Source organism: Miscanthus floridulus, chromosome 18, assembly GCF_019320115.1.
Source record: "Miscanthus floridulus cultivar M001 chromosome 18, ASM1932011v1, whole genome shotgun sequence".
NCBI lineage: Eukaryota > Viridiplantae > Streptophyta > Magnoliopsida > Poales > Poaceae > Miscanthus > Miscanthus floridulus.
In genome coordinates this window covers 37,265,935-37,326,882 of record NC_089597.1, presented here as the reverse complement: position 1 = coordinate 37,326,882, position 60,948 = coordinate 37,265,935, and the positions used below count along the sequence as shown (strand labels likewise).

The window sequence follows — 60,948 nt, the reverse complement described above, 5'->3', positions numbered from 1 at the left end:
ACTTTTCTACTGCTAGCCAAGTTAGGCAGGATTGAGTAATTCACTGCTGTTCTTTTCAGATGTATAGAGGTGCAACATCTATTCTTGAAGATATGAAAAAGCGATAAGTTAAAAGCACTACAAATCATTGGCAAGAAGTTTTTTATTCTTGAAATGTAGATTAGAAATATGATAATTGTGCTGCTGACATGTGATAAAAAGACGATATATGAACTCCCACCTGGTTTTACTAGCTTTAGTATATAACGCTGGTTCCTGTCCAGTGGAAATCATATACATGATGCTGATGATTCTCATTAGTTCTATCACTGTATCACACTTCATTTCCAGCCAGTGTCTTTTTCTGTATCATTTTCCTGATATTATAATCGGGTCAGCTAATTTTATGATATAATTCATTTTTTTCATGTAAAATTTGACCAAAATTTAGTGCATTTTTTCTCTATTCCAGTTACCCTATGGATGATGCAGCTGGAACAATAAATGAAATTGGGGCAACAATCCGAAGGGTGATGGGTGGAACAAGTGGAATCTTGTATGATAATTTGTGCTTTCTGTGCCCATTTTTTCCTTATTGAATATATGATTACTACGGAGTAAACTTACAGTTCCTATTTCCTAATATACTCCAGGTATGACATACTCTGCAAGACTGCCTATGCAAGCTTAAAGCAGAGCTCAACTGTCACTGCAAATAAATGTAAGCAATGTGCTTGATCTTTCTGACCATATATCATGAATTTTACATACTAAATAAACCTTGCTGCTTTTCTGCAGGGGCTGATGCTTTAGAGGCGTCCGTTGCTGCTGTTAGCAAATATGGTGGTGCCAGCGCAGGATACCGCACAATGTTGGATGCCCTAATTCCTGCTTCTGCTGTTCTGAAACAGGTTACTTCTTGATTCTACTTTATCTTCCTGCACAATTGTCCATGGTTATCTGATAAAATTACTGTGATGAGCAGAGACTTGAGGCTGGGGATGATCCTGTGACTGCTTTCATCGCTTCTTCTAAAGCAGCATCAGCTGGCGCTGAATCCACCAAACAAATGCAAGCAAAGGTATATAATCTCACTCACCCTACTCCACATACTTAACATTTAAGCTCTGTACAACCTTACTATTGCAGGATCATCGAACAAGAATGGTTTTTATGGTTCTGGCCTAAGAATTAATTTTTACTGCATGTAGAGACTCAGGAATTACAAGTGGAAATCAAGACAGGTATATCTACATCCATGATCTGCTTAGCTAAAGCAGCTTGAGCTGTTGTAAAGTTTTGGAGGATGTTCTTCTTGTCCCTTCTTATGATCATTATGTTTTGGAGGATATTCTTATTGTCTCCAGAGGAAATAGATGAGATGGTGAGCTTATCTATGTGAGCTGTTGTAAAGTTTTGGTCAAATTTGTGAAGATGCATGTATGTTCGTTGAAGTTGAATCTTAGTTGTGTAGTGACATTTGTATTATTGTGGACAATTGTTGATGGATCTATGTTTCAGGTTCATGAATGAATCTATTTGTATGAGAAATGTGCACAATGATGTTACTTTTTGTATTAAGTTGCAACCAAATGGCCTTTTATTTTTTTTAAATGCATTTAAATGATCTCGTCAAATCATCTGTCGCTAAAAACATTTGTAACTTCAAATTGTCTGTCGCTATAGAGTCCTGGCAGGCTATCTGTCGCTGAAGAGTAGCAGCAGACTATCTGTCGCTAAAAAAATTCAGGGCAACGGACTGTCTGACGTTAAAAGTCCTATCTGACGCTAAAGATTTTTAGCGACAGGACTTACAGCGTCTGTAGAAGTCTGTCGCTATAACTTTTTAGCGTCAGACTGTCTGTTGCTGTAGCCGCTTTTAGCGTCAGACCATCCATCGCTAATTTTAGTGTTGTGGTGTAGTGTATACCTTTGCCTTGATCTCCATAGGGTTTTGTTTTTCTCTTTCTTCTTTTCCAAGTTGGAGCCTTGATCATCATCATTTGTCCACCTTCATCACCATAGACACCATCTTGCTCCACCCTTGGTGTGTATCAACCTATCTCATAAACACTTAGAGCAATAGTTAATACACTTAAGGTTTCATCAATTATCCAAAACCAAACTAGGGCTTTCACACCTCCCCTGCCTCCTCCCCTTCGCCTCTCACTCTGAGTCGGCAATCGGCGGGCCTCGGTCTGGCCCGGGCCACTGGTGATGGCGTGCTTTTCGGGCCAACCGGTAACAAAAGTGGTCTAGCAGGCCATGTCTGGGTCGTCGATGAGGCACAAAGCCCACCTCGGCATAGCCCGACGGCATGTCATGCCCTGCTTGGCCCGGCCCGGCCCGGTTAGGCCATGCTTGGCCTGTGCTAGGCCAGGCTATCTGAATGCTCATCTGTAACCACATGGGGCTAGTAACCCTTAGAGTAACTCCAAAAGCCTCTATATATTTTTCTTACTCATAAGAATAGTGATTTTGGTGAAAATACCCTCTAACAAAATTTTTAATTAGATCTCCAAATGTTGCCATTCTCTATTCCAGATTTCTTGCTAGATAAAGATAAAGAACATGATTGTCTTTCTAGATTGCATACAATATATAGAAAAACTATTAGAGGGTGGAAAGATATAGAGAATAATTTTATCCGAATGGCTCTCTAAATGATGATTTTAAAAATGAGTTTAGGAAAGAGTCTTAGAGCAGCTTCAAGAAACTCTCTATATCCTTCCTAAATGCTAGGAATAGAGATTTTGGTAAAAACTACCCTCCAATAGCTCCTCTAAATGGTTATCCAAATGTAGCCATCTTCTATTCTGGATTTTTCGCTAGCTAAAAATAGAAGACGAGAATGGTTCTCTAGAGTGCGCAAGAGATATAGAAAAAATGTTGGAGAGTGAAAAGATATAGAAAACGATTTATGCAAATGACTCTCTAAATGATGATTTAGCGAGTAAGATTTAGAAAGGCTCTTGGAGATGCTCTTAGAGGTACTCTTAATACCAGTCTTGTGGATCCACCTTCTTCTAGTCTCTCCTAGCGTCTTTCCTTGTCATATCCCTAGAGTAACCTATAATGGGATGGGTTTATATATATCATAGTACCAAAGAAATAAGCTGTTTTCATATAGTGTGGTGTTTAGTAGACCTGAATAGGCAATTAGCCGGACTTTGGCCTCCTAGTTCCTAGTTAATTAAGCCTGGAAGAGATTTTTGGAAGTACGAATCTATAACAATATCCAACCGTACAACATTAGGCAGTCTCAATTGGGATGTCATGTGGATATCATGGGCATTAAATAGGATGACACATCAGTAAAAATCAAGTTTTTGGCCCATATTTATGAAGAGAGAGAAGGAAATCGTTTCATGGGGATAAAATGAGCCAACACAATATCTTGGATTCATTTCATCGATCCCGTGCTCCAGTTCTTCCTCACCGTCAAGTTAGCCGCTGGCTGGACCACGGGTGCGCTGCCCGAGCGCTATCCCACCGCACATGAGTATTGACCTGCCTCATGGCGCTGCACCGCCCCTGACCACCGCGGGGCCGCTGCAGCGAGAGCTTTCGGTCGCAAGTCGGGCTATGATGGAGGACGAGTCATAGGTACAGCTCACTGTTGCAGGTGGAGCTTGCCGTAGTGGAATCTTACGACCGTGAGCCTAAACGTCATGAAGGACAAGGCGCAGGGGGGAGCTTTCTCCGCTTCACCTACTGAAGCGTCTCGCTGTCACAGGTGAGAAAGTGGACACTATCATGATCATTAAGCAACAAGGATATTGCATTTATGACCTAGGATTTATTTTCTTACCTGGGTTTTAAGTTTATTTTGGTAATGTCTCTCATGATTTTGTACATTACGATAGACCAAAATTGGTCCAAAATGAGAATTATGTTTATCTCAAAAGTCATACTTTGATGGAGTACTTAAGATTCAATATAAGTAATTACTCTGTCATGATTAAGGGTGACTATTTTTATTCACATTGTTGCTTCAACAAGTGTTAAGTCATTATGAGTCCTTGATCTTTTGTAAATGGGATATTTGACAGACATTGTTCAAGACTAGACTCCTAAAAGTCATTGATATGCATGACACTAATGGATCACATGTTCACATAAATGTGCACTGAGAAATTAATTTATGGAAGGTGTGATGATATTATGAAATCCACGTAAAGTTTGAATCTTCACACTTGCGGGGGAGCTGTACTGTGGAATGGCTCCAATAGTTTTCTCGAGGCACCATTAATCATGTACACTGAGTTGTGACATATTATTGATCCATGTAAGGTATTGTGATTTAAGACTAAGGAATTTATGGTTTATCCCAAAATTTATTACAGAATGAGTGCAATTTTGCTCGAGTAACATGTTAAGTGGTACTGCCAAGTCCAAGATATTGTGAAAGATGAATTCCAAAATCAAATATCATCAACTATATAATGTCTAAGGTTATGTTTAATGAATTATGTTCTAATTTTTATGCTTATGTTTTGATGTTCCATATATAAGTATTATGTGTTATGCTATAAGATGTGGAGCGTATATTTAGTTTGATGATTCCTACTTTAGGCTTGCCCTCAGATCTTGGCAGCATAAAGATAAAATGGCAGCCTATTATTATGGAACAAATTAAGACCTCAAATCTTGATTCTGGAAATATGTTTGTTTTTTCCTTTATGTGCGCACATTTATATAAAGAAATGACACAATTGGACCATAAGTAAAGGGCCATCTCCCATTATGCATAAGTGATTATCCTATCAAAGTGGATTGACATATGTTGTTGGTATTGAGGTTACAGTGGTGTTTATGGACCGTAACACTAACACATTACCTCTTATGCTTTTCTACTAAGAGTGGATTGATGATGTTAAGTTGAGAGTGGACTTATGTGTTAAGCCATTCAGTCAAGGGGGAGAATATTAGAGTTGATCTCGATTTAAGTATATGACCGAGTCCTAAGCATCGTGGGTCAACCACCTCTCACTCACGCATGATGATCGGGCATGCAAGACTAATTCACTTCGGCTTGGTCCCTCTCCTCACGCCAGCTACACTACTGGAATCTACCTAGTTCCCAAGGGTTAATTTGTTTCCCTAGGGTTACTAAACTACTCTAGGGAAATATTTGTGTCCCTAGGGTTTTATTTGATACCGTAGGGAAAGTAAAAGTTTCCCTAGGGTCTTCTTATTTCCTCGGTGCTCCGTACCCATTCCTTGCCATGTTGGCGGCCAGATGTAATATTTCTCTACGAAATACATCCAGACCCTTGGGAACCAAATTATGATCCTAAAATTTTAGTCCTCTCCCACCATGGACCAGGCTTCTTTCGCCACCCCTGGCTCACTCGTGGCCCATTCTTTCTCCTCGAGCAAACCCTATCCACCTTCCACCGCTGCCGGTCCACCACCATAGATCCATTGTGTGCCGCACAAAATCATCGCTCACCCGCCTAAAATCCTCAAGAAAAATCATCGCTCACCACCCCCTGCCTGCTTGAAGCCGCAAATCCCTTAGCGCCACCCGCCCGCTCGCCTAGCACCGTCAGTGCCACACCCAGCAATGCATCCCCTCTGTGCCATTGCCACTCCATGTCCACGCGCTGCCCCTCCAGGTCTACCGGTCTCCCCATCGAGTCTGCTCCACCATCTTCCTCCCATGGGAACCAGGTTCCTAGAACCGTCCCCTCCATTTCATCCTCTCTTTCAAATCAAGTGGTGGTGAGGAGAGGGGAGGTGGTTGCCAGATCTAAAAGAGGATGGCCTCTATCGACACCACAATGGTACAATCCCTGAGGTACGATCCTAATCCCTTTTCCCTTCCCATCACTACTAGAAATATCCACTTCTATGACGAAAATCTTAATGACGATTCCAAAATTGTCATAGAGGATCGCTTTTTATGACGAATATTTCTGTTTCGTCATAGATCAGTGGTGATGATATATCCATGTAATTTGGTGCCCCATATTATTTACTCACAACAGATTCAACATTTGATTTTTTACTTTTGATTAAATTTGATTAGCCATGTTCAAAATTATTTACATCTATTCTTTTCTCTTTGTGGTTCTATCGATCTGATAGTAATGTGAGTACTGGTGATGCAGTGATATGTGCCAAACTGGTGATGTATTGATCTGTGCTAAGCGTGTTAGGACTAGGCAACATAATGGCTCTGCACAAAAGAGTAAAATCTGACAGTAAATGTTCTCACTCTTGGTGCAATTTGTACTGCCCAGTTTAATTCAAGTTGAGATCAACAACTTCTGATTGATGTTAAAAATCAAACCTCATTTTCTTGCAGCACTAGTTGTTCAATGTTGTTAACAGAAACCTTAAATTGATTAATTAGTTTCTCTAGCATACTTATACCATTATAATTTCCTTATTGTATTTTTAAACAGGAATATAATTTCCATATTATGTTCTCACTTTGCATGTGTATGTGTTATATGAGTTGCTTACCTCGAGCTCTTACATGATTAACTAAGTATTTAATGATATCATTGTAATGCAGAAAGAACAAGCAATGACTAAGTACTGGACTAAGGATTGAAATTAAGGATTTGACTATTTGTTTCAAGTGAACTTTTGGTAGTAGTACAGATGGTATGTTCAATGTTTCATTAATAGTTTACTCATTACAGATTTGTTTCTTTGTGTATCTCCTATCTACTAGAGAAATATAGTGGACTGGTATACATCCTAGTAAAAGTTATAATCTTTTTCGATTAATATGAGAGAATGATTCTAGCAAATATATAGGTGGAGGTCTACAGCACAAATCCAGATGACGATGGCAGCTGCTTCAGCGCTTCCTCTCCACATATGAGCCTATGACACCATGTCCTAGACGAAGCAATAGGCAAGTTTTCTTGTGCAAATTAGGCTCTGTTCTTGTGTGGTATCTTCAAGCCTTCAACAACATAGAAGATTAGATAGATCATAGAAACAAGGAATCATAGGTCTCTATTCTTGTGTGCAAATTAGGTTGAGTTCATCTGTTCTCAATCTGTAGTACTGTACTTTTGAAAATAGTTGAATAGGGGATGCATAACCTGAATATTCTTGCAGAAATTACTGATAGTGTTTAGCCTGCATAACTTGCAAGCTATTGTGATTTTGGTGTTACAGTACTCTATTCTTGTGTGTAAATTAGATTGAGTTCATAACGAGCAAATTGGCATGTTTTGTGAGTTTTATGGTAATGTTTAAACATTGTTACTCCACCTATTTTACCACTGTTGTAGTGTTGGTGGCCTATGATATTTATGTGAAGCTCCACCAGTGAGTGCATGGTAGCTGCTTTCTTCTTTTTCAAAAAAAACATTTTTTGCTCGAACACACATGATAGTTGCATATCTAATTGTGTTGTCATTTGTTTAATTGCATAGCAGGTTGGTACTCTTGGATCATCTGTTGGAATGGAAACTCCAGAGGAAACATTGAGTAGGATTGCTTATGGAGTCTATCGTTGTCATGTAAATGCCAGAAGTGGTGGGGGTACATACTCTCCTCAAGAGGAGGATGAATTTCCATTGCTTTGACATGTTGTATTGTCAAGGATCAGAGGCTTAGAACCTACTATGATGTTATGTGGTACTAGCTGAGTTTGGTCATTTTGATGGCACAAGTGTTGTTTGTGTTAGTGCCTGTAATGAGATATTGCAACTTAAAATAATATGGATTAATGAATGTTGAATCCCAATAGAAATAATGCATGTGTATTGTGGTATGTTTAAATTTGTTTTTGAATTCAAATATACTTTTTTCAGTATTATGATCTGCATGTTATTTGTTCCCTACAAAACTCACCCCTTAGGGAAATGACCTTTACACGTAGGCACTGAAGTGGCATGTCAGCAATTTCCCTAGGGGCACAAATATCCCGTCCAAACCCTAGGGCACTTCTCAGTTTCCCATGAAATCATTCCCGAGATCCTGATGAACTTTCCCTAGGGTTTTTGGCCCTAGGGAAACAAGAGGATTCCAGTAGTGCTATAAAGAAATGAGACTCCTTAACAGACTGAGGTTGACAAAGATTAGTACCTGACAACACCATCGATCAGTGACAAAGCTAGGTAGTGGGGTTGAAGGCCATCCCACCATCTGTCTGTAACGGTGATCCACCAACTTCTAGGAGGCTGATCCAAGAGACATCAACCCTAAAGATGGCCTTTTGCTAATTGAGGTATGTGCTAATTAATCTTGGATTAGTGTGTTCATATCATTAGGCTAGTGATCCTAATGGGCTAATCATGATTAAATTCTATCAAAGATCAGCCAAAGTAGCAAAACGAAAAAAATCCCAAAAATGACCACGTAAATCACTAAAAAGGGGAAATTTTAGATTTTGGGGAGGAGAACAATTGATGCACGAATTTGATCTCTTGATTACTGTATCATGTATGATTGCAAGCCACTCCGAGTAGATCAAAGCTTATGATGGTGAAAAGCTCCATCAAAGAGACACTCCTCTCTGCCTATCTTTCTAGCCCTAACCAAAAGCTCTGAACCTAGCAAATGAGAGTCTAATCCCAAGGGTTTGTCCCCACAACCAGCCATCTCTTATATATATAGGCACTTGGCTATTTCTCAAGTTGCCCCTACATGAAGCACACATCCAAATCCCCCCACAAACATGTCCAAGTATTCTTTAACAATTCTTTAACAATCCAGTGGACCCAATGCCTTCTCAACTCTCCTGTGCCTCAATGCTAGCTCTGAGGTTCCACCACATGTCCACCGATCTGCCACTCCCTGGTTTTGAGGACAAACTAGCAAAACCCACTCTGATGGTTTTGAGGTCCAAACCACCAAACCATCCATCCTTGGTTTTGAGAAAAAATAGGCAAACCCTCATGCATGCCCTAGGCGTGACTAATCGATGTCGACGCGTGTCTGACCTCTATGTCCAAGGCCTGTGGTCCACCAAGTGCTTGTGACACCTTGCCATGACTTGGTCAAACCCTGTCCTTGACTCAGTCGATGTTGTTTTCCATCACCCATGTACATTTCCTCTTCACGTGCCCAATATGAGTCACACACAGTCCGTTTCCCTAGACTCTGGTCCCTTGGTCCAAGCCTTCTCATCCTCCCTTCACCGTTCCCTTCCATAGCACACAAACTTTGCACTTGACCTTCTCTATCACCGTCGGCCATCTTGGCGCACCCAACACTTGCACAGTTACAAGTCTAGAGACATGTTGCATGACACACTCAACACAACACATCATGACACCTCTGGTTAGCCATTCCACTATTACATTCAGACCTATCACAAGCGGTTCATAAAGCCCATCATTAGCGCTTTTTGATCTCGATAGTAAGCTGTCGGTGGTGATGCCATTTTCATCATAGGCGGTTTGCAACCGACGATGATAATAGCTTATCACCGTTAGTTTGTTTCAATACTGGGAAGCCACCACTAGCTCCAGCTTCATAGTACCGGGAAACTGCTCTAGATCCAACTCCATGCTATTTTTCATGGTACGTGGTGCTGGGATTCGAAACTGAGATCTTTGTCCTTTGCTCCTCTAACCACTCTATTCTAACCACTCCACCCCTAAGTCACTTGTGTCTATATAGCATATCCATTCCCCTAGTATTCACTTTTTATGATTTAAAATGAATATTTAAAACCCTAAATGGATTCAGATGAAAAAGTCATAAACTACAAATTTATTGTTTTAATCAAGATCTACAACTTTGATTTTGGTTGTTTCGCCATCCAAGGTCGTTTAACAAATTTGAATTTCAAAACATCAAAACTTTAGCCTAACTTTTAGGACCTCAAATGATTTCAAATGAAAAACTCATCAACTACAAAGTTGTTGTTCTCATCGAGATCTACAACTTTGGTTTTGGTCATTTTCCATCCAAGGTTGTTTGAAAATTCTGGTTTTTAAAATTTTAAAACTTCAGATACAAATTTGAGACTATAAATGATTTCTAATGAAATAGTTGTTAGCTACAAAGTTGAATATCTCATCGAGATCTACAACTTTGGTTTTGGTCATTTTTCCATCTAAGGTCATTTGTACAATTAAAAAAAATTGAATTTCAAAATTTCAGTGCATCAAACAGAATTCTTGGACCATAAATGATTTCAAATGAAAAAGTCATCAACTACAAAGATGTCGATCTCGTCGAGATCTACAACTTTTATATTATGTTTATTTTCATCTGACTTTATTTGAAAAAGTTATGAATTTATTTATATTGCAGCATGGTTATCACCGCCGTATCATACAACAAGCTAGCGGTGAAAATGTCTTCACTGCTGGTTCATATGGCGAGACAGCAGTGATGAGGATCACATTATCACCGCTGGTTGATGGTGCAAAGTAGCTGTGATGATGGACTATCACCGCCGATTGGTAAGATGAAGCGGCGGTGATACTCTCATCACCAATAGTTCATAGCTATCACCAACGGTTTTAATGATACCGACGGTGATAAAGGTGTTGGTGAAAAGTCAATCTATAGTAGTGATTAGTATAATCAACCATATATGAATATGAACTACCGGGAAAGCCTCAAACCTCCCAACTCTTGTGTCAATCATTCATCACACATGAGACCAAGACACTTCTCAACTTGGTCTCTCAAGACGATCTTCCTTACCACATCTCATCGCTCACCTTGGTCAAACCTATTGCATTGAGCTAATTGAAATTTAGATTCAAATGTGAATACATGCATGTCTTTCACAAGCTCATTAGGCAACATAGAAAAGGAACCATAAGTTTGTTTGACCAAACAATGTTCTTTTTCACAGACGTTGCTAGAACTATATCATGAATCTCTTTCAATTTTAGCCAAATTTCATTTGCCTTAGTGAGTGTATAAACTTGATTGAACACCCCAATACTAATGCATTAAAAAGGCAATAATTTCTAGCTCTAGCATTGAGGTGGATCTCCTTCTCATCACTAGCTATGGGTTTTTTGGGATTCTTTAGGGGGTTTCATCCCAACAGCTGTAACTCTCAAAACACCTACATCAACAACTTATAGTAGCAAGTCATTCTAGTATGCCAATAGAAGTTAGTGCTGTCAAAGTACAGGGGCCAAGAGGTTCCATCCTGTCCACTCTAAATAGCGTCCTGACTAGCTCTGATACTAAGTGAAGGGATTGTGATGCCTAAGATGCTGTGAATTAGGTTGCTTAAAAGAACTAAGGCCCAAAAACCAATTATAAGAGCATACACAAGTGTATCTAGATATACACTAGTTGTGTGTTGCTATCTCTAATGCAAAAAGAGTTTTTGCACCCTAGGTCCAATCCTATCAACTAACCAAGCAAGCTAGACTATAAAGATAAAGCACATGAATGTGGAAACATAAATAAGTTAAAGAATGCAAACTACCACATGATGATGATCATTTTTACCGAGGTATTAGAAAGCTCATGCCTTCCACTAGTCCTTGTTGGAGCCCCTCGCAAGGGATAAGCTCCTGCTTGGGTAACTCATTGGATAGCCCACGAGCCTTCCCAACATGCATGTGGGTGTCTGTGTGTCCTCTCTCGGACTGTTCTCCACCATCGTCACTATGTAGAGCTTCGGCCAATACATAGAGGGCATCTCGTCCCTGGTACACCATCATCGACCACACCACAAACATAGTTGGTGTGATCTCATAAGATTACAAGTCCCTCAGAGTACACTCTTGGGGCATGCAAGCATAGATATCGCTAAGGTGTTCAAACCTCAATAAACCCTAGGTCTAAACCTTGAGCAAATGTTATATGTGGTCTAAACTAGCATGAGAACTATGCATAGCACTTTTGCTAATCATCTAATCTTTCCTTGAGCACTTTTGGTGGCTAGGGCACTAATGGATGAGCTTCAACTCAACTATGTCTTCAACCAACTCTCATGCACTTCAAATGCCTAGTGGGAAGGGTATAATTAGCCACAACACCTTCAACTAGTTGTTGGAACCTCGAGCTGCAAAAGCAACGAGCACGAGAGGTTTTGGTGGTCACACCAGAGAATTTTGATGTCCATTGCCACGTTAACTACCCATTGTTGACTACTAGAAGTCTTTTCTCTGGTGTTTTTATCTGGTGCTACAACAGAGAGTTCTGGTGCTCAGTCCAATCCTCCATTTCTTCATTAGACATCACCTATATTTCTGTTGCTTGCACCGAAGAATTATGGTGCTCTATGAGCCACTAAACCACCTGTGCACCCTCTCAGTTTTAACTCTATGGTACTACACTAGAAGAATTTGGGGGCATGCTTCCAACTGTGCCTTGGACTAGGTGTTGGAAAACCGAGGGGTTTCCAGCAGGCCGGATACGGAGAGCCTTCGCCCAGCCGGATGCCCTAGGCAAAGGTAAGTGGAATATAAGGTGGACCCAAGCTTATCTAGGGTTTCATAAATGTACTCACCAACCAACCCCTTTATAGGGTTTGGCTCCCCTTTTATAGGGCATTGTTTGCTGTCATCTCATATTACAACTTTACCCTATGACAATTGTAGTACACTCCCAGAATATTCCTACGCTAATGCAAGTTGCCTAGGGCAATTTGGGTATCTTCTCCTCCAACCGCCTCTGCTTATTAGGCTTTTGTCATGAGCCCGTTTACGGCCCATGGCCCAACATGGCCACCCTACGGGTGCTCCTTAGGGGTTCCCAGAGCCTCCGCTTAGGGTGCCTTTGCTAGGACCTTCGCGTCGTCGCCTGAGTCATGGCCTTCGCTCACACCGCAAGAGCCTCCGCCTTCGACTACCTTCGGGTGCCTTCGCCGTTGTCCTCGTCCTCGGACCTCCACCTAGAGGAGGCGACTGAGCGGAGGCTCCCAGCTTTCTTGCAAGTTGCTCAAAAAATTTGTTAGACGTTAGCTCTTAATGTTTATTGCGAACCTTGGCCTCCGCGACTCATAATTGTGTCCCAACAGTTCCCCCCTTTGAGGGCATGGTCTGATGCTGGCGGGCCCTGTCCTCAAAATCTGGTTCTAAGGTTCTGAGGCGCGAAGGCTCTAGCACATGCGAAGGCTTCCCCCCCAGTGCCCACCACTGAAAAATATGGTGCCATCGAAAAACTTCGGTGCAGTTCTCCAATCCTGTCTAGGTGTTGTTTCTTCACATATTTTTGTCAAGGCTTCTCCTACTTGATGTGTATTGAGCTTCTTGCTTGTCTTCTAGGGTCTCCAGTGCTCCTCTTTAATCTTCATTTGAGGTGTTGATTCCTCGATCTTCACCTTAGCCTAGTTGAAGTCCATTTTTGCACCCCATGGACTAATGTACCTTGTATACTCATAAACATTATTAGTCCAAATGGTTATGTTGTAAGTCAACCACCAAAATCACTAAACCCTTGCTAGGGTCCATATTTCTTGTGGTCCCAGCATAGATGATATCAATGAGATAGAGTGACATGGTTACAAATCCAAAAATCATCAGCCCACTGATGTTAGTGATGGTTCTAAGTTTGTTTTGGGAAGCCTCCAGGTGCTAATTGATATGAAAATGATGACATGGTTGATCAACTGTTGCATGTGTCAATAGTGGCTTCAGTAGATATCAGTCAATGTTTTTAGGATAAAAAAGAAAACTATGGGTCAACAGGAGAAGGTACAAGATGATAAAAATTCTAAATTTGTTAGAGGGCCAAGGAAGAGAACAATTAATGAGATGATAGTGCTTTTGGCCTCTAAAAATACACAACCACAGGATGTGAGAGAAAAAAATAAACATGACGGGGGGAGACGACAAAAGCCTTAAACCAAGGAATTAGTTGACAATAGCTATATGCAGTTTATGTTGATGAATGCAATGCAAGTGAATGGGGCGCAATAGTACAAACAATGCTTTCAGAGACAAGCATATGTTGTTTCTAAAGGCAATAATCTCATCTCTCGGTGTCACAACATCTATGTAAATCATGATTTACATAGGTGTGGAATGCTCGCCTCTGTAAATGCAATTATTAGAAAAAGAAATCCAACCATGTGAGCTCACTACGGAGACCCACCAAGCCTATCATGGATATCGTCATAGACCTGGTTGTTCCCTAGGGCGCTGCCACTAAGCCCGCTCCTACCTTCGCCACCACAGCTCTACTCCCCTATCACCACCACTGCCACCCGCGGAGCCTTGCCACATGTGCCGCCTCTAGAAGGGAGAGGGAGCAAGCACCATTGCTGGAAGGGGATGAAACCTTTGCGCCACCACCGGATCAAGAAGGGTGTGGTGGTTGCTCCATCAGTCGTGCCCTCATCCAAGCCGTTGTCCCTGTCCCTGTTGGACCCCGTCACCATGCCTTCACTCATATCATTGGTCGTGCTCCCGTTGGGTCCTGCTCCTGGATTCAAAGGGATGGAGCCCACATGTCATCGTAACCTTGATAGGCCCTTTGCCGTTGGATTCAACAGAAGCGGGGCCCTCCACCATCTGATCCAATAGAAGGGGTGGAGCCCATGGCTGTCATGTCCTTCTCCAGTCTCCACCAACGAATTTTGTAGAAGGGGTGCCCATGGCCACCGCATCCTTTGTCGGCTCTTACCCGGGCCCGTACTGACAGGCCAAGCCGTCACCACGCCCTTCGCCATTCGCCAAAGAGAAGAGATAGGGTGAGGGAAAGGGGACTGGGGAATAGAAAAAAAGTTTGAACAGTGAAACCCTAAGCGCTTGTGTGTGTACACGCCTATAGTGTTGGACCACCTGGGCTTCGACCCTATTTCTTAAGACAGGCCTTCTAATAACCCCCTCTAAAAGTGGCCTCTATTTTTAGAGTCAAGACGTCTTAAGAGATTCGTGTATGTTATTTTTTTAAAATAAAAATAAAAATAGACCAATCATCTCTGAAAATAGCAAAGTATTTTTGAAAACAACGATTAATAAAATAAGATGTCCCCTAAAATCATTTCTACTAGTGGCAACAACAATTACAAGTAAAGAAAATATACTAAGGCTTTGTTTGAATCCCTATACATAGTAGTTATCTACTAATAATTATCTCTTTTGAATCCAAATAGATACAGATAATAGAATAGCTAATTGTTATCTAGACTTTTAGATAACAACTATCCCGTTAGCTAGATCAAATCAGATAATTAATGAGGTATTAGTCAGCTAACTATTATCAGTGAATCCAAACAGGAACTGAAGTATTTGCAAAAATATTTTTTAAGTATAAACACTCAAATGTTGCGGTGAAAAATCTAACTACCCGCACGTCCTATTTGGGTGAGCCACCTTGGTAGCTGCTAGTAGAAAGATTGTGTGATCCGCAAATCGTAGAATTTTTCCGAAAGTGGCTGAAGCTACTCTGCTTTTCTTGACATCAAGAGGGCTAAGTGTGTGCCTACTAATTCCCCTCCGGCCTTATCCTCATCAGTCCTCAACTCCTCACTCCTCTATCTCTTAGCGCACCTTTAATGCGTCGTGATCTCTCTCCTCCAATCCCGACAAAGTACACCATCGTCTCCTGTCTTGCTGTTCTCTCTCTCTCGCTCCCTCTCTCACCCCCACCCTCGCTCCTATCATATGCTCCTCTCTTCTTCCTCCGGCCATCGTCCTCGCTGCAACGCACTAGATTTGTCGACAAACCCAACCAGAACTCCATAAAATAGTGTCGATCACCACGAGCACACATCTCCGTCCCTCCCTCTTTCTCTCTCTCTCTCTCTGTCTCTGAAAAAAATTTGCCTCCAACGCAAGCACCACAAGCACAAGCCCTCGCTTCCTTGATCTCCCTCTTTTGCTCTCGCTAGCTCTAACGCCGCCGCCGACGCGCTGCCGAGCCTCCATCGCCCCACGTCATCACACCAAATCAGGTCAGCAGCCCCACAAGAACAGTTCGTAGGTCAGCAAATCCATTACTAGTACCGATATTCCTCCAGCTCCCTGAAGAGAAAACACAATCTTTGGTATTTATACCATGGTCTAATCGGCTATGGACGACACCGGAGATGCCGGCAGAGGTCTCCGCCCCAACTTCCCTTTGCAGCTTCTGGAGAAGGAGGAACAGCGTTGCTCCACGTCCCCAGCAGCTGCTGTGGGTGCTGGGGCTAATGGGTCGGCGGGGTCGGGAGAGATGCACATGAAGAAGGTGGCGCCGCCGAAGCGCACATCGACCAAGGACCGGCACACGAAGGTGGACGGGCGCGGGCGGCGCATCCGGATGCCGGCAATTTGCGCGGCTCGGGTGTTCCAGCTGACGAGGGAGCTGGGGCACAAGACGGACGGCGAGACAATCGAGTGGCTGCTGCAGCAGGCGGAGCCCGCGGTGATCGCGGCCACGGGCACCGGCACCATCCCGGCCAACTTCACCTCGCTCAACATCTCTCTCCGCTCCTCGGGCTCTTCCTTCTCCATCCCAGCGCACCTCCGTGCGGCCGGCTTGCCCGGCCCACGCTTCGGCGGCGCGCGGGGAGACCCGTGGGAGCGCGTCGTAGGCCTCGGGTTCGGCGGCGCCGAGGGTCCTCCATCCGTTACGTCCTCGGCGTCGTCTCCGCTGCTGCTGAGCTTCCACTCCGGCGGCGTCGGTCTTGACGTGTCACCGTCGTCGTCATCTGCTGCCGCCAGCTCCGACCTGTCCAAGAAACGACGGTGGGAGCAAGAAATGCAGCAGCAGCAGCAGCAATACCAGCAGCAGATGGCCGGGTACACGCAGAGCCAAATGCCAGGCACCGTGTGGATGGTGCCGAGCAGCAACGCCCAGGCCGCAGCAGCTGCTGGCGGAGGCGGCAGCAACGAGTCGATCTGGACGTTCCCACAACCAGGAAGCAGCGGCGGCAGCGGTGGCGCGGCGACCGTGTACCGCGGCGTGCCGAGTGGGCTACATTTCATGAACTTCCCCGCGCCGATGGCGCTGCTCCCCGGCGGGCAGCAGCTCGGGCTCGGCGGCCCCGTGGGCGGCAACGAAAATGGCGGCGCCAGCGGCAGCGGAGGCGAGGGCCACATGGGGATCCTCGCCGCGCTCAACGCGTACCGGGCACATGCCGTCTCGGACGCTGCGCCGGCGGCGCAGAACGGAGCGGGAGGCGGCTCTGGTCAGCACCATCAGCAGCATGGCGGCGGCGGCGGCGAGCGACAGGAGAGCATGAGCCCCAGCGACGACTCGTAGGTCTTCGGAGGCGTGTGCATGCACTGGTCTGCTAGCTAAGGCGTCCCTCCTGTCGTTAATCTGTGCTTCTTGACTTATCCTTTGCGGTTTTTTTGGTTTGCATTGTTATGGTCTTCTCTGGCTCCTTCACATTCTTGCAAGGATCATACAGAGTTTAACTCACTTCATGGCATCTGGGATAAAATCACTCTCCGCATTCGTTTTGCAATTAGTGTCAACAATCACATCAAGAGAGAAGACGATGATAGCGGATCGGAGAATCCATGGAGGAGAGGATTTGAATTGTTAGGGTTTGGACGGGCATGGCGAAGATCGAAGAGAGACATGGACAGCCATGTATATATGACACACTCCATTGCCTAATGTCCAACCATGCATGATGATCCTTCTTCTGGGATTTACTCCAGGTGATTACTGATGCCTAAGCTAAATTACCCTTGTGTGTCTCCCTCTCAGCTCTCCATTTTCTTGGAACACTTAGAAACGTGTAGTAGTAGTGTACCGCCTTCTGTCCTAAATCATAGATTGTTTTGGCTTTTCTAAATATATAGTTTTTGCTATGCATCTAAATATATGATGTGTCTAAATACCTAATAAAAATATATATCTAGATAAGCCAAAACGATGTATAAATTGCCACGGAGGGAGTACTAGGCTACTGAAGTAGTAGCTAACTTAGGGCAAATCGAGCTCATCCCCAAAAGTTTTAATCCAAATTGTGCATTTATATATACCCGCAGGGGGTATCTTATAGACGCCAGTTTCTCCTTTCGTTTGAATCGCGTTGGCACCAAAATTATGCTGCCGAAAACGAAACACGGCTATAGTGACACCACCCAACAGCAACACACACCAGACAGCAGCCATGTTGGCACATTCTATATTTCTATATATTGGCCCAGCTACCAGCAGAGAGGTGATCAGTGATCACGAGTAGTTCACCACCGTACCGGCAGCCCCGGACCCGGCTAGAGATCGCAATCACATTAGTATTACACATCACGACCATGACCCGTTCCAAAGCAGTAGGTTTCCAACCCGGCGACGCGCGATCGCGGGCGTACGTGGATCGGACTGGCAGGAGCGGGCACGGCAGCTGCGTCTCTGCACCAACCAACCATGGCCCCCGGCCCCGCCTCCGTCCCAAGCTCTTGTTGGACTGATAATCGTGCGACGAGTAGGACGAACGGACAAGAGCGGGAGAGGCCAGAAGTGCCGTGGTTCACCGCAAGACGCTCAGTCAGCAGGCCGGTCCCTCCCTTGCTGATCCGCGGGCGGGAGCTGCCGAGGAGGGAGGGAGAAGACCACATGACCTGTGGCGGCGGCAGCCACAGGACGCAGCAGGAGCGCGCGGAGTGGCCCCGCGATCCAGCAGGGTTGCATGCCCTTATTGTCTCCCGCGGCTGGGGCCCCGTGGCCCTGCAGATCCGTCTTGGCACGCAGCTCTGTGTCCTCGCTCTTCGCACGTACGCACGGTGTAACAACGCCGAAGCACAACGTCAGAATAGTACTTCACTGCTACTTCAAAATACTGCATCACTGCTGGATTTTGAACCGGCGTAACTATACCGAGGATAAGTTATTACTGTCGGTACCTATAAACCGGTAGTGTTCTTCAATTTCACTGTCGGTTCTTTTACACAACCTGCAGAGTTCAGTTCCACCAACACTGCCGGTTCATAAGACCACCCGGTAGAGTTCATTTCCACCAACATTGTCGGTTTGTGTTTAAACCGGCAGTGTTGTCGTACGAATCACTGCCGGTTTGTGACAAGAACCGACAGTGATGGCTAAGCCAACGCTGCCGGTTTGTGACAAGAACCGGCAGTGATGGCTAAGCCAACGCTTCCGGTTTGTGGCTCCAGCCGGCAGTGCCATCACTGTCGGTTTGTTGCTAACCGGCAGTGATGTTTACGACAACACTGTCGGTTTTCTGCTAACCGGTAATGACGTCACGTTCGTATTTTATTGTTTTATAATTTATTTTAATTTATATTTTTTCGTGGAATCGAGTTTTGCTTTATATACGCTACTTAGACGACAAGTCCATCAATATTAAACATTACAAATGTTACGGTTACAGTTCAAATGTTCTTATCAAGATCTCGATCCCTCAAAATAAAAAAGAAATATTCTCGGACTTCACAGATTGTGCAATGCTTCTCGGACTTCTTACAATAATCTGACGAGCCGCTGTGGGCCATATTGGTCCTTGAACTTCACGGATTGTGCAACGGAAAATACTCCATCTTTTTCCAATACCTCGGCTAAGATAAATTTTGCCAGCTCCGATTGCAGCGCGACGATCTCTATGTCTAACAGCCTTTCGTGGTTATATTTCTTGCGCTGTCGTTCAAAAAAGATGATATCCAAAGAGAAATCAGTAAATCATTTTTTTGAATGATTAACAGACATAAATGAAATGTGGATTATACACACCAACTTATCGGCTTCTTCCGATTTTCCGCCGATGTAGCGAAGCATTGCCCACATTACATAAAACTCACATTCATTGTTTCCCGTCGGTTGTTTTAGGTACTTCCCCTCCATTTCGACAACCTTCAATGGGACCTGCATCCCACCAATATGCCTTCTTCGGACACTGAGCAACATTAAAAGGAGAAACGTTAGAAAGCGGTATGTGTGATTAGAAAATAATATGTTATTAGGATCGCTTACTAATTCAGCACTGCCACCAGTGCATCCAGATGAGGAGGAGAGTGATCTCTATTGGGAGATGGTGAGTGATCATCGTGGGTGGGCGAAGACTCGCAGTCGTCCTCATCATCAGAGGACAATTGGTGGTCAAGCTTAATGAAGCGCTTGCGCCAGGCCACTTGAGAGCCCTTGTTATGACCAAGTTTCGGCCTATCTTTCGCTACGGGGTACTCAATGTGTATCTTGTTATACTTCTTATCAAGTATTCTGTCAATGGTGACACGAGCATACCCTTGTGGAATTGGGCGGCCATTAATGGTCCCATCTCCCACAGGCTAGGCCTAGCCGAGTGTCACCTTGTCCTTTGTCCATTCCTAACGGAAGTACAACTTGACATTGACGGGTTTAGTGATACCGTTCATTGGATGAGGCACATTCGCATCTTCTTCGTCGAGCAGGGTCGATCCGCAGCTGCTGCGACCCCTAAACTATGGGCTAATGGCAGTAGGAGTAGGGTTTTGTGGTACTCCTGACCCCTTGGACAGCAAAATTTGCTAGACTCGTGCTTCAATAGTCGCCTCAATCCATGCATCCATTCTTTCTTCCATCTCTTTTAGTCACCTCAAATACTCTGCCTCCTGATCCGCTCTACCCCTCGAGCGGCTCTGGTAAGTGTTAGATTCTTAGGAGAATGCTAGTTTCCAAGGAACAACACTGGTTTCTCTAGTGCGACCAGGGTGCTCCTTGGTTCTGAGTGCTTAGGTGAGCACGTCTTTCTCCCTATTAGAAGTGCGAGTCCCTTGCCTCACCTCCTCAGTTACCTAGGAGATCCTCTGGATGAGTTCGCTCATGGGTTGATTTGTGGAGCTAAATCTCCCATCCTCTGCGTGGTGTACATTCCTCCCCATACAGTACATTACCGATCTTGGCTCCCAATCAGCGGTCTCAACCTGAACGCCTTCCTCAGCAAGGCGATCCATCTTTTCAAGTTCTGCTTCAAATTCTAGCATCTTTTAGGCGTACCCACAAGAGCCGAGATGATGAGGATTCATCGCTTTCTGCGAGTTCTCCTTATTCTTCCTGCTCAGTTCTAAGTACTTCTCAGATAACCTATATTCCTTGAAATCCTGCCAGAAGTCCTTCTGCTTGCTAAATTGTCCACCATCGAAATCTGGCTCTTTATTTTGAAGGACAAAATTCTTGTACAATGTCCCCTTAAAATTCTTGAAGCATGTCCCCATGATTTCTTTTGCTTTTTTCTTGACTAACTCCTTGTCATACTCCGTTGGAAAAGTGAAATACTCTAGGATCTTGATATCCCATATGTAATCCTTCTCACTTTCGAGAACCCTCCATGGGTCATCATCTTTCCCAGTCCACTTCCTGTACCTAATCGGGATAAAGTCCCTAACAAATAACCCGAGGATAGTCTTGTATTTGGTCAAAGCTATAGGCGGTGAGAGTGGATCTCTGAATTCATCGAACTCAGTAATATGCCAGTGTGCATTCCTACCAACAGGAATCTTTGACACGCCTCACTTGGATCTGGCCTTCCTGCTACCCAAACTCTCTGGCTCCTCGGCCGACGGAGGCTCCTGCTAGAGACACCAAGTAAGCTATGACCCTCTCAATTGATTAGCGTGTGTGGCTACATAGTCATATTATACCAAAGTTACCTGGCCATCTTGGTCATTTTGACCCAAATCGAGCAGGCCGGACAGGGTCCATGGCTGCTCGTTCTCATCGTCCTGATTGACACCATCACCGTTTGTCGGATCATGCGGCTCTCCTATCCCAATAATATCAGCCGCTTCTTATTGCCGATCTGTTCTTCGGCGACGGGGTAATAGGCGACGATGAGTCATGGCTGTGACACGATCATGGTTAGTTTTGGCTGCGGACAACTACTAATAGCATATGTTCATATATATATATATATATATAATATGTTTAATGCAAAGTCTAATAATAAGTCCACATACAACAAAGTCAAATAATAGCATATGTTCACCTAGAACAAATTCATTATTTGATTGACCACATACAACAAAGTCCACCTAATGTTCTATGAAACTAAGCCTACATCAACTTCCAAATATAAAAAGCAATGACCATAGCCATAAATAAAAGCATGACATCTTTCCAAGACCATAGAGCAATTCTCCTAATTTTCACATCTTCGGCGGGTGGCTTCTCTTCAATCTCCAGTGCCAGCGGATGGCCATGGTTTGCAATCATCGGACCATAGTAGGCCGGTTGCCCATGGTTTGCAAGGTAGGCCGGATGACTATAGTAGGCCCTCAAAGCTTCAGCTTCTGTGTTGTACTTTTTGTGCAAATTATTAGGGTAGCGATTGACTTGAGCATAGGAATCTTCCCAGGTTCGATAAATCCTAGGCATGTGACCAACATGCACTACATACCATGCCATGGTTGCCTATACATTTAAGTAAATTAGGCATGTGGTAAGTGATAATGGTAACTCACTGAACAAGAGTTATTATTCAAGTTATATGGCCAAACTAAATCTATTTAATGTTCTTTATCCTTGACATGATAAAAAATTACCTCAATAATGGGACTATTTATTATTCGGAGATCAATGTGGTTTAGTAATCATACTTGCTAGCATGCAGCATCATATGTCATTGGTTAATAGTTAGCAACAGGGGTGCTCATGTGAATTTCTCAAGTAAGCAAGCATACTTTACTTTGGACAAGCATGGACACCCTAGCCTGTAACAAACAAAACATTGAAGTAGGTTGCTAGGAATTCAAATAAAAGCATGTTACTCATCCTCCAAGCAATCCAGGTTACATTTCAAATGAAAATTTTGCAGGGCTGCAAAGTCTATTTTACTAAATCACATAATGCACATAAAATACTCACTTTGCAAACCACTGTAATAGAAACGTATTAAAGACTAGGAACATCAAAATAAAATAGAAAGCTCCAAGCATAAACTGGTGAACAGATGCAGTTTTACAGAGCAACCAATGCACACATCACATCCAATAGTAACTGTGTGAATATGGGGAATGGCACAAGGAAGTTCTAGATACGGAAACTGTTTTCGTACATCAAAAAGGGAGTTCTAGATCTTAAAGTAAAAGCACCTCAAAGTAATAAGGAACAAATCTCTACTAGTGACACTTAATTTGAATCTACACTACTCTTGTTCCTTGTTTACAAATTAGAACCATTGATTTTGCCTTAGTATTCACAAACTTCACATTAGGTTGGTTGCTAAAGCATAGGTTCTTCTATTAGACCAGATCCTCAGCAAGCATGAGATATTAATGTGTGTTCAACATGAACAAATCCTCCAGATAAATTGAAACATATTTGAATAACTATAACCTCACTTGTGTTCCTGTTTAGGTCTGAATTGTTGTGTTGACAAACACATCACACACCCTCCATTCAAAATTTACTTCTTTAGATTTCTAACAATAGGGAGGCAAACCCTTGTCCATAACCAGCTGTACACGAATAGCCAAGAAACATAATCATATACTGTCACTTAATGTAGACATAAGTCAATTTTTTTCTTCTTAGAAGTGAATTGGTAAAAATGTGTTACACAAACGTTCCCCCAAAATAAGTATTACTAGATTCAAGTAAGCAGCAACACCTCTACTGATTCACAGCAGCACCTCTACTGATTCAAGTAAGCAGCAACACCGTGGGACATTTCATCAGACACATAGTGAGCAGTGAGACACGCTGAAAGGTCCTAATATGGCTAGAGGGGGGTGAATAACCTATTTAAAAATCTACAAATCAACTAGAGCAATTTGATTAGTATGACAAATAACGAAATGCAAACTTGCTCTAGCTCTACAAAGGGTTACAAGCCACATATCAAACAAGTCTAGTTGTAATGATTACTAGGCACACAACTTGCAATGTTACTACTCACTAAGATCTCTCAATCTTGCTACTCTAAAGAGCTCCACTAGATGAACTTAAAATAACAAAGCAAGCTCTCAATTCTAATTACACTAAAGAGCTTGCTACAACTAGTTTGCAAGAATATAAATGAGTGAGTAGGGTGATTATACCGCCGTGTAGAGGAATGAACCAATCACAAGATGAAGATTATGCCAATCACCGGGAGAATACAAATGACAAGAGACAACCGATTTTCTCCTGAGGTTCACGTGCTTGCCAACAAGCTAGTCCCCATTGTGTCGACCAACACTTGGTGATTCGGCGGCTAAGAGGTGTTTCACAAACCTCGTCCACACAATTGGACACTGCAAGAACCTACCCACAAGTGAGGTAACTCAATGACACAAGCAATTTACTAGAGTTACCTTTCGGCACTCCACCGGGGAAGGTACAACTCCCCTCACAATCACTGGAGACGACCACGAACAATCACCAACTCGTGCTGGTCCTCTACCGCTGCACCAAGCCGTCTAGGTGGTGGCAACCACCAAGAGTAACAAGTGAAATCCACAGCGCAACACGAATACCAAGTGCCTCTAGATGTAATCACTCAAGCAATGCACTTGGATTCTCTCCCAATCTCACAAAGATGATGGATCAATGATGGAGATGAGTGGAAGTGCTTTGGCTAAGCTCACAAGGTTGCTATGTCAATGAAAATGTGCAAGAGGGTGAGCTAGAGCCGGCCATGGGGCTTAAATAGAAGCCCCCACGAAATAGAGCCGTTGTACCCCTTCACTGGGCACTGATTGGGGTGACCAGATGCTCTGGTCCTACTGACTGGATGTAGGGCTCAGCGTCCGGTCGCTCGATGGTGGCCACGTGTCATCCTGTGTTCAACAGGAGTCGTCTGATCTCAACGGTCATGACATGACCGGACGCTCTGTCATAAGTGACCGGACGCCGAACACCCAAAGTCCAGTCATTTCCAGTAAGCTCCCAAAGACGACAAAACTTGACCGGACGCGTCCGATCGACCTTGACCGGACACATCCAGCGTCCGGTCAATTACCCTGACATCTGTGTAGCTATGTCAGCTCTGACCGAACGCATCCTTCCAGCGTCTGGTCAGTTAGAGGCCCAGCATCCGATCACATGACCGATGCCAGGTCATTACTACCACGCTTGACCGGACGCGCCGGTCCCCCTGAGACCAGCGTCCGGTCAGTTGTAAAATAGCAAGACTGACTCTCTATCATCTCTATCTCCTTCACCCTTGCTCGAATGTGCCAACCACCAAGTGTATCACCTTGTGCACATGTGTTAGCATATTTTCACAAATATTTTCAAGGGTGTTAGTACTCCACTAGATCCTAAATGCATATGCAATGAATTAGAGCATCTAGTGGCACTTTGATAACCGCATTTCGATACGAGTTTCACTCCTCTTAATAGTATGGCTATCTATCCTAAATGTGATCACACTCACTAAGTGTCTTGATCACTAAAACAAAATGGCTCCTATATTTTATACCTTTGCCTTGAGCCTTTTGTTTTTCTCTTTCTTCTTTTCCAAGTTCAAGCCTTTGATCATAACCATGCCATCACCATTGTTATGATCTTCGTCATTGCTTCATCACTTGGAATAGTGCTACCTATCTCATGATCACTTTGATAAACTAAGTTAGCACTTAGGGTTTCATCAATTAACCAAAACCAAACTAGATCTTTCAATCTCCCCCTTTTTGGTAATTGATGACAACCTTTATACAAAGATATGAAATAAGATTCAATTGAATTCATGTTGCTTGCCCAAGCATATTTACCATGTGTAAAGGATATGGACAAGTTTCATGAACTCCATATGGTAGCAATTGCTCCCCCTATATATGTGCTAAGAGTTTGGATTGTAGCTTTGCAGATATGCTTAGATAGGAAATATAGGAGACAATTTCTACCAAATGATGCTAAGGTATAAGAGATGGACCTTTGAAGCATGATACCAATTGGAGTGCACCATTATACCATCCTTAGCACCATTAGTAACTAGACATACATAAAAACTAGGATACCCCATGAGATCAATATTACAAGTAAGGGTCTAGTTTCCATATGATGAACATAAGTCTAATTACTTTAGCTAGATACCACTTGATAGCTAGATACCACTTGTAAATACTTGGAAATGAAATCATTAGATATCCTATGCATGCTAGTTTTTCATTTTATCATTCAAACCTACAACTAGCATACACCACACAAGCATGGATATTTGAAATTTAAAACTTGTGCCATGCAAGCAAACATTTGAAATGAACATTCAAATGCACATACAAGTTCATGAGCTTGCTCCCCCTACTTGTGTGCTCAAGATTTTAATTGATCTTAATTGATCCCCTTCCTTTGTCATATCTTATTTATCTCTCTACACTATTTCTCCCCCTATCACTTATCTTTGTTTCTCTCCCCCTTTGTCATCAATGACCACAAAGGCTTAAAGTATAGATAGGTTCAAATTATAGATAGGTTGGGGTTAAACCATGTGAAATGGGGATTATTTTTCAATTTTGTTCAATCTAGATTACTTGCAAAAGATATTTAACTCGGTTTGATCCAAGGACAAGCTTCTTCACACCTCCAAATAAGGGTTATCTTGTACCATATTGAGTTAAACACTTATAGCTCATTTTATAGATCAAACACTAGGTTTACAAGCCCACAAACATGTCATATGTTACCACTAGATCATTTCAAGCATACAAGCAATAGTGGTACCATACAAGCATCAAATTCATTTGATTTTCATGAATGAGCCTATTCAAATGTGAAATATGTCTAGATGCACTAATCATATCCTTAGCAAGGATGAATGTCATGCCAATCAATTTATACCTTGTATTGCTCGAAGGAGAGGCATGTCATATAATGGGGTTGCATCAACACATATTGGTGAAGTCAAGTATGTTCAATTCATTCCTTAGCTTGCAAAACCTTTTCTCATCAAGTGGCTTGGTGAATATGTCGGCAAGTTGATCTTCGGTGCCCACACTCTCTATGCAAATACCCCCTTTTTATTGGTGATCTCTTATGAAGTGATGACGGACATCTATATGCTTTGTTCTTGAGTGTTGAACCGGGTTGTTTGTGAGATTGATGGCACTCTCATTGTCACATAGCAATGGCACTTGCTTGATCCTAATTCCAAAATCACTCAAAGTAGCCTTCATCCAAAGTAATTGAGCACAACAACTACCGGCCGAAATGTACTCCACTTCGGCGGTTGAAAGTGCTACACTATTTTGTTTCTTTGATGACCAAGATACAAGTGATCTTCCCAATAGTTGACATGTGCCCGATGTGCTCTTTCTCTCAACTTTGCATCCCGCATAATCGGAGTCCAAATATCCAATCAACTCAAACCTTGCTCCTTTGGGATACCACAATCCAACATTTTATGTATGCTTTAAGTACCTCAATATCCTTTTTGTCGCTTTTAAGTGACTTTCTCTTGGTGAGGCTTGAAATCTAGCACACATGCATACACTAAACATCACATCCGGTCTTGATGCGGTCACATAGAGTAGGCTTCCAATCATAGACCGATACATCTTTTGATCCACCATGTTGACACTTGCATCACTATCCAAGCTTCCACTTGTCCCCATTGGTGTACTAATAGCTTTACTATCATCCATTCCAAACTTCTTGAGCATGTCTTTGATATACTTGCCTTGACTCACAAATGTGCCATTCTTCATTTACTTGATTTGAAGACCAAGGAAGTAACTAAGCTCTCCAATCATAGACATCTCAAACTCACTTGCCATCATCTTGCCAAACTCCTCACAAAAATCTTGATTTGTTGATCCGATATGATATCATCAACATAGATTTGCATTGCAAACAAGTCATTTCCAAGTTTCTTGGTGAAGAGAGTGGTGTCAACCTTTCCCATCTTGAATCCCTTAGAGAGTAGGAAATCTCTCAATCTCTCATACCATGCTCTTGGTGCTTGTTTCAATCCATACAAAGCCTTTCTCAACTTGTAAACATGGTTGGGTTTCTTTCCATCTTAAAAACCAGGAGGTTGCTCAACATACACAAGCTCATTGATGTACCCATTGAGAAATGCACTCTTCACATCCATTTGGTACAACTTGATGTTGTGAGCACAAGCATAGGCTAGCAAGATCCTAATTGCTTCCAATCTTGCAACCGGGGCATATGTTTCTCCAAAGTCAAGACCTTCAACTTGAGTGTAACCTTAAGCCACTAATCTTGCTTTGTTCCTTATTACTATCCCATCTTGATCTTGCTTGTTCTGAAAGACCCACTTGGTTCCAATCACATTATGATCCTTAGGCCTCTCAACTAACTTCCATACTTGGTTTCTTATAAAGTTATTTAGCTCTTCATGCATAGCATTGACCCAATCAACATCCTTCAAAGCTTCATCTATCTTCTTAGGTTCAATGGATGACACAAATGAGAAATGCTCACAAAATATGGCCAATCTTGATCTTGTTTGCACACCTCTTGAAATATCACCAATGATGGTGTCCAATGGATGATCTCTTGCAACATTGGTTGGTTGAAGCACTTGCACTTGATTGCTAGCATTTGATTGATCACTTGGTTGAGATGATGAACTAGCCTTTTGTTGATCTTGTATATTTCCATCACTAGTGCTTGCTTGGATTTGATCATGAGAACCACTAGCTTGCACATTTGAGTTAGAGAGCACTTGATTCTTGTCATCTTCAATATCAATCACCTCTCTAGGCCTTAACTCACCAATGTCCATGTTTCTCATTGCCTTGACCAATTGAGTGCCTTTCACATCATCTAGATTCTCATCTTCCTCTTGGGAACCATTTGTTTCATCAAACTCCACATCATGAACCTCCTCAAGAGTACCACTAGCCAAATTCTAAACTCTATAAGCCTTGCTAGTAGTGGAGTAACCAAGCAAGAAACCTTCATCACATTTCTTTTCAAACTTGCTCAATCTAGTGCCTTTCTTCAATATGTAGCATTTACAACCAAATACCCGAAAGTATGCTATGTTTGGCTTTCTTCCATTCAATAGCGCATAAGGTGTCTTCTCCATCATGGGGTGACAATAGAGTCGGTTGCTATAGTAGCAAGCCATGTTGATTGCTTCGGCCCAAAAAGAATGACTCACATTGTACTCACTCAACATTGATCTTGCCATATCAATTAAGGTTCTATTCTTTCTTTCAACTAACCCATTTGATTAAGGAGTATACTTGGCCGAGAATTGATGTCTAATTCCAAATTCATCACACAACTCATCAATTCTAGTATTCTTGAATTCACTACCATTGTCACTTCTAACTTTCTTTATGGTTGTTTCAAATTCATTGTGAATACCCTTGATAAAAGATTTGAATATTGCAAACATATCACTCTTGTCAACAAGAAAGAAGACCCATGTATATCTAGTGAAATCATCCACAATCACAAATCCATATTTGTTTCCACCAATGCTAGTGTATGTGGTTGGTACAAACAAGTCCATGTGCATCAACTCAAATGCCTTAGATATGCTCATCATACTCTTCTTAGGATGTGTGTTACCAACTTGCTTTTCGGCTTGACATGCACTACATAGCTTATCTTTCTCAAAAGTGATATCTTTCAAGCCTCTAACTAAGTCATGCTTGATTAACTTGTTTAATTGTTTCATTCCAACATGACCAAGCCTTCTATGCCATAACCAATCCATGCTAGACTTAGTGATCAAACATGTTGTCAATTGAGCTTCTCTAGCATTGAAATCAACTAAGTATAGATTCTCATATCTAAATCCTTTGAATATCAAGTTAGAGCCATCTACACTTATGATCTCTACATCATCCACACCAAATATGCACTTGAAACCAAGATCACACAATTGAGCTACTGACAAAAGGTTAAAGTTCAAGCTCTCTACTAGTAGCACATTGGAAATGCTCAAGTCATTGGATATTGCAATCTTATCAAGCCCTTTGACCTTGCCTTTTCCATTGTCACCAAATGTGATACTATCAAACCCATTGCTCTTGTTTTCATTGATTGAATTGAACATACTTGGATCACCGGTCATGTGTTGTGTGCACCCACTATCAAGCACCCAATGCCTTCCTCTAGCTTTATAATTGACCTACAAAAGAAGATCAATTCTTTTTAGGTACCCAAACTTGCTTAGGTCCTTGTAGGTTAGTTACCAAGATCTTTGGTACCCAAATGACCTTCTTCTTTGGGCCTACAATTGGTGTACCAATGAACTTGGCATTCACACCGTTGGCACCCTTATAAAGCATGTAACAAGAATCAAATTTAATTGAGGATACATTAGGTAGCTTGTTCTTGTTAGTCTTGCAATTTTGCTCCATATGCCCAACTTGCTTGCATCTATTGCAAAACCGACTATTGCCCTTCACAAACCTAACTTTGGGAGTGACAAAGGCTGCCTTGCCTTTCTTGGGGATATAGCCTAATCCCTCTTTGTTGAAAGAGAACCTTTGGCTACCCAAGCACTTTAGCAAGCGGGCATCTCCACCATAGGCATTGCCTAAGGCACGAGTGAGCTTATTCACCTCCTTCTTGAGGGTGTCATTTTCCACTTTTAGTGAGGCATCACAAGTGATTCCATCACTCAAAGGTGAAGTAGAAGTGGTAGTTCTACAAGAGGTGTTAGTGGGAGCAACAAAAATAGATTCATCAATAAGATCACATGTTAGTCCCACATCACATGATATGATCACTTGCTCCTTCTTGGCTTCCTCCACTTTGACTTGCTCAATGAGAGAGGAGTGATCCTTTTCAAGCTTAGAGTGAGCTTTGCCAAGCTTCTCATGGGCTTCCATTAGCCTCTCATGAGTGGCATTTAGCTCATCAAATGATTGCTCAAGAAATTTTACTTTCTTGCACAATTCTTTGCACTCCTTTCTCTTCATCTTATTGCAAGCGTGCACTTGCTCACACATGTCCAAGAGCTCCTCCTTGGTGTACTCCTCATCCTCCTCATCATCATTATCATTCCTACAAGAGTCACTTTCACATTTATCATCATCACTCTCATCATATTTTACCTTGGTAGGCTTTGCCATGAGACATATCGATGGAGTGTTGAAGATGGAGAGCTTCTTGTTGATGGCGATACTTGCTAGTGCTCTCTTGATAGATTTCTTGTTATCATCACTAGAGCTATCACCATCCGAGGAAGCATCACTATCCCAAGTGACTACATAGCCTCCACCCTTCTTCTTTTGGAAGGTCATTATCTTCTCCTTCTTTTCATTTTTATCTTTCTTGTGCTTCTTCTTCTCATTTTCATCATTATCACTATTGTAGGGACAATTTGCTACAACGTGATCGAGGCTCTTGCAATTGTAGCATCTTCTCACATACTCTTTGCTCTTGGTGTGATCTCTTCTCTTTCTTGCACCATAGCCCTTCTTCTTCATGAATTTGCCCATCTTGCGCACAAATAGAGCCATGGCTTCATCATCAATGTCACTAAGATCATCATCATCACTTGATTCTTTCTTGGACTTGCCCTTGTTATTGGATGATGATGAGCTAGCCTTAAATGCTACACTCTTCTTCTTCTTGTCCTCTTCTTCCTTCTTGTCCTCCTTGTCACCCCCCTCCCTTTCCACACGATATGTCCCTTGTGTCATGACATCACCTAGTACTTGGTTGGGGGTAATGTCCTTCAATCCTCCTCTTATGATGAGCAATCTCAACATCTCAAATCTTGGAAGTAAGCACATCAAGAATCGATAAGAGACATCATCATCCTTGATCTTCTCTCCCAATACCTTCAAGTCGTTGACAATGACTTGCAATCGATGGAACATCTTCGGAATGCTCTCATCATCCTTCATCTTGAAACTTGTCAGCTTGTCCTTGAGGATGTACAACTTGGCACTCTTTACCGCCGGTGTGCCCTCATATGTTTCCTCTAATCTCCTCCACACCTCATTTGCTCTTTCACAATCTTTGATTTGCTCAAACACCTTGGAATCAATAGCATTGTATATGGTGTTGAGAGCCATTGTGTTACATTGCTTGTTGATCTTGTCTTGGTTGGTGGGATCATTGGGATCAATGATAGCATAGCCATTTTCGGTCACATCCCATACTTGATCATTTATTGAACCAAGATACATTCTCATCTTTCTCTTCCAATAACCATAGGATGTGCCATCAAAGAACGGCGGTTTGCCCCCCACATGGTTGAACACAACTTGAGCCATAATTTGACACCGAGGTTGTTAAGCCTTCAATCAAACGGTGACCATGGCTCCAATACCACTTGAAAGGTCCTAATATGGCTAGAGGGGGGGTGAATAGCCTATTTAAAAATCTACAAATCAACTAGAGCAATTTGATTAGTATGACAAATAGCGAAATGTAAACTTGCTCTAGCTCTACAAGGGTTGCAAGCCACCTATCCAACAAGTCTAGTTGTAATGATTACTAGGCACACAACTTGCAATGTTACTACTCACTAAGATCTCTCAATCTTGCTACTCTAAAGAGCTCCACTAGATGAACTTAAAATAACAAAGCAAGCTCTTAATTCTAATTACACTAAAGAGCTTGCTACAACTAGCTTGCAAGAATATAAATGAGTGAGTAGGGTGATTATACCGCCATGTAGAGGAATGAACCAATCACAAGATGAAGATTATGCCAATCACCAGGAGAATACAAATGACAAGAGACAACCGATTTTCTCTTGAGGTTTATGTGCTTGCCAACACGCTAGTCCCCGTTGTGTCGACCAACACTTGGTGATTTGGCGGCTAAGATGTGTTTCACAAACCTCGTCCACACAATTAAACAAGGCAAGAACCTACCCACAAGTGAGGTAACTCAATGACACGAGCAATTTACTAGAGTTACCTTTCGGCACTCCACCGGGGAAGGTACAACTCCCCTCACAATCACAGGAGACGGCCACGAACAATCACCAACTCATGTCGATCCTCCACCGCTGCACCAAGCTATCTAGGTGGTGGCAACCACCAAGAGTAATAAGTGAAATCCGCAGTGCAACACGAATACCAAGTGCCTCTAGATGCAATCACTCAAGCAATGCACTTGGATTCTCTCCCAATCTCACAAAGATGATGGATCAATGATGGAGATGAGTGGAAGTGCTTTGGCTAAGCTCACAAGGTTGCTATGTCAATGAAAATGTGCAAGAGGGTGAGCTAGAGCTGGCCATGGGGCTTAAATAGAAGCCCCCACGAAATAGCGCCATTGTACCCCTTCACTGGGCACTGATCGGGGTGACCGGACGCTCCGGTCCTACTGATCGGACGCTCCGGTCCTACTGACTGGATGTAGGGCTCAGCGTCCGGTCGCTCGATGGTGGCCACGTGTCATCCTGTGTTCAACAGGAGTCGTCTGATCTCAACGGTCATGACATGACCGGACGCTCTGTCATAAGTGACCGGACGCCGAACACCCAAAGTCCAGTCATTTCCAGTAAGCTCCCAAAGACGACAAAACTTGACCGGACGCGTCCGATCGACCTTGACCGGACACATCCAGCGTCCGGTCAATTACCCTCACATCTGTGTAGCTACGTCAGCTCTGACTGAACGCATCCTTCCAGCGTCTGGTCAGTTAGAGGCCCAGCATCCGATCACATGACCAATGCCAGGTCATTACTACCACGCTTGACCGGACGCGCCGGTCCCCCTGAGACCAGCGTCCGGTCAGTTGTAAAATAGCAAGACTGACTCTCTATCATCTCTATCTCCTTCACCCTTGCTCGAATGTGCCAACCACCAAGTGTATCACCTTGTGCACATGTGTTAGCATATTTTCACAAATATTTTCAAGGGTGTTAGTACTCCACTAGATCCTAAATGCATATGCAATGAATTAGAGCATCTAGTGGCACTTTGATAACCGCATTTCGATACGAGTTTCACTCCTCTTAATAGTACGGCTATCTATCCTAAATGTGATCACACTCACTAAGTGTCTTGATCACTAAAACAAAATGGCTCCTATATTTTATACCTTTGCCTTGAGCCTTTTGTTTTTCTCTTTCTTCTTTTCCAAGTTCAAGCCTTTGATCATAACCATGCCATAACCATTGCCATGATCTTCGTCATTGCTTCATCATTTGGAATAGTGCTACCTATCTCATGATCACTTTGATAAACTAGGTTTGCACTTAGGGTTTCATCAATTAACCAAAACCAAACTAGAGCTTTCACACGCACTCACCATGGGGGTGGGAAAGCAGTTGTCCACGCGCTCCTAAAGGCCTCGGTGGTGGGAGTGCAGACGTGGAGGAGGGGCACAGCCAGCGTCGTGGATGAGGAATGAGGGCACGGACGGTGCGGTGCTATGGCTTGGGGCGGTGGACGGCATGGGGCGGTGCTCCGACGTGTGGCGGTGCTCCGATGTGGGGCGGTGGACGGCGTGGGGTGGTGCTCCGGCGTGGGGGGAGGGGTTGGCGCAGGGTTGAAATGAATTTGGATCATTTCAACCCGCGCCTCTTTTATACCAGTAGCTCATCACTGCCGGTTCTGATTATAAACAGACAATGATGGGGCTACATCACTGCCGGGTCATTCCCCAAACCGACAGTAATGTGGTGTAGCTGTTAGGTGTTAAGTTAGGTGTTAAGTAGGATAACTTTTCATTTTCTTTCGAACTCCTCCTACAGGCTCAACGGTTAAGACCCCTCAACTTAGCCCCCGAGACCCATGTTCGAGTCCTAGGCAGCCCAAATTTTTTTGTTCTATTTTATAAATTATTAAATTACTTTGGGAAATAGCTCATCACTGCCGATTCTGATTATAAACCGATAGTGATGGGGGTACATCACTGCCAGGTCATTCCCCAAACCGGCAGTGATGTGGTGTAGCAGTTAGGTGTTAAGTAGGATAACTTTTTGTTTTCTTTCGAACTCCTCATACTGGCTCAACGATTAAGACCCCTCAACTTAGCCCCCGAGACCCGTGTTCGAGTCCCAGGTGGCCCAAATTTTTTTGTTCTATTTTATAAATTATTAAATTACTTTGGGAAATAGCTCATCGCTGCCGGTTCTGATTATAAACCGATAGTGATGGGGGTACATCACCGTCGGGTCATTCCCCAAACCGGTAGTAATGTGGTGTAGAAGTTAGGTGTCATGTAGAATAACTTTTCATTTTCTTTTGAACTCCTCCGACTGGCTCAACGGTTAAGACCCCTCAACTTAGCCCTCGAGACCCGTGTTCGAGCCCCAGGTGGCCCAATTTTTTTGTTCTATTTTATAAATTATTAAATTACTTTAGGAAATAGCTCATCACTGCCGGTTCTGATTATAAACCGACAGTGATGGGATATATCACTGTCGGGTCATTCCCTAAACCGATAGTGATGTGGTGTAGCAATTAGGTGTTAAGTAGGATAACTTTTCATTTTCTTTCGAACTCCTCCGACTGGCTCAACGGTTAAGACCCCTTAACTTAGACCCCGAGACCCGTGTTCGAGTCCCAGACGACCCAATTTTTTTTTGTTCTATTTTATAAATTATTAAATTACTTCAGAAAATAGCTCACACTGTCTGTTCTGATTATAACAGTGATGGGGTATATCACTGCCGGGTCATTTCCTAAACCGGCAGTGATGTGGTGTAGCAGTTAGGTGTTAAGTAGGATAACTTTTTATTTCCTTTCAAACTCCTCCGACTGGCTCAACGGTTAAGATCCCTCAACTTAGCCCCCGAGACTCGTGTTCGAGTCCCAGACGGACCAATTTTTTTTGTTTAATTTTATAATTTATTAAGCGGCCTAAAGGTCAAAAAGAAAAAATAAATAACCCTTGTCACACATCCTATATTAGCGAAGCGGTTAAGTCTTTGAACTCTGCAGCCCGAGACCCGAGCTTGAACCCGAGGGCTGGCACAATTTTTTTTTTAATTTTTTATATATCACTGCCGGTTTTCAAAATAAACCGACAGTGATAACCAGCATCACTGTCGGTTTATTCTCATCAATGCTGATTTTTTGAAACCGACAGTGATGTTTGTATATATTAAAAAAATTCCTTTATATACTGAATAAATAGAAGCATATGTATTCCTATGTCGAAATGGTTTGAATTTTTTTTGGCAAGCTTGTACACCCAAATTAAGACCCCACATAGGCTCTTTGGTTTTTCTGATCAGTTTTTTATTTATTATATTTTTCTGTGTGCTGAATGAGACAAAAGAGGGTGAATTTCATCTTGGACCCAATAAATTTTTTCATCCACCTCCACAAAATTCTTATCCCTAGGACACATTAGTGCATATGTAAAAGTTTGGCACCATTCTGGATCTTTTCGTGGGTAGACTCAGTTCAACCTATGATTAATCGGTGTCGTCGGGCAAAAATTCAATTAAACCTCAGAAAGTAGCAAATCATCTCCAGAAAATCCCAAACTAGGTGTTTCTTCACGCGTGGCATGTGCAAGCCTAAGAAAAATTTAAGACCAGTACGACATCGGAATGCGTATGAACCATAGAAACCTTGATAACCTATGTGTATAGTCATGGTTCGATGAAAGGGCACATGCACCTCTGTGAAGCATGTATAATCCGCTTATGTCGAAATGGCTTGAATTTTTTTTGGCAGGCATGTACACCCAAATTAAGACCCCACACATGATCTTTGGTTTTCTGATTAGTTTTTTTATTTATTATATTTTTCTCTGTACCGAATGAGACAAAAGAGGGTGAATTTCATCTTGGACCTAATAGATTTTTTCATCTACCTCCACAAAATTCTTATCCCTAGGGCACATTAGAGCCTGTGTAAAAGTTTTGCACCAGTTCGGATCTTTTCGTGGGTAGACTCAGTTCAACCTATAATTAATCGGTGTCATTGCGCGAAAATTCAATTAAACCTCACAAAGTAGCAAATCATCTCTGGAAAATCCCAAACTAGGTGTTTTCTTTACACGTGGCATGTGCAAGCCTAAGAAAAAGTTTGAGACCAATACGATACCAGAATGCCTATAAACCACAGAACCCTTGATAACGTATGTGTATAATCATGGCTCGATGAAAAGGCACATGTACCTCTGTGAAGCATGTATACTCCGCATATATCAAAATGGCTTGAATTTTTTTTGGCAAGCATGTACTATTAAGACCCCACACAGGATCTAAGGGTTTTCTGGTCAGTTTTTTTATTTATTATATTTTTCTCTGTGCCGAATGAGACAAAAGAGAGTGAATTTCATCTTGGATCCAATAGATTTTGTCATCCACCTCCACAAAATTCATATCCCTAGGGCACATTAGATCATGTGTAAAAGTTTGGCATCATTCCAGATCTTGTCATGGATAGACTCAGTTCAACCTATAATTAAACGGTGTCGTCGCGTGGAAATTGAATTAAACCTCAAAAAGTAGCAAACCATCTCCGAAAAATCCCAAACTAGGTGTTTTCTTCACACGTGGCACGTGCAAGCCTAAGAAAAAGTTTGAGACGAATACGACACCGGAATGTATATTTCTAGTTGCCCAACAAATGTTACACGAATTACATGCATGATAATAATTAAACACACAAAGCCATACAAATTAAAATTAGAACCCAATTAAACTACGACCTTGAAAACAACCTAATAAACATTAATTACTATTAGAATCACTACCGGGTTCGATCGGGCCACACACACTAACATGCCTCTATAGCCATATATGGTAATTGATGTCATGGATTATGTATCCGCTTGTATCGATGAAGTCCAATGCTCGTATGAGTGCACTCACTTATGCCTCACAATACCGAAAGAATGGTCGGCCATAGATGTAACCTACTGAACGACCACTACCCCTGTTAGTAATCCTTATGCAGTACTAGCGTCCTTCTACAGTGAGCTGGCCGAGGTTACCATTGCAGAAGTTCCAATCGTATCCGAGTTGCTCCGTAGCTTGATCTAGAACGGCCCACAAGCCACATGCAGCATAGGTAAGGTCTGGAGCGCAATCTGCATGCGGAGAAAAAGAAAAAAAATAGAGAATGTTATTACAATAATAAACAACAAATAACCACAACTCTGGTATAAGTGACCATTTTACCACATCCGTACGATTGTAGCTCACAAACCATTCGCTTGCTTGCGAGACGGGGATATCACCAGCATTCAAAGCAAGTGCCTTAAAGTGTGAGAAATCAGGCACATCATAGCAAACACGTCGAAGTGCCTTTAAATAGATGCGCACGACACTGAATTGGGCGCTTATCACATCTGGGCTCTGTCTTCCCATCTCGTGGATATGGTTTTGATGATTTACACCCTCAAAGGGATGGAAAAACTGAGTTCACATGTTCATAGCCGACCACTTGCATTAGATGCCGTGTTCTCAACGATGTCCGAGATAAAGAACCAGCTAAGCGTTGTTCGCAGCCAATCTATTAGGGATATAGTTTGTGACATATATGTATGTAATAATGATATTAAACTAATTACACTTATTTGTTAGCATAAAAAACAAAAGATGTTGGAAAATATTTCATATAATAGCTGGAACCAGGAACCGTGGAATGGCCACATTAGGAGCGAATGGCTCATCGCTAGGGTGGAAACCTGGTTCTTGTGGTGGGGGAGGTCCGTTGTTCATACCACCTGATCGATAAAATGCCAAAAAATATGAACATAAAATATATGCACAAAAAAATATTCCAAGTAAAATGTGGCAACATAATTAAATATAGATCGAATGCAAGGAATAAGAATATATATAAATGTAGAATGCAAAGAAACGTGAATGTAAATATAGATTAAATGAATATAGATAGAATATTAGAGAAGACAATATATCAATACCATTGAAAAATGCAGGAGCCATGACCAAATCACGTAGAGAGAGAGTGGATTTCTTGAGAAGTGAGACTGACACGTGAGAAATGAGACTATGAGAGTTCGTGGGTGGGTGGGATCGATGTATGTGGCCAGCGGTTTGTTTTATATAGGGGGGCATGGACATCACTGTTAGTTTTTCAGTAGAACCGACAGTGAAAGTTAATATCACTATCGGTTTTTAAAAAGAACCGACAGTGAAAGTTAATATCACTGCCGGTTTGTATGTAGAACCGACAGCGAAGGTGCATATATGTAAAGGATATATTTATTTAGATAGTACAGTGGGAAAGTTTTTAACAACAATGATATATTTATTTAGATAGTAATGAAATACATAAAAAATAACAAAAATATTAGAAATAAATTACATATACGATAATAAAGACCTCACACTAAAATTACATATACGATAACAAGGACCTATTTGCGTACATGTCAATGTTACAATCAATGTGTATCAGCACATTATAATGTAACCACCTCAGTAGCATTCTTCTAGCACCAACTAGGGACAAACAGCAGCACCGAGGTGGTCTACAAGCTATACCAGTTGGAGATGATAAGGTGGCATCGATGAATCCACCTTGTCTGTACATGGCCTTTTTCTAGATGCGCACCGCAGCCGATGGCTCTGTGAATCTAGTGGCATCTCCAATCTGTGGTGTTGCTCCATCTTCAGTAGCATTCTTCTAGTACCTCTTGTGTGCACTATTTTGGTGGACTACGACGCATAACGATATCTGTGGTTTGTTGTTAGAGGAAAATATTGTATCATGGCTGATAAGGTCTGGCTAAAACCAACATGCATGAAGAGGCTAGCTCCTGGTCAAGGGCCATTTTATAGGGGGCTAGCATTCGTGGTATATTTTTGTTTCTGAACTAAAGTTGTCGGGGTAGGTGGGAGCAATTTTTCTACTATTGTGGTCAGTGGGAGCACTGTTGGAATGTGAAGAGCATCTACACATCACTATCGGTTTTAGTTTAAAAATCGATAGTGAATGGGGCCTTTTGTGTTGGTTCGAGCAACCGACTGTGATAGAACCTATCACTGTCGGTTTTAAAACTAAAGCCGGCAGTGAAGGGCCCTGCCACCATCGCAGCCTTTTAGTAGAAAAACATTTAAAAAATGACTGTCGGTTTGGAACCTACCATCGCAGCGCTATCACTGCCGGTTTTAAAACCAAAACCGACAGTGAAGGGCCCTGCCGCCATCGCAGCCTTTTAGTAAAAAAAATATAAAAAATCACAGTCTCGCAGCCTTTTTATAAAAATATAAAAAAATTCCCGAGCCTAGGATTCAAACCCAGGTCTCGGGGTTCTTAGTTTGGAGCCTTAACCACTACGCTAGAATAGGGATTACGTTAGAATTAGTTGTTCTTTTTATTTTATCCCGTCGTAATGCACTACTAAATAATAAATGCAAAATCAAAAAAGTTTGGCCCACCTGAGATTCGAGCACGGGTCTTAGAGTACAGAGTGCACGGCCTTAACCACTGAGCTAGGATAGGGAGTTTGGTTAGTTTGCTTTTCTTTATTTATTTATTAATAGAAATAATGCATTCAGTTTATATTCTAAAATAACACAAAAATTTGTGTCTTGATTATTTAATTCTATGATAATTAATTAATGGTCTATAATTATCAAATAATAGTGTTTGTGAACATCATCTCAATATTTGATTACATAGTCAATAATTAAATTATAGAGATGCGCACAAAATATAAATTAGATATTCAGTGTGAATTACTGATACAACATCTGCATAATAATTACATAGTTAACAATAATCTATCTATGTTTAGGTGCATCAACAATGAGGGTCTCATTGTGATCAAGTCGTACGTAAGCAGGTTCGTCACCCTCTTAAAGGATATGTAGGGGTATGTTCGCCCCGAATGGAGGCATTTCCTGATAGCCCCTATAGTCTTCTTCGCCCGTCACTCCATTGACACCGACAATTTTTTATTTCCCTTTTAGGACTACTTTTAGCCTTTCTTTTGTCTTGTTGTCCCTTGCATAGAAGACTTGTATAACATCTCTTGCAAGGACGAAGGGGTCATCTCTATATGCGGTCTTAGTGAGATCAACAGTAGTGAACCCTTCACTGTTAGTGTTGATTTTCTCGAGCTGAACCCACTGGTAGCGAAAAAGAGCTGCCTTCAATGGACCATAGGCTAGCTCCCATATCTTCTCTATGAAACCATAGTATGTCGCCTGCATGTTGCCGTTTTTGTCGTGAGCATCAAAACGAACACCACAATTTTGGTATGTGCTCTTTCCATCTTGTTTTTTTTGTAAAATGTGAATCCATTGATCTCATACCCTTGATACTTAAGATATGTACTCGAAGGTCCCTTGGCTAAGGCATCCAGTTGATTACCCAAATTTATTCCAAGCAAGCGACGTCGCAATCAGTTGACAAATTCTTCCTTATGTTTTTATCCAGCTAAGCTTGTGACCTGCTCAGATATCGAGTTTGCAGCGATTGCCTATGCTCGTCAATGTATGGCATCATAGCCTCGGCTTGCTGGAGAACAGCGAACTATGCCTGTCTAAAAGAAACAGGGCCATCTACTGTAACAGATTTCACCCCGATCGTTCCTTTGCCACGTAGTCTTCCCTCGTGACCAGATTCTGGAACTCCGACCCTTTTGATGTCCAGATAATATATGCAGAACCCAATGGTTTCCTCCGTTGACCATCCTTCAACCATGCCCCCTTCTGCCCTGAATCTGTTCCTAACATACCTCCTAAAAACTTTCATCAATCTTTTGAAAGGGAACATCTGATGCAGGTACATTGGGCCAAGGGCTCTAATTTGGTCAACAAGATGAATGAGCAGATGCAATGAGATATTAAAGTAAGTCGGCGAGAAATACATCTCAAGCCTAACGAGAGTTTTGGCTATGTCCCGCTGCAGCTGCTCTAGCGTGGACACATCAATGACCTTTTTTGAGATCACGTTGAAGAACGAGCAAAGCTTTATGATTGGGGAGCGGACCTTTGGGGGAAGGATACCACGGAGGGCAATAGGGAGCAGCTGAGTCATAATGACATGACAGTCATGGGCCTTCATAGGGTCATAGTTGAACTTGAGTTCTCTCATGTTCACTAGCCTCTTCGGGTTCGCACAGTTGCCCGTCGGGACTTTGAGTTCATTGAAGAAAGAAATAAGCGTGGCTTTTCTTCCTTCTTCAATGTCCATGACGCAACCAGAAGTTCGAACTGGCCATTCTCTAGCTCCACGAGATGCAGCTCCTTTCTGATTCCCAAGTGTTGCATGTCCAGGCATGTGGCTAGTGAATCCTTCGATGTCTCCCCGGTGTCCATCAAGGTGTTAAGAGTGTTAGCGCACACGTTTTTAGTGATGTGCATGGGATCAAGACAGTGGCGTACACTCAGAAATGGCCAGTAAGGTAGTTTTCAGAAAACTGATTTTTTCTTCCAAACGCTCCCATCAGACGCTGCTACTGCATTGTCCCCCTTTCCCAGGACAACCTCCAGTTTGTTGAGTTCTCGAAGTATCACAGGCCCGTCTCGATATTTTGGAGCTAAGCGTTTCTCAATAGTACCGTTGAAATCTTTTCTGTTCCTGCGGTAAGGATGATCCTTAGGTAAGAACCTACGGTGTCCTATATAAACTATCTTTGAGTTATTTGGCAGATTTACCGCATCGGTGTCGTCCAAGCACTCGACACATCCAGTATAGCCTTTTGTCTTCTCTCCGGACAACGAACCTCGACCTGGCAGGTCGATGATTGTAGCGATAAGTACTCTCTTGATCGTGACAAGTTCTTTTTTGTACTCGTTCCAAACATCCGGCACACCCTTTTCAAATATCTCCACTAGTTCATCGATCACTGGTTCGAGAAACACATCGATGTCATTACCAGGTTGTCTTGGCCCTTGGATTAGTAGTGGCATCTGGATGTACGACCGCTTCATACAGACCCAAGAGGAAGGTTGTATATATAGAGCGTCACTGGCCAGGTGCTATGATTGCTTCTAACCTGGTCGAAAGGATTCATCCCATCTATGCTCAAAGCAAACCAAAGGTGCCTTACCTCTCCACCAATATCCTTATAGAACATAGTATTGATAGTCCTCCAGTCATGCCCATCGACGGGGTGCCTCATTATTGTATCTTTCTTACGCACTTCGCTATGCCAGCGCAATAGCTTGGCTGACTTTGCACACGCAAACAGCCTATGCACCCGGGGAGCTATAGGAAAATACCAAACGACCTTTACGAAACCTCCCCTGGTCTTGGTACCCTCATCTGACGGCCCTTCCTTGTACCATGGAGCTTCACACTTGGAGCACTTGTCCTAGTTTTTGTATTTTTCTCCACGGTATAATATGCAATCATTGGAACACGCGTTGATTTTTTCAACCTCGAGGCTGATGGGGCAGATCATTTGCTTGGCCAAGTATGTCTTTTCTGGCAACTCGTTCTTTTTCTAAGAGCATTTTCCTTATTATACCTAACAATCGATCGAAGCCTTTATCGCTCAATCCGTTTGTCGATTTGAACTCTAACAGCATGATGTCGGCTTCCAGTTTGCTCATTGGATAATTCCTATACAATGGTGTTTTGCCATCTTGTCTTATTTTCTCTAGCTTTCTCAGTTGTCTTTCACTAAGACATCCGGTCTCCACATTACGTAGCAGCTTAGAAATGACATCGTTATCCTCGGTGTCGTTAGCTAGCGTGTTCCTAAACACATTATTAACTTTGGCCATAGGTTCCGTATTGACATTGGGTTACTCGTCAGCATCGTGGATGGCTACGTCAGGCATGTCCACATCATCATTGTTTTCCTGCAGAACATTCACACCAACCTCACCATGCATAGTCCATATCGTATAGTTTGGCATGAACCCCCTAGTAATCAAGTGCGATCATATAGACTCAATTTGATGAAAGTTCATTTGATTCTTGCAATCTTTGCATGGGCAGAAGACAGGGTTCCCATTTTCAGCATGGGCTTTGGCATCGGTGACAAACTGTCTAACGCCATGCATGTACCGCTTGTCCGTTCGGGACAGATGCATCCACTCTCGATCCATCTCTGCACAAAAAATATTGAGACAGTAATTACAAAGAATTAATAAGAAATCGAGCTTCATGAATAACAATTGTAGCTCAAAAGTACTATTTTTGGAAAACATTATTGTACACTAATTATTGGAAAATTGAAATTGGTAGCCCCGGTCCTGTAAATTAAAAATCGTAGTAAAAACAATTATTACACAATAATGAAGAACATCTATTATACTCTACTTCTAAGAACTAATTATAGCATCACATACTAACAATGACGATCTTGACCACCATGGAATAATTAGCTAAGAATTTAAATGTGTTCATAGACACCAATTATTTGAATGATGGATTCATCATAATTTGAGCCTTGCACAAGCAATGTAGCCATCAAAACGAAGCTAATTAAGCTACAAAATCAAAGAAGTGGATGTTTGTTACTAACCTTAAAGCAAAAAGATCAAGCCATTCTTCAAAATCCAAGCACCAGCTTCATGGTGAAGAGCAGCCGTAACAATGGAGGGAAGGGCCCAAACGCGCGCATCTGTTCTCGGAATGGAAGTGAGCAGGAAGGAGAGGACGGCTGCAGCCTTTTTATGTTGTAGGCTTATCACTGTCGGTTCTTGGCTAGAATCGATAGTGATAGAGCCTAATCACTATCGGCTCTTGGCTTAAACCGACAGTGATGAGTGGTCGCCAAAACATTGCCAGTTCAAGCTATAAACCGGCAGTGATGTGGTCCTTCACTGCCGGTTTTAGCCCATTCCCAATCATTTTTTTCATTTTTAAGCTCATAACCGGCAGTGAAAGTACATCATTGTCGGTTCTCACAAATCCGACAGTGATGAGGCCGGTAGTAATGTGCAAATCTGGCGTAGTGAAGTGTGCCACAGCACGTTCCATTTGTATCAAATGCCATGCATGGTCCAAGTCCAAGTGGATGGCCGGCCTATGCATGAGTGCGTGCGTGGATCGGATCGGATGTCGTCCTACTCGTACGTAGGCGTAGAGATAGACTGGTAGATGCACACGTGCACCCGTGACTCGTGAACCGTGGTTGGCTAGCTACTTGGACTTGAGGTTGCTGATCGGTCTAGATTCGAGAACGAGCGACAACAAGTTGGGCTTATATACTAACTAGTATAAGGCGCGCGCCCTTGCGCGCGTTGGTAGGAACATGTAAGTTGGCATTGCTCCCTTTGGTGCGGAGCTCCAGTAAAACATATCGTTTGATGACGACAACTGTAGGGAAACATAGATAAAGATCAGTCAAGGGACAATGCCTAAAAAAGGGAAAACAAAATACTTGGAACACCCATGGCATTGCTCCATTTGGTGTCAAGCCGCAGCAAGGCATGCATGGTTTGATGTCGATTACTAATTTACTATAGCAAAACATAGATGAAGATCAGTTAAGGGACAATGCCGAACAAAAGGAGACACAAAATACTTTGAGCATCCTGTAACATTACGGCCTTCTGTGATTATTTCTGGAAACAAAAAAAGGATGTGAGATTAATGTCATTACGAATTAATTCTGAACATAACTCATATCAGTCAAAGTACATGTAAAAAAAGGACGGTGTTTCCATTTTGCTATTTCTAATTTGCACAGTATGTGTAACAAAAAATATGAGGTACATCCGCATATCAGAATGTGAAATAAATCATGCAGAAACAATGACAGCGTATAGGGAAGATGAAAAATGAATCCGGTTTTTGAATCAGAAAAATAAATCCAAATGCTTAGAACAACATATCATAAACAAAGAGGCTTTCAGCATAGTTTCAGTGATCGATACCATACCATCAGTATATAATGGGTATGTGGTTCAGGTAACACATACCATCAGATGGCCTATGGTGGCTGGCACGGGCTTCTTGCACTCATGCCGAAATGGGTGTCCCCAAGTAACACATGAGACTCTACATAACCTAAGTATCAGTGCTTCGTCACAAACAATGTAAAATTAACTTACCAATTTGATACAGCCATTGCCAAATAAGATGATATTATTTCGAGGCCTAAAAGGCATCTAGCTGGACTGAAAAATGGTGCTAAGCTAAAAGAATTTGTATGTGCTAGGTGATGAAGATAGGTAGAGGCCCAAAGTAGGTTTCTTACCAAAATAAGAGAGCGTCTCTGAAAACTGCTTGCTAAGTGAATCGATGCGAAATACCGGCCATTCACTGCACCGCAAGGAGCAAAGAAATTAGTGGGGAAACTGATTAGACAGGGACGCTGCAAATAGAATTGGGCTAGCATTGTATAAGGACCTGTCATTTCGACCGTGCAGCCAACAAGCCAACAAGCAATCACTACAATACATAGGAAACATTAGTAATACAGGAAACATAATTATGGACAGGTTTATCAACCAATATGCAGGCCATCTAGAGTTGTTAGCTATCAATTGCGGTGACAGTTTCCCCACACCGAATATAACTGAAATCTAGATGGTCTACCATCCGCAAAATTTAGGTAGGCTATGGTTATACTTTCTGAAAAGTAATGGATCAAAAGTTTGTCCATTATATATATTTTAACCTGCCGTAAGTTTGAACTGTCTATTTAGGCAGAAGCCTTGGTCTTTTTGTAAAAAAACAGCAGCCATACAAATCAAAAATTGAGAGCGTAGTCTCAATTGTATACATGAATCTAATCCAATTACTAACAGTGAGATGCCTTGACAGTAATAGGCACCCAAGTGGCAAAGAAAGGAGCTACTGCGTACTGCTACTGCCCAACCAAAGTGAACCATGGACCAAAGATGGAGGCTAAAGCAGTATAGGTGTGGTATGGACGCAGAGTATCCTCACGAGATTACGTGGTTGATGGCCCAGCACAAAGACATCGCTAAAGCAATCAGTGTATCATAAAAGGTACTACGTGGTTCTAAATTTGGGCTCCAATATTTTCAGTTTTGCATGTAATAAAAAACTGTCCAAACCATTATACCAACATATTCTAATATAGTATTGAGGTTGTTTAGGTGCCTTGAGTGAAGTGGCGTCAAGACTCAAAAGCAAAGGCAGTTCAAATGCTCATGTTCCCTCCATCCTCGCTGATGGTAAGGATCATGTTCTTTTTTTATGAAGCACTCCATTCCCTCATTTAGGTTGAGTGAAGGCAGCAGCAGACCAATAGCTGTGAACTAAGATAGCTATAAAGAAAGCACAACTGATTCAGATAAATCTTGGTCAGTCATGTATGAGGCAGTAACTTAAATGTTTATTTTCGTAAATCAACATGTGTAATTCGAAACTAATTGACATAATACTTACATGTATAAACCACCAATGATTCAGTAGGTCTAAAGCTCAAATTGTGATGAAAGTACACACTCATTCCATTGAAATCTGAAATAATACAGAGCATGAAAAAAATGAAGGCATGTGTTTCCACTCATATAACTATAACAAATTAGCACCTATGGACTTAGTTTCCTTTTTTAAATCGTGGAATAATCCAGGGATATATATGCTTGCATCAAGTAAATTTGTCTATAACAACTCATGGGTGGTAGAAGGCCAAAGGAAAGTCGCTCATTGTACACCACGTGTTTAAGTCTTATTAGCAGTATAAGAGCGAATGATACAATTACCTAGAGTCTTTGTAGAACAAATGGAATATTACAGGCCCATAGGACAGAATTGGTGGTCTTGCAAACATATTATAAACCCAAAGTCTGAACAGTGCACTGTTTTAATTTAGCATGTAGTTCTGCCGATCCTATCGACCTCACCATTTATAATAGCAGGAAAAGTTTCAGAAGACAACCATATCGAATCTGTAGACACAATGGCTGTTTTTTTCTTCACACCACAAATACTTAGAATAAGTTAGCAAAGCATCAGTAAGTACAAAGTTTATGATCTAAAAAGGGTGAAACTGAGGTCACAAAGAGTACTGAACATATTTCCATTAATTATTCTGCATCAGTGGTTACATCATGAGAAATATCAGCTTGCTTTCTGTTATGTTAGCTCAGTTCATACATGTAAATGGCCTGCCATAAGAACAGTGGTCTAGCTTAGTTCATACATGAGAAATATTTTAGCTCAGTTCGCACATGTAGGTTAAAAAAAATATGAGATGAGTAAATGGACTGCCATAAGAATAAAAATGGTTGGAGATGTGCATGAAAGAGATTTTAATTCAGTTTGTAGAACATGAAGCCCTGCCCAAATAAGCTGTAGCCAGAAGAACTAACAAATGCAATAAGTATTTACTCACCAACATTTTGGCAGCCCCGGATCCATATATATTCAATCCAGTTTCCCTCCTGAATTCTGGCCTGGAAATTGCCGGCAAAAATGTATCAAATGAACAAACCTTGAGGTGGCAATTAAGTGAATGTTTTTGTTTTGCTGATCACATCTAATTTGGAACCGCACCGATGTAAAGAAACTACACGATGTAAGAGAACATGAGAAAAGCACCGGTGACTGAAGTGAAGGAATGAACGAAGCCAAATAAATTGAACCAGACAAAAATGTGATACTCAAAAAAAATATCAGAAAGAAGAAATATGAATATTTTTTCTGCTTCGTCTACTACACAGGCTGCAGCCACCCAAACCAATGAAGCACATATATTTGGACTGATTCTCGAGAAGATGGAAGTTGATTGCTCGATGATCAATTTTTCATTCACAGCAGCATCATGTAAGTAGATGATTTTATTACAGAACTAATTAATTTGGGGAACAAAGAAAAAGCCAAAAAAACGAACATAAAAAAAATCTCCAACCAGGGATTCTACCATTACCTGCACTAAACAGAAGGAACACATCTCCACTGTGAGCAGCGCCTGCCTCTGCCCTAAAGTACGACAAGGGGCAACAATGTGCGGTGTGGTCAGAGGCACACAGGTCGGCCGCAATGGCTGGGAAAGTATAAATTCATAGGTGGAACCACGAATCAACCAAATCGATCAACAATTGCATCAAATTGAAGAACCAATAAGATGAGCACAGCGGTACACATCTGCTCCAAGCCATCACCTGACGGCAGCACAGACCTGCTTTGCGCCACTGTAGAAAGGCAATAGCAATATAAAGTCATGGCCATAGTGGTGCCTATCTATTATCTCTGCACTATGTTACAATATTGTGAACCCATACGCATATAGACTATAGAGAGATGAACATATGGTGATAACACTAATCTTAATTTAAGGTTTGGCCGAAGCCAAAGGAATGGGCTCATCAAACCACTTCAATTTATGGCACAAGAAGCAAACTCGTGAAACCAATTCAGCCTATGCAGAAAGAAGCAAACATTGTCAGAGCAAGCATGATAATGTAGTTAAAGCCAATCTTGTAGCATGCTTCCGATGAACTCAGTAAGCTATTTTCCTAAAAAAAAAATAGAACCACAAAAAGCAGTGTGACAAACTGCAATTTCATAGGGTAAAAATAGAGGCGCTGATATGTCATTGATCCAAAAACACAAACCTGATTTAGAGCAACTCTGCACCCAAAAAAACAAGGGTAGAAAATCACACTTTTCTGAGCAGCATAGTCAAGATTCGAAGGAAAACTTTTAGTATGCAATAGATGAATTCATCTAAACCGTGTATCGCTTCAAAATTCTTGGAAACGTGAGCACAAGATGGGAAGCCACATATTGAACCAAAAATATCTTATGATAGCTGCCATAATAGTTAGAGGATATTTTGGACATGTGACCACCAACATAAAACAAAGAGAGCAGAATATATGACAGCTAGATAAACTAAAAAGGACATAATGTGAAATATAAATGCTAATCAGATATTTTGGACCTGTAGCTACCACTTAAAAAATGGAAACACTATATATAAGGGTCCACATGAATTAAGAGGCACCTAGAACTAAGATGCAGCTGGTAGAGCGGTTTGCTTGTCCATAACCACACTGTTATTGGAGCATTAAACTTAGCATCGACCATGATCACATAATTGTGCATCTATCACCATAGTGTCCCTGTGAGGAAGAAAGAAATAGTTTTGTAACCTAAAAAAGCAATGAATACAAATAGTTCTATAGGTACCGAATGTGGCAACCATCATAAAGAGGAAAAAAATTATTTAGAATTTTAACTATTGCAGACTGAATAGCGTCATCTTATTACCTTATTGTATTCAACATACTTAAAAGAAGCACTGCACAATACCACACCCCGCATTGATGTGGTGGGCAGTTTCAATATTGTTCAGAACTAAAATATGAGTGCATCAATTTTATTACAAAACTTTTAAAAACATGAATGTAAGCTCAATACCAGAGGTCATTAGATAAAAAGGGAAAAATGACAGTAGCACAATTCAGCAGCTCTTCCAAACTGGTGCCAAATAACAAAAAAAAAGAATGGATCGAAATCAGCGTGAATCACTCCTCCCAATGCTGACCTAGAAACCTAAACCCTAGAGGTGGCAGGGGCAACGAATCTGGTAGAAACAAAAACAAAAATAAACAATGGAGAAACCATGAATCGAGGAGGCTGTGGGAAGAGAGAGGGCAGACCACCGGCGCTGGAGATGGAAGGTGCGGCACGACGACGTGGCCCCTCTCCGCCCGACGCAGTACGGGCGCCTGTGGGCCGGCAGCGGCCTCGCCGCGCCTCGCCGCCACGTCGGGAGAACTCCCAGAACTTTTTTCCCTAGGCCAGTTTGGAGCCATATTTGCACAAACAAGGTCTATGCTGCGAGATGTGAGCTTCATCAAGATAGAGAAAGTGAGGGCAAGAGAGAGGAGAGCTGGGAGCTTACCTCGTTGTCCACGCAGCCGCCGCTGCTGTCGTTGGCGAGCGTCTCCACGCGGAAGCAGGGCACCACCGCCAGGGGTGGGGCCGGCGCTGGGCGCTCGCGACCTCCAGCACGGACAGCTAGGGTTTCCTGTAGCACACGAGCACACACAGAGCAGAGGGAGGAGGCATCACCGAGGGGCAGCCACCGGCTCGCCCGCTTGCGCCGCGCCGTGGCCGGGGACGGGCACCGTAGCCCCGCGCCCTGGCAGCGCCTCGCGCTGTGAGCGGGCGGTGCGGGCACGGCCGGCACGGCGCGAGGCAAGGGGAAGAGGAGGAGGGGGAGAGGAGGAGGAGGAGGAGGAGGAGGCCGGCCGCAGCCGCCGTGCACGCCCGCGCCGTCGCCGCCCCTGTCCGCGTGGAGATTGAGAGGGAGAGGGAGAGGGAGAGGGAGAGACCGACGGGTGAGGGAGAGAGGAAGCTGGGAGAAGAACCTGGAACGAGAAGCGGAAGCCCAAGTATATATTTGCTAGGCCGGATTCGGATGAGAAGCCAGGGAAGCCGAGACGAAGCAGCTGAGAAGCCGGATAACGCTGCTCCCGACGGAATCCACTTCGTTTTTTTTGGACCGTTGATCGGCAGATCGGACGGCTGAGGTTAATCTGGGCGACGTGGACGGGGCTCCTGTCGGAGGAGCAGGGCGGGCTTGTTTGGGTAAATAAAAGCTGTTTAAAAGTTCAACTAGAGTTATTTAAGCTCGTAATCATGGTTTGCTTGTGTCACGTTAAGAAAGCTTATTTTAAAGTCACTTAAACATCATCATTACGTACGTAACTACTTAAGTTCAATTAAATTAACGCGTCATATGGCTTAGGTTTCTATATTATACCATAACTCATATATTAATATTTTCAGCTAGAACACTCTTAAAACTCCTTAAATGGCCATGCATTCTGCATTTCATCCATTAGATGAATCACATGTCATATGTGTACAATATTTTAGTATCTATGAAAATTTGGGCTTGTTTTGAACTCTTTTAAATTTGATTTCGCATTAAAACCTAAAGTTGAGCATGTGCTTTGTTAAGAGAGTTTAGATTTCACCTGAGCATATATCTTGGGAAATTACATGACAAAATACTACTTTGCAAACCAATAATTTAGACGATTTTTCCTACATTTTTAGAAACCTTTTTAGGGCTAAACAGTTTAACCAAAAAAAAATCAAATATAGCATTCCAGGAAGAATTTTAATTTCAAAACTAAGGCTATAATTAATGTCAGTTCCACAAAAATTGGCCGTGCTTGGTTTTTAACATCTACTTGAAAAATTACAAGTTTCTTGGAAACAGGTCCTTTGTTTTGAAAGACAAGAAAAAATAGCTATGGAAAATACTCAAATATAGCATTATGTGAAGAATTTTAGTTTCAAAGTTACAACAGGTATGATACCAGATCAAAGCAAAATGGATCATCCTTGATTTTAACATCTACATAAAAAATTTCAACATTTTTGGAGGTCCCGAGGTCTTTTGTTTTGGATTGCCAAGAGGAGGCACGGAGCATGAGTCATGGCATGACTCGCGGTAGAGTCATGCGATGGTATCACTTAGCTACCACATCAGCAACTCACGTGAAAAATGTTCTACAGACGCCAGCGTGTCGATTTAGTCACGCCAATATATATGGTGTGACTGTAGGCAAGGTGCACCATAGTCATTGGCGTGACTAAAAGGGTTGTTTCCTACAAATCTAGTTTGGGATATATACTTTTTAACATATTAGTTTTTTGCTAAAATAAAAATCAAATTATGAGATACATTAGTTTAATCTTATTTTACATTTTTTAGTAATATAAGACACTGCCCTGTCAATCCGAGCACCTGCACGGGTTTCAAAGACACAAGCATTTAAAATTTGAACTAAATAAATTTAAAATCTCATATAGTACTATAACTTTGGTTTAGGTTGTCTATCCATCTAATGTAGTTTCAAAAAATAAAAAATGAGTTTTAAAATCAGAGAACTTAAAACAGGATTTTTGAACCATAAATTATTTCAAATGGAAAAAAATTCAATTATAAAGTTTGTCTTCATTTGACTTGATTTAAAAAAGTTATTAATTTTACTGTGTTACACCTATTTTAGAGGTGGGTCAATTTGTCAACCACCTCAAATCCATTTCTAGAGACAGGTGGCTTTCCCGGTCACCTCTAAAAATACGGAAATTTCTAAAGACAGCCGGAAAGCCCAGCCACCTCTAAAAATGCTATTTTTAAAAACCGTTGGTTTTCAGCCACCTCTAGAAATAGAGAGCATTTCTAGAGGTAGTTGATCTTTGCTTCTAAAAATCAATTTCTAAAAACAGATCGTCACAAAGACTATTTTTAGATATGGTTCTTAATAGAGCTGTCTTTATAAGAAAAAAGAGCGCCTTCAAATTAAAATATAGTTTTTATAGTAGTGTTAACTTCAAACGTGGGATGCAGCCCTCTCGCTCCTTCTTGCCACCGGAGATTTTTACCTAAGAGAAGGAGGAGCCCCAGCTCAGGGGCGGCGATGGCCTCCTCAGTTTGGTGGCGACAGCATAGAAGCCTTGTTACGAGCTAGTTCGTTTCACCAGTAATGAAAGGATACAATTTGAGATCGATAGTGCACGTACATATATTCTTTTATATAACAGTCAATATTAATAAAGTTTGACTTGGACAAACAAGAAGGAGTGGTATTCATGATTAGAGGAAGTAGTGCTGATTGAAAGACTATTTTTCTTGCTCTCTTTAGTCGATGTGTGTCCCCGGCCCCCACTCTCTCCACTATAGTTTCTTGCTGGGACAATTGGCCACAGGACATGCCAAAAGAGCACCGACGGCTGGTGGACACCGCAAATGCGCCAATTTGCTGCTGGCCACTGTGTTTCCACTTTGAGTTGCCAGAAGACACCGCGCCCTGGTTTGAGCCAAGAGAGGAGAGAGAAATATTCATTTTGGACATGTGGTGCCCTCGAGCCAAAACGGCAACCTGGTCTGGTTCGACCACATTTAACCGGCCCGACCTGGCAGTTAGGGTATCGACGCCCTCCCGCCTTCCCTCTCTTCCCCATCCCCTTCTCGCCCGCCGCCACCGTTCACTCCATTGTTCGTCGCCGTGCCGCCGTCCAATCCATTGAGCCCCGCCGCTTATACCTCGAGCCGAAGGCGTCATCCGCCATGTGGAGTTGAGGAGGATGTCGTCCCCCATCAGGAACCCAAAGATGCCGTCCCCAACCCGGAAGACCACGCAGTGCCCTGGGTCTCCGCCTAGGGTTTCTCAATTGAAATGGCTTCAAAAAGGGTATGATATCTATCTTCTCTGCTTGTCGATCGATTTGTTTGCCTGCGGATGCGTTAGAAACGTGGCAGATTTAGATTAGAGTTGATTTTGGTTTCACTTTGTTTTGATTTAGCATGGATCCGAGCTCAGCGTGTAGATTGGCGATTAGAGTTCCTGCTTATGTAGAGCAAAGACCGGATGGGCTCGGTGACTATCATGTTACTCAGAGTTACATGCGTGTGGTGGATAAGGATATTTTCAACTGGATGGGTTTTCGTCAGCTGCTCGGTGAGGAGATAGTTCATGGTCAGGATTAAGATCTCCATGTCTCCTTCTTTGACACAACCAAGAATGAGACAATCCACATAAATTCTGATAGTGCTCTGCTGCATGCATTTGATGTTTATTGGGATAGTAGGAAGCTGCCACTAACTGTAGATGTTATTGACACAACTCCTTGGAACACGGCTCGTGTTGATGCTAATCCTATTCAGCATGCTAATCCTGTTGAGCATGATAATCTTGCTGATGATGAAAATGTTGAAGTTGCTATGCCTTTAGATGTGATTTACCCTGATAATTTACAAGCTCCTACTGCTGAGTGTCCTTCTGGAAATACTGAGCCTGATGACACTGCAGATGTTAATGCTCATGACACTGTAGAGTTTGAGGCTGATGACATTGCTGACCATGATGAGAGTGATGAGAGTGATGAGAGTGCTGATGCCCAGGATGATGAGAATGATGACTGGGGAGAGAAGGATGAGGTTGAGTATGTAGGAGTGGATGATGAGAAAGAGAAGTACCATGATGAGCTCAATGATGATGGTCAAGAGGATTGTTCTTACTATCCTGACACTGACCCAGAGGATGATGACCCACTAGAGGTGGATGATGAGAGGGGCTGTGAGAGTGTGCTGCATGTCACTGACGTAGATAACCCTAAAATAGCAGTTGGTGTTACTTTTGAAGATGGTTTATGTTTTAAGAGGTGTATTAGGCAATATGCTGTGCTTAATGAAGTTGAACTTGCAGTTCCTTATAGTGAGTCAAGGCGGTACCGAGCTTACTGTAAGGCAGAGAGGTGTAGGTGGAGGATTCATGCATCTCAGTTATCAGATGGGAAGACATGGCAGGTATGCACTTTTTCATTACTTGTTTATGCCATGTTTCATTGATGTAGCTGTTTTACTAACTCTATATTATTTCATTACCTTCATTCTTTGATGGTTGCAGATTAAGAAGATGCCACACAAGCACAGATGTGCCGGCACAGGGAATTTGGAAAAGAATTGCATGGCTACCAATCATTGGGTGAAGGACAGAGTTATTAATTGGCTAAGGGAGGACCCAACTATTCAGCCTAAAGCTCTAAGGAAACAGTTGGAGGAGAAGTACAACATCAAGGTGAGCAAGTACATTGTTTGGGACGACAGGCAAATGGCATTAGATGAGATTTTAGGTGGATGGGAGGACAGCTTTGTCCATGTGTTTTCTTGGAAGAGGGAGGTTGAGAAGAGGTGTCCTGGTAGTGTTGTAGAGATTGAATGGGAGCTTGTGAATGAGAAGAGAAGGTTTTGTAGGATGTTTGTAGCACTGAAGCCATGCATTGATGGCTTCCTTAATGGTTGTAGACCGTACCTAGGGATTGATTCTACAGTTTTGACAGCAAGGTGGAAGGGTCAGTTAGCTTCAGCTATAGGTGTTGATGGCCATAACTGGATGTTCCCAGTGGCCTATGGAGTCTTTGGTAGTGAGACCATGGAGAACTAGGAATGGTTCATGAAGATGCTGCACAAGGCAATTGGTTCTCCACATGGTCTGGTTATTTCAACAGATGCAGGTTAGTTTTCTTATTTCAACATATTTTAGCAGACCTTGTTCTTTTCTTGTTTCCTAATGACTGACAGTGTTTTCTGGTTCTTTTCTTGTTTCCTAATGACAGGCAAAGGAATTGATAAGGCAGTTACCAAAATCTTCAGCAATGGTGTAGAACACAGAGAATGCATGAGGCATCTTGTCAAGAATTTCTAGAAGAGGTTTAGAGGAGAAGTGTTTGAGAAGAACTTGTGGCCTGCATCAAGGTGCTACAGAATGACAACACATGAGAGGCATTGGAATGAGATGCACAAAGCATGCCCAAAGGCAACTAACTGGTTGCTGGAGAACCACAAGCAGCTATGGGCAAGGGCCAAATTCAACACAACAAGCAAATGTGACTATGTCACCAACAACATTGCTGAGACATTCAATAGTTGGATCAGGGAACACAAGTCCTTACCTGTTCTAGACCTCATGGATAAGATAAGGCAGTTGATCATGGAGAGGTTCTGCACAAGGAGAAACCTGGCCTCAAAGTTGTCAGGCTTCAAGATTTTGCCTCATGTCATGAAGGTTCTGCATGAGAAAAGCAGATCCCTTAACTATAGCATACATAGGAGTGGCCCAATGGTTGGAGAAGTAGGAGGAGTGAATAAAGACCTAGTTCCTTGGAGATTCATTGTTGATCTGGACAACCATGAGTGCACATGTAGAGGATGGCAGCTCACTGGACTCCCCTGTGTGCATGCCATAGCTTTCATTGGCACAAGAAGGGTCCTATTGGAGGATTTTGTGCACCCTTACTACTCTGTGCAGAAGTTCATAGCAGCATATGCATCTGCTGTGCCTCCAATGCCAGACAAGGAAGAATGGGAGAAGGTGGACCTTGGCTTCAAGCTACTTCCTCCTTTATGCTATAGAGCAGCAGGTAGGCTAAGAAAGAGAAGGATAGTTGGCTCTGAAGAAGGTGGGACAAGCAATAGAGGCAAGAGAAGGTGTAAAAGGTGTGGTGGATTTGGTCACCTACAGAAAACCTGCAATGAAACTGTCCATGATCCTGATGCCCCACCACCTGCACCACCAAAGAGGAGGAGGACTTACAAGCCAAAAGTGGTGGAGATCATAGAAACCACGGAAGATCCATCCAAGAAGAGGAAGAGGACTTCCAAGCCAAAAGTGATTAGGGTTACAGAAAACCTAGAAGATCCTTGTACTAAGAAGAGGAAGGCCTCCACCAAGGGGAAACAACCCAACAAGAAAAAGAAGGCAACTCCTACAGCTACAGAGCCCACAGCTGCAGAGCCCACACCTGCTAAACAGTATGTGATCCATCTGTTACCTTCAGTTTTTATGTTAGTTTAGGGACTACATGTTAACATGTGTATAACTGTGCAGGGTTTCAAACTCCCCGATGACAAGGAAGCAGGCCAGCCAAGGAGCAGTGACAAGGAGCCAAAGTACATCATCAGCAAGTCCCAGCGCTAGCACTAGGAGCAAGAAGAGGTTGATGGAAGTCTAGGAGTGTGCAAGCAATATGGCTTCCTCTTTATGATGGATTTATGTGATTTTGTGAACTTCTCTGTCAGTTTAAGGATGCTATGGCCATATAAACTTGGTCTGGGTTATGTATGACACCTGGTATTGAATTCTGGCAAATGAACTATGTAATGTGTAAACTGGTATTGTATTGTGGCTATATGAGGCTCCACTTGGACTGGTATTGTATTATGACACTTGGTATTGTATTATGGCCATCTGAGGCTCAGTTTCCTTGTATTAAACTTGGGATTGCAAGATAACTGTCTTCCATTCATTTCTCAAGCCATTACAAAGTTAATCTTGCTTCTACATTAAGATGCACAAGACAACTGCACAAGACAACAAAGCACACAACTCCTACAAACACACTGGCCACATTCAACCACCTATCCACTCTCTGGTGCCCAGCTATTCTACTGACATGGAGACTCTGAGCTTCAATAGAATTGCCCAGGGCCAATAGAGACTTCTCCAATGCCTGGACTCCGGCCGTCAATGATGCAGCATCGACGCCATCACTCACCGGCTTCCACATGAAGAAAGCGCACTTGCTGTTGCCCTGTTCAAGCAGAGATTTCGGATGAACCCTAGATCTGGAGTTGGCGTTGACGAAAATGAACAACATGAAGTACAAAAAACTCACCCAGTCCCGATTCTTGCAAGTGTAGAACTGCTTATCTGGGTTGTTTGTGGTTCTGGAGGTCCGCTCCACAATGGTGGCCGTCCGGCAGAAAGGGCACAGCGGCTGCCCACCCGTCGGCGGCTGTCGACTCGGTCCGCGCGAACCTGTCGAGGAGGAAGCGCCGGAGCCCGTCGCCATCTTCAGGCCTCTGCTTGCCCCCACCGGCCCGCTTGACAATCCCGCGCCCGCCAAGCCTGCGCCACCGCCGCCGTCAACCAAATCGCCACCGCCGCCGACTTGGAGAAGGGGATGGGGAAGAGAGGGAAGGCGGGAGGGCGTCGATACCCTAACTGCCGGGTCGGGCCGGTTAAATGTGGTCGAACCAGACCAAGTTGCCGTTTTGGCTCGAGGGCACCACATGTCCAAAATGAATATTTCTCTCTCCTCTCTTGGCTCAAACCGGGGCGCGGTGTCTTCTGGCAACTCAAAGTGGAAACACAGTGGCCAGCAGCAAATTGGCGCATTTGCGGTGTCCACCGGCCGTCGGTGCTCATTTGGCATGTCCTGTGGCCAATTGTCCCTTTCTTGCTGAACCAATAGCCAATTGGTTTCAGATGGTCTAGCTGTCTAGGTTCTTCCATAACCCAGGGCATTGGACTATTGGAGGACTATGATAGGAGTAATGCAGGATAGGAGAATATATAACCTTACAGTCTACACAATATTCGAACGGCCATCTTCTCAGTGTCCGTACAATGAGTTTGCGAGGAAAGCTAAACTGAACTCATCTTATGGTTTTCACACACGCGTTACACACACATATCGCTTGCATATAGTGTACGGAGTACCTCCCTTTCGGTAAAGAAACACTAGTTGAGAGTTGGAATCAACATATAGACGGATTAAATTAGGGTTAACCACTTAACCACCATATGCCTGGCACTGATTAGTAGGTCATCCCCATCGGGGAGGCCCTGCAGGTTTTAGGGGTGTGTGTTGGGTGGGGGGATTAAGGCCTTGTTTAGTTGCTAAACTTTGGATGTGCAAAGTTGGCAAAAGCTACTGTAGTGTTACTGTAGCATTTCGTTTATATTTGGTAATAATTGTCCAACTGTTGACTAATTGGGCTCAAAATGTTCGTCTCGCAAAGTACAACCAAACTGTGCAATTAGTTTTTTATTTCGTCTACTTTTAGTATTCCATGCATGTACCGCAAGTTTGATGTTACGGGGAATCTTCTTTTTTATAGTGTCAAAGTTGAGAGTTTGGGAGAAACTAAACAAGGGCTAAACTGGCTGCAACATCAACGTGCACACACACACCGGCATGGCCGCATGATTAGCTGCAATATTATGTGGTGTGTGCGCAGACGGGAAAAGGAGCGCGCGCTAGCTAGCTAGCCGCAGGATGATGAGGCCAATAACGTGCTGGAGCTGTCGGTTGTTCTCTGAGCCGTCACATGTCGAGCTAGTTGCGGCTGCACGGTTGCAGTGCATGGCATCGAGTGGCCCAGTGGCGGGCTGGCGGCAGCCGGCACTCGGCAGCAGCTGCCGCCCCTGCTCCCTGACCACATGTATCATCCTCCCCCGTCACCTGCGTATGAGCGTATCATATGCCAACCGATGACCACACTTTGACCGAGCCTGCAAGGTGAATTTATATTAGGACTGTACATAAGCAACATCAACTAACAAGAGCTAATTGGTGGTTAGAATTTATTAGTAAAAAAATAGTTCGTAATTAAACTATACTGTATTTAGTTTATTATCTGACGGCGTACTAATTTTTAATTCTGCTTCCGCTGCACACCAAGTACTACTGGAGGATTAGAGTTAAGCTTCGGTGGACCTCGACTGGCGCGCGCATTCCTCTTTGCAAAAGTTGAGATAGGCATGCAGGCCTGCTGGCAGCGGCAGGCAAGCGCATGTGTGCGTGGCTACCGAGGCAGGCCCCGCCCGCCCGGGTGGCAACAAGATTGCAGGAGGGGGCAGGGGGTATCAATCCTTTCCGTTCATAGGGATCATGGTGTAAAAAGCGGCAGCGACCATTTGCTCGCCTCGCTCGTCACATTCGCCCGCGCGCGCACAGAAACACAGACACAGCAGCGCCATGCGAATGCGATGCAAGGCGTCGCCGTCGCGTCACTTTCTTCGCCCCCTGCATCATTTGCTCCCAGAGGCCAGAGCGAGCCAGCAGGGAATCTGCAGAGGCCGGCCGGCCGCCCACTGTTGCAACGCATAACGGCAAGGCAGCCACACGAGACGCACACGCTACAGTCTACATCTACAGCAGGGAGGAGGAGGAGGAGGAGGAGGGAGGGCCAATGGGCCATGGCTGGGGCTGGCTTTGCGATCTTTATCGCTTTTGTGGCTCGGGATGCTTCACCTTGTCACGCACATAATATATGTACCGCTGCTTCGGGCTTTGGCGGGGTGCGTCAGATTTACGTGCGTGGTGGTGGTGCCGCTGCGCAGGCCGCGACGCGGGCACAGTGCGCGCGCGTGTGCCCGGTGAATCGGTGATGATGGAGACGCGTAGGAGCAGTAGCAGTAGCACACACACCCATATTCCAATTCCCCATTCATCACCAGCTCCTCTCTCGGTCTCGACTCGACTCTGGATGACCTGCGGAGGAGCGGCAGCGGCCTTTTCCGCAGCGGCAGCGCATGCGAATGAATGCGATGCGATGCGATGAATAATTCCTCCCCCTTGCCCTGCCGCTGCGTGTTTTTCCCCCTCCGCCTTTGCCGCGCCGGAGCTAGCTTTTTCAGAAAGGGCTCAGCTTTCGTCGCTCGCTCTGAAACGCTGCGCCTGCTGCTGCCGCGCGCTCTGCCTCCCTCCTTTCTGCAGCCTCGGCCATCCCGTGCCATGATTTGCGCTTGATGCGCCGATGATGGTGCAAGCATGGGCATGGCCGGGCCGCCACTGTCGCCCAACCGATGCAACAACGGAGCTGCATGCCTGCCATTATCTCATGGTTCATCGTTCACCGAGGACCTATCAGCGACTCCATGCCACTGGTCGATCAAAGCCTCTGGTACGTAGGAGTAGGAGTAGACTGGTACTAGTCGGCCACGCACCACCCCGACTCCCCGAGCTGCAAGATCGACTGCGAAAAGGTGCCGTGGATTTTAGTGCGTTTTTGGCTGCCTCTTTGTCTCTGAACAGTGTGAGGAATCAAAGCCGGCTATGTTCGTTATTTCAGCTCATTTATTGTGAGAGAAAAACACCGTTCCGACTAAAAAAATAAGTTCAAATTATAAAATAAGCGAGCCTATATGTACAGCTGTGTAGTCTATCGTAGAATATGTTTGATTAGTCTAATGCCTACTCTATCCACCGCTAGCATCTCAACGTGTGTTCACAGAATCACACT

The 60,948-nt window shown here is 43.1% G+C and overlaps 2 protein-coding genes and 2 long non-coding RNA genes across 4 annotated transcripts; 3 read left to right on the top strand and 1 right to left on the bottom strand.

The window, feature by feature from the left end:
- The first annotated feature begins 631 nt into the window (after window positions 1-631).
- On the top strand, window positions 632-1,063 carry LOC136521748 (uncharacterized). Its single transcript, XR_010775656.1, has 3 exons — window positions 632-700; window positions 778-890; window positions 965-1,063. It is a non-coding gene; the product is annotated as an uncharacterized lncRNA (long non-coding RNA).
- Window positions 1,064-15,427: 14,364 nt separating this feature from the next.
- LOC136521304 (transcription factor TCP15-like) lies at window positions 15,428-17,473 on the top strand. Its single transcript, XM_066515016.1, has one exon. It carries the CDS (start codon window positions 15,898-15,900, stop codon window positions 17,068-17,070), a length of 1,173 nt encoding a protein of 390 aa, XP_066371113.1. The 5' UTR covers window positions 15,428-15,897; the 3' UTR covers window positions 17,071-17,473.
- Window positions 17,474-46,773: 29,300 nt separating this feature from the next.
- Window positions 46,774-48,438, bottom strand: LOC136521857 (uncharacterized). Its single transcript, XR_010775686.1, has 3 exons — window positions 48,319-48,438; window positions 47,785-47,845; window positions 46,774-46,907 (listed from the first exon to the last, which is right to left on the bottom strand). It is a non-coding gene; the product is annotated as an uncharacterized lncRNA (long non-coding RNA).
- A 5,066-nt stretch (window positions 48,439-53,504) lies between these two features.
- Window positions 53,505-55,363, top strand: LOC136523668 (uncharacterized). The gene is made up of 3 exons (XM_066517274.1): window positions 53,505-53,611; window positions 54,009-54,726; window positions 54,827-55,363. The coding sequence occupies exons 1-3, from the start codon at window positions 53,505-53,507 to the stop codon at window positions 55,361-55,363; spliced, it is 1,362 nt and encodes a 453-aa protein (XP_066373371.1).
- The last annotated feature ends 5,585 nt before the right edge of the window (window positions 55,364-60,948 follow it).

Excerpts from the sequence above, each read along its gene's own strand:
- LOC136521304 (XM_066515016.1), top strand. The coding sequence starts at position 15,898 with ATGGACGACACCGGAGATGCCGGCAGAGGTCTCCGCCCCAACTTCCCT.
- LOC136523668 (XM_066517274.1), top strand. The coding sequence starts at position 53,505 with ATGTCGTCCCCCATCAGGAACCCAAAGATGCCGTCCCCAACCCGGAAG. Across the intron at positions 53,612-54,008 it reads TTGAAATGGCTTCAAAAAGG|GAAGCTGCCACTAACTGTAG; the intron begins GTATGATATCTA and ends TTGGGATAGTAG. Across the intron at positions 54,727-54,826 it reads CAGATGGGAAGACATGGCAG|ATTAAGAAGATGCCACACAA; the intron begins GTATGCACTTTT and ends TGATGGTTGCAG.